This window comes from Nicotiana tabacum, chromosome 4 (assembly GCF_000715075.1).
Source record: "Nicotiana tabacum cultivar K326 chromosome 4, ASM71507v2, whole genome shotgun sequence".
Classification (NCBI taxonomy): Eukaryota; Viridiplantae; Streptophyta; class Magnoliopsida; order Solanales; family Solanaceae; genus Nicotiana; species Nicotiana tabacum.
In genome coordinates this window covers 131,000,788-131,072,876 of record NC_134083.1, presented here as the reverse complement: position 1 = coordinate 131,072,876, position 72,089 = coordinate 131,000,788, and the positions used below count along the sequence as shown (strand labels likewise).

The following is a 72,089-nucleotide window of genomic DNA, read 5'->3' as shown; positions in this document are numbered from 1 at the left end:
AGATAATTTTAGGTCAATGGCATTTTTTTCTTCATATTCGCGATAGGTGTGTCAAGTGCAGTGGAATTCTCATTCGCGACCAGGGCACCACATTCGCGTAGAAGAAAGACAGTCTGGGGGAAGGCTAGAGCTTAGCCTTCACGTTCGCGTGGGACAAACCACGTTCGGGTAGGCTTAGGGTTGGCAGTGCATCACGTTCATAGGATATGCATCACGTCCGCGATGGGTATTTTGAGGCTGGAGCTGGTTTGTACTTCGCGAACGCTAGGCTTGGGCGGCGTTCGCGAAGGGTATCACTAGGAATATTTTTAAGAGTTATATTTCGAGACTTAGACCCATTATTTCATATTTTGAGCCCTAGATTTGGATAGGGGCAATTTTGAAGGAAATTTTCACACGAGGCAAGAGGGTAAGTGATTTCTACTTTATTTTCGTATTATATCTTGTTTACCCGTGGATTATTACATATAGATTAGGGGATTTGAAGGAGAAATTTGGGGATTTCTTAGTATGGTTTTGGAGAGTAAAAAATGGAGAGTTGAACCCCGATTCGGAGTTGGATTTGGATGAAACATATATATTTGGACTCGTATTCAAATGATTAGTCGGGATTTGTGACTTTTTTCGGATTCCGTGAAGCAAGCCCGGGTTGACTTTTTGGTTGAATTTTAATAATTTGATAAAAATTGGAGCTTTATTCTTTGAAATCGATTTCTATAGTTGTGTTTGATGTTAATAAGTTACTTTTGATTGGATTCGAGCAGTTTGGAGGTCGATTCACTTAGAAGATTTTTTGGAGTATTGATTCATGCACTTTGAGGTAAGTAAGTTGTCTAAACTTGGTTCGAGGGTAATTTTTCCGTTGGCTATAATATTTGAGATATGTTAGGGGTGACGCACGTGTTAGGTGACGGGTGTATGTGTATACAACATGGTTATTCATAATTCGGGTAGGCCTTAGACTATTATATGCCTTTTTGTTTTGCTATCATGCCTCTTTATTTCTGTATTTTCCTCACTTGTTTGACTACTTGAACTATTATTCATATTAGAAATCATGTCTAGAATACGTGGTTATTTGTTTGAGGCATGATAGGGCTATTTTTGCTTTTATCTCGGCATGAGCTTCCTCGATCATGGATCTCGAGAGTTGAACGACAGTCCCCGAGCTGATCTCATCTTCCTCGACCGATGACCCCAAATTTACAAGTGCATCGGCCTCACTATTTTGCTCTCGAGGTACGTGCTGCAAAGTCCATTCCTTGAAACAATGCAAAGTTACCTGCAGTTTGTCCAAATACCTTTGCATTCTATCCTCCCGAACTTCGAAGGTTTTATTTACTTGGTTCACCACCAGTAAAGAGTCACACTTGGCTTCAAAAACTTCTGCTCCCAAGCTTTTAGCTAGATCGAAACCTGTAATCATGGCCTCGTACGACCTCATTGTTAGTCATCCTAGAAGTTTTGATAGATTGCCTAATAGTGCCACCCGTGGGCGGCTTCAAAATGATGCCTAGCCCGGAACCCTTAACATTCAAAGCATCGTCTGTAAAGAGGGTCCATACCCCCAATGATGTACCCGATTTTAACAAGAGTTCCTTTTCAACTTTGGGTACGAGTATTTGGCATGAAATCGGCCACGAAGTCCGCTAAAATTTGAGACTTGATGGCCGTCCGTGGTTGATATTTGATATCATACCTACTGAGTTCGATGGCCCATTTGGCCAATCGGCCCGATAATTCGGGCTTGTGCAAAATATTACGAAGTGGGTAAGTGGTTAATACGCATATGGGGTGACATTGAAAGTATGATCTTAACTTTCTAGAGGCGCTTATCAGTGCAAGTGCCAGTTTCTCCAAGTGCGGATATCTAGTTTCTTCTTCTCCTAAGGTCCGACTTACATAATAAACGGAAAATTACGTACCTTGCTCTTCTTGAACTAGGACACCACTTACCGCGATTTCCGATACTGCCAAGTACAAGTAAAGTTTCTCATCTTCCTTTGGAGTGTGAAGCAGTGGTGGGCTCGATAGGTATCGCTTTAATTCCTCTAATATCTGTTGGCATTCCAGGGTCCAGGTGAAATCGTTCTTCTTTTTGAGTAGAGAGAAAAATCTGTGGCTTCGATCCGACGACCTCGAAATGAATCGGCCTAAGGCAGCTATCTGTCCAGTTAGCCTTTGCACAACTTTTACACTGTTTTACGATGGTGATGTCTTCGATGGCCTTGATTTTATCGGGGTTGATCTCGATCCCCCGATTCGATACCATGAAGCCAAGGAACTTGCCCGAACCGACCCCTAAAGCACATTTCTCGGGGTTGAGCTTCATGTTGTATTTCCTTAAAATCTCGAACGTTTCCTGCAAATAAGCCAAATGGTCCTCTACGCGCAGGGACTTAACTAGCATGTCATCAATATAAACTTCCATTGATTTACCTATTTGTTCTTCGAGTATTTTATTTACTAGGCATTGGTAAGTAGCTCCTGCATTTTTAGCCCGAAGGGCATTACATTATAACAATATGTTCTATACTTAGTGATAAATGAAGTCTTTTCTTGGTCCTCCAGGTTCATTTGAATTTGATTGTACTCGGAATAGGCATCGAGAAAAGTAAGTATCTCGTGGTCGGCCGTGGCATCGATCATGCGATCGATGTTAGGCAGTGGAAAAGAATCTTTAGGGCATGCCTTGTTTAAATTCTTATAATCTACACACATTCTAAGTTTGTTCCCTTTTTTAGGGACTACAACTACATTGGCTAACCATTCAGGATATTTCACCTTCCGAATGGACCCTATTTTGAGAAGTTTAGTTACCTCGTCCTTTATGAATGCGTGCTTTACCTCGGACTGTGGTCTTCTCTTTTGCTTCACCGATTTGAACCTAGGGTCCAGGCTTAACCGATGCGTCGTTATCTCCGGTGGGATCCCTGTCATGTCTAAATGGGATCAAGCAAAACAATCCATGTTATCAATAAGAAATTAAATAAGCTTTTTCCTAAGTTCGGGGGTTAATCCCGTTCCCAGGTATACCTTTCGCTCGGGCAGGTACTCGATCAATATAACCTATTCCAGCTCTTTGACCGTTGATTTGGTGGCGTCAGAATCTTCGGGAACAATAAAACTTCGAGGGGTCAGAAAATCCTCCTCTTCTTCTTCTATCTTCTGCTTCCCCGATTCGGTCGAGGCTGGTGGATGTGATTGCTATTTGACTTCCTGTTTACTTTTGATGCTCGACCTTTCTGAAGTTAATAGTGTCAATATCGATGTTACCTCATCGACCGCAAATATTTCCTTTGCAGCATGCTGCTCCCCGTATACTATTTTTACACCACCTGACGTCGGAAATTTCATCATTTGGTGGAGAGTCGAAGGGACTGCCCTCATATTGTGGATCCAAGGCCTTCCGAGCAGGGCATTGTACCTTATGTCACCCTCGATTACGTGGAACTTGGTATCTTGAATGGTTCAAGCCACATTCACCGGCAGAATAATCTTCCCTTTAGTTGTTTCACTGGCTATATTGAAGTTGTTTAAGACTCGAGCTGCGGGCACGATTTGATTTTGTAGGCCGAGCTGCTCCACGACCCTCGATCGGATGATATTCGCCGAGCTACCTGGATCCACTAAAACACGCTTAACTTGAACTTTATTTAATAAGATAGAAATTACCAGAGCGTCATTGTGGGGCTGAGAAATGCCTTATGCTTATTCATTGTTGAATGATAAAGTACCTTCGGGCACATAATCTCGGGTTCATTTTTCCCTGATGATTGATACCTTAGTGCGTTTGAATATGGGTCCCTATGGATTGTCGACCCCACCGACGATCATATGAATGACGTGTTGGGGTTCCTTCTGTTCATTTTTCCCGTTGGCGTCCCTTTCTCTGAAATGATTCTTGTCTCGATCGCTGAGGAACTCTCAAAGGTGGCCCTCGTTGAATAAATGGGCTACCTCCTCCCTTAATTGCTTGCAATCCTCGGTCTTGTGACCATGCGTGCCATGATACTGGCACATCAAACTTGGGTTTCTTTGGGAAGGATCAGTTTGTATGGGTTTGGGCTACCTAGTATCTCTAATCCTTCCGATTGTCGATACAATGCCTGATGCATCGATGCTAAAGTTATATTCCGGTAACCGAGGTGCCTCTGTGGGATCGACATACTTGTCAAAACCACTTTTGCTCATAAGTCCCCGAGAATTCTGTCCTCAATCACTTCTTCGATCGTTCCGGATGGAATTGCGTCCTGAACCATTGTTCCTTCGATCTGCGGTATATAATAGATATCGGTCCCTGTTCAACCTTGGCTCTCTGTCGACGTCCCTCTGGTTTTTAACTGCCGACCTGTTTAGATGTACTGAACCGGAAGAGGCTCCTAATTAGTCATCCCCGACCCTGATCTTCGACTGATATCGATTGTGCACATCTTCCCCAGTTACAGCTGGATACTCGATCAAATTTTGTTTCAAGTGACGTGATGCTATCGAACTCCGCTCGTTCAACCCTTGGGTGAAAGCTTGAACGGCCCAATCATCTATGACCGGTGGCAACTCCATGCGTTCTATTTGAAATCGGGACACAAACTCCCTCAGTATTTCATTATCCCTCTGTCTTACCTTGAAAAGATCTGATTTCCTCGTTGCGACATTTTATGGCCCCGACGTGTGCCTTTACGAAAGAATCTGCTAACATGGCAAATGAGTCGATGTAATTTGGTGGCAGGTTGTGATACCAAATCATTTCTCCCTTCGAAAGGGTCTCTCCGAATATTTTCAACAACACAAATTTGATTTCATCATCCTTTAAAATCGTTACCCTTGATGGCGCATGTATATGAAGTAACATGCTCGCTGGGATCGGTGGTCCCATTATATTTGGGTATGTCTCACATACGAAACTTCTTTAGAATAGGCTTCGGAGCCGCACTTGGAGGAAACGACTTTTGTACAAACTTCTTCGAATCCATCCCTCTCAAGATTGGCCGTGCCCCTGGTATCTGATCAACTCGAGAGTTGTATGTCTCCACTTTTTTATCGTTGGCTTTGATTCTCTTCTCCCCTGATTCAATTCTTTTGGTGAGCTCCTCGAGCATTTTCATTACCGCAGGATTAGTTCCCGATTCGTTACCATTCGACCTTTACGGTACTGGCTCGGTACGACGAGTAATTTTCGGCTAGAACCTATTCGGAGCTCTATGTTGATTTTGTAACTGAGCAATAACGGCTTGCTCAGCCTGAAGCATCTCGAATATCACTTGGAGACTAACTCATTCGTCTCCTCTGCCTTGTGTTCCTTGGCCACTAGATCGGCTTTCTCTGCTTACACTCCCATCGAAATCTACGCTTGGTCCGCGTTTAGAGCAACGTGCGAACTGACATCGACTGGGTTGGCAACTGATGCTCCCCCGAGATTAGCCTGTGGCACCTTGACTCCTGGAGAAATCACATTTTCATTTTCATCGTGGAATCCGAGGCCATTGTCACCGTGTGTGGATGCGTTTTGTGAGTTTGACATGTTTTAACCTGAAAGCAAAGATACTCGACAAAAACAAGCGGAAAATAATGTGTTTTACCAGAATCAGTACTGAACAATCACTATTATCCTTAGCCCCACGGTGGGCGCCAAACTGTTTACCCTAAAAATCGAGTAACAATTAAACTAATATTGTGGTTTTAAGGATATGTGATTTAAACCAGTACCAATTGATAAATAACGAATTAAATAGATAAATTGGACAAAAATAAATCAAACCGGTCTGCAAACAATGCCTCGACCTCGATTCGAGATAGTCTCGAGGTTGGTGAATAAGAACAGTAGAGGATGGAACAAGCAGTGATGAACAATAAGTAAAACAAAGAAAGCAGCGTATGTGTATATTCTTATCAGTGAATGATCGCCCTCTACAAATGATTGGAACTCCTCTTTATATAGTAGAGGAAACCTAATTATGGTATGCCTCTAATTACAGAAGGAAATCGTATAAACAGCTAGTTAACCGCTTCTGATTTGGTCTGTTCCGAGATTCACGCCATGATCCTCGACTAATCACGGATATCCGTTTCGAGATTCACGCCGTGATCTTCGACCGGTTACTGATATCTCGTCATTCTGTTATTATGCTCCCCTCGAAGTCGATCATACTTGGTCTCGATTGTTGCTGGCCTCGGTCTCAACGTACACTTCGATCTCTAGGCTCGATGTCTCATCTTCGAGCTCGAGCCCGATCTATTACGAGGTTACCCTCGAGGCAACTCCCCGGCCAACGAAATCGGGTATGCCCGATTTCGACCATATACATTTTTATAAATAGTTTTTAAATATTTTGAATTGTTAACTATCGTAAATATAGTACTTTTATGTAGTTTTTAAAATATGTAAATACTGAAAAAAATTAAAAAATATATGTCCGATTTCCCACTAAAAATTAGTTAACTTGAACGACTTGGGATCCGCTCCAATAGATTTTGCTCTAGTATTATTCAATGATGGCTTGAGATCATGCCAACTCAGCTTAATGGAATCCAATGGTTGTAATTCGTTGTTCTAAAAAGAAAGTCAATTCCACTGTTTCCAACCTCTCCTCTGTTAATTCAAAGCTCAAAAACCTACACCTTACTCGCTGTCATTCTTATCGTCTTCTTCTTCACTTCTTACTTCTTCATGCCTCTATTACCCAATAATTTGAAACAGGTAATGTATAGGTCAAAATTTCTCTTCAGAATATTTAACAAAATATGTCATTAAAGAAAGTTATCGGTCGAGCTCATCCAAGACACAACGAAAACAATGGTCGAGGTTCCGACATGAGTCGTGATCAAGACATTGGCGGAGATCATAGTCATGACGTCAACAAGGGTCGAGGTTGGGATTGACTACCGATGATAAGACTTATAACGGTTAATTTGCGATATTAAAAGAGAATAATCACTAAATATTTCTTATATTTATACTGTTAGGGATTCCTAAGAAAATAATTTTCATACATGTAGAAAGAAGGGACAATGATAGAGACATGTATTATTCATTTTCTTTCTGATAAGAACACTATGGAGATTTCTCATGATGGTTGAAGAGTAACGTCTTGGAAAGAGAAAAAAATGATTTTGCTTTTTAAAACAATGGAATTACGTTCGTTGATTTTTATTAAGCTGGGTTGGCATGTTCTCAAGCCATCATTGAACAATACCGGAGCAAACTCTATTGGAGTAGATCCCAACCCAACTTGAACCTCCTATTGCAAAAAGGTTCAAACAAATAAAGAGTAATCCTTGAAAAAATATATTAACTATTGAGATATGTTCAAAGAAGTTTTCCACAACATTCGAATAGATTGTAATAGTAACGCTAGACCGATAAAAGTGTGTCACAAAAAATATTTAACTAAATTCAGTTTTTCAGATTTGCAGTTTAGATAAAACTCGATAGTTTTGAATATAGTATTAGATTATGAAACGACAATAATTTTCATAAGATATTCAAAAGAATATACTCTTTAATTCACATGAAATACAAATATGATATACAATTATAAAAGCACGATCTCCACAGCATAATTTTGATTGACATTTTTACATGTAAAAACTAAATTTTATATTAAACAAAGTTATCGTTTAATTATTTTTAATATTTAGGACTTTGATATCCACTAAAATTTACAATTCAAAATTAGATGTTGAATTCTATTTTTGCGATAGTAATTTATTTTCCTTAATATATCAGACAATTCATATAGTATTTCTTATTATTAAAGAAATAGTATAATTTATACTTTGTTCGTGAGAAATAAAAAAAATCTTCTATTAGTTAAGTGACCATATTTGTTTATTTTCGAATCAACGTGAAAATATTAAAGAAGAAGAGTGGGCTTGAAATAATTTTATAGGAAAAAAATAAATTCAGAAAAGCTCTTAAATCGTGAAATGCTATATGTTCTTGCATTAACTGAAAAGGAGGCATAGTAATTTGTGAAGTTGAGATGATAAAGTTATAGAATCAGAACTAGGTTTAAGTTAAATATATGAAATAATGATCGATGAATTCTATGGAATAAAATTCTAAGTTGGATAAAATTCTAATTACAAATAAAGTTTATTTTTACAAAACTCAAAGTTATCGCATGATAAAAAAGGAAAAAGAAGAAGAGAATAAGTGGGAAACTCCTTTTTCAATAAACTCCTTTTTCAATTAATATATCCCTGACAAACATGATTGTCATTGGTTTAAAAAGGAAAAAAGAATAGAAAGCTTAACATTTAATATATCCCTATTAAGTGAAGTCCAAATTACCGTAGGTTCAAAAGGAAGAAAAAAAGAAAAAGATATAATGAGTAGGAAACTATTATTTAATATCACTAGCCTCATGGTAGGCGCGTTGCATGTGTGCCCAGTTTCTATGAATATAAAATTTTAAAAGATCATATAATTATTATATTAAAAATTATGTTTGAGTTAAGTAATACTTAAAAGTTAAACAATAAAATGCAAGTTTTTAAAATTAATGATTGTTGATCACATTTAGCTAATTAAATAAAGGAAAAAACTATGTAAATGTTACTAATCATCTCTATCGATATACCTAATTAATATAAATCACTATTGCAAAAGTAGAATCCAAAAAGTACATTTAGATTAATTTACTCTTTTTTAGTTTTGGAGTGAGCTTTTTCTCTCTCCAAGCTTATAAGCATGCATCCAAATTTTACGTCCCATTGTATTCGGAAGTTGAATGACAGAAATTGAATTGCTTACTATTGATGACTTCGAAAGGATATGTATGTTAATATTATTTTAGAAGGAGTCAAAATATGGAATACATGTTAAAAATCAGAATTAAAATTCTTTTTTTCATCAATTTTCCGTTGATGTTTAGCTTTCATATGTGTCTATAGTCAGTTCTCATTTTATTAAAGGTAAGTCACGTTTGATTAAAAATATTTTAATGGTTTATAATCTCTAAAATACTTTTGTAAGAAAAACAAAATAATTTGTTAAATAAGAAACTTGAGTATTTTAGTTTTTCATTTCTATTGTGAATTTATATATTTGGATTTAAGAAATTGAAAACGTTGAGAAGAGATTTTTATTATTTCAGCAGAGTGACTTAGATAAAATAATTGCACATCTACTATTTGCATTTGAGATAATAACTCTAACGATTTAATAAAGCACGTGTATTTTTAAATTGCTAATTATACAATTAAAGTTATATTTCAGAAGAAATTTGGAAAAACGATAAGTATAAATTCCTTACTTAACTTTTATGTTATAATTGTCAAAATATTTCAAAATATGTTATATAAGGAGTTTGCTACTTATTAGCACATTATGGTTTTATATTAGATGGATATTGCTTATTACATAGGAATTCTGAGTTGTGATTGAAAATTCTTTGTAATTGTTTGTTGTTGTCTAGTTATTTTGGAGTTGTAGGAGTTTTACTTTACATGAGTATGGGGAATATCCAGCTCTTTGTCAATTTATTTTTATTTTTTGTATATAATGTTTACTTGGTAATAAAATATCGATAATTACCAAAAAATAAAATAAGTATACACAACAAATCATCCAAGAATAATTACAACATTTTTCAAATAATTTTCAATTTTATTAGGAATACATAATAAATACTATTCAAATTAAATTCGCCTATCAAAAAGTTTATAGTGTTGACAAGGATAAAATCTTTTAGAAAGTTTTAAACACATCTCCAATATGTATGAATTTTGTTTGGAAGGTTAAATTTCAAGAACAACAAATCCTCATTTTTTTTCTCATAAATACTTTTTGGCTTTGTAGATATTTTTGTGCCGAAGGATATAGAAGAAGAAGAATTAATATGCACATAGTTGTAGAGATAAATTGAGAGAGGACATTAAAAATAGAAAAACGTACCAATAGTGGTTTGGAATTGTCGCTTCTTAGTTTTTGTCTATAGTTTGATTAGTACACCTTATTTTTAATAGTAAAATCTAACCGGTTTTGATGGCCTAAATATTAGAGCCTAATTACTATATAGTTTAAATAAGAAAAATTTTAACAACTAAAACTTTAGTTGATCTTAAAATCCTAAATATTCAAAACAATTATTAAATCACTATTTTGTCTAGGAGAATTAGGCAAAATCTTATTAACTACAAAAAAATCTCCTAAACTTATAAAAGGAAAATTTTAATAATCCAAAATATAAATGGAATTGCACGACAAACTTTCTGTCGCGATCCAAAATTCTCACCTTGGGGACCGTGATGGAGCCTAACATTTCACTTGCTAGGCAAGCCAACGTTAGAATAATATTAGCCATTTTTAAATAATTTTAAATTAATTAATAACAAAGAAACAAATGCGGAAGTAAGGTCTGAAATGTAGTGAATAATCCATAATAATAGCGATGTCTAAATACCATCCAAGAATTTGGTGTCACAAGTGCACGAGCTACTAGAATAATACAAATAAAGGTCTGAATGAAAATAAAGTTGTCTGAAAGAAATACACAGCTATGATAAAGTGGAAGGCGATTTCAGAACTGCGAACGCCATGCAGTTATACCTCAAGTCTCCTGCGAATAGCTGAATCTGAGCAAATCTACTCTACGCCGCTGGGACCAACTCCAGTATCTGCACAAGAAGTGCAGAGTGTAGTATGAGTACAACCGACCCCATGTACCCAGTAAGTGCCGAGCCTAACCTCGATGAAGTAATGACGAGGCTAAGGCAGGTCACATACATTAACCTGTATGCAATAACAATAATAACAACAATAATAGAAATAAAATAAGTGTCTCTTTTCAACAATTAAAGCCAACTCGGCAGTCATAACCAATTATTATTTCAATCAGTTTTCGTTGCGGCGTGCAACCCGATCCCACAGTATATTCATATTCAATTCTGTTGCGGCGTGCAACCCGCTCCTCCAATATTGTCCATCACATAAACTCCTTATATATGTAGATATGTTCGTCCAAATTTTGGTCTTATGCGTACTAATTTGGAACTTTAGTCTATTATGAAATTTTCCAACTTAGCTTAGACTTAGGACTTTCCTTAGATCCCATATCACTTATAATATACCTCGTACACTTATTATCATATCCAATAGGTGTCCATCATGTTAATAGTCCTCGAATGAGAAGTAGAGTCCGCCCCCCAAACACATAACATAACTTATCTCTTCTTTCGCACATTTCAATTTCCCGAATTTTACTAACTCTCAAAATTTTCAAAAATTTCGCGAGAGTGTCCTTTGTAACTGGACCTATCCACCTGCTAGAGAATCCCAGAAACCAATCCTAACAACACATACATAATCCAATCAACGTAACATAACATGAAAATAATACTAACAGTGGCATCATAAGCAATATATTTCTAGAAAATGAACGACATTAACTGTGATGACCCAAAAGGTCATCTAATGTTTTATAACTCAATTCTGCGCTCTTAAGCCCTAAAAGATCTTATTTTTACCCTCCTCAATTTGCGTGCGCAGACCGAGCGTGTTTTCGAAAAGCTTTATTTTGAAAATTGATGAAAATAAGAATTTTTGCCTTAAAAGTTGATTTTAGTTGATTTCGGTCAATATTTTTGGTAAACGGGTCCAAATCCGTATTTTGATAATCCCGATGGGTCCGTACCGAATATGGGACCTGGGCGTATATCCGAAATCGAATTCGGAGGTCCCTAGCTCGAGTTTTGAATTTTTGATGAAAATTAAAAGTTTGAAAATTAATTATTTTTAAGAATTGGTTGATATTTGGCCTCGTTGATACCGGGTTCGTATTTTAGTTTCGGAACCCGGTACAGGTCCAATATAATATTTATGACTTATCTGTGAAATTTGGTGAGAAACGGAGTTGGTTTGACGTGATTCGGACGTCCGGTGGTGAAGATAGAAATTTTAAAGTGTTCTTGAGAATTCCATTTGATTTGGTGCTAAATTCGTAGTTCCAGGTATTATTTTGGCGATTTAATCGCGCGAGCAAGTTCGTATGATATTTTTAAACTTGCGTGCATGTTTGGTTTGGAGCCCCGATGGCTCGGGTGAGTTTCGGATAGGCTACGGGTTGTTTTGGACTTGGAAAAATCTGGTATTTTGCTGCAGCAGGTGTTCTGGCATGTCCTTCTTCGCGTTCGCGAAGGTACTCTCGCTGTGATGACCCAAAATACCATCTTTAAATTTAATAATTAATTATGTGTTCTAAGACCTCAAAAAGTACTATTTATCATTTTTCGACTTGCGTGCGCAGTCCGTAAAAATTTTCAGAAAGTTAAACAATTCATTATTTGGACATTCGTACAGAAAGTTATGATGGATTGAATGAAGGCTAGTAGAGCAGTTTCGCCAGAAATTTCTGATGTGTGGAGCCGATTTTGGAAGCTTATATCTTGAAATTCATAAGGAATCAGAAAATTTTCAAAACATGAAAGTTTTATTAGTTTGATTCTAGTTTCCAGAAAGTTAACCCATTCATTATTTGGATATTCGTACAGAAAGTTATGATGGATTGAATGAAGGCTGGTAGAGCAGTTTCGCCAGAAATTTCTGATGTGTGGAGCCGACTTTGGAAGCTTATATCTCGAAATTTATAAGGAATCGAAAATTTTTCAAAACATGAAAGTTGTAGTCGTTTGATTCTAGTTTTCAGAAAGTTAAACTATTCATCATTTCGATATTTGTACATAAAGTTATGATCGATTGAAGGAAGGATGGTAGAGCAGTTTCTGGTGGACTTTTAGTGACGAAAAATGGACTTTTAGTGACGGATTGGCAGAAACTTAAGGACAAAAAATGGTCATTTCATTCATTTCGTTTTGGATTTTCGGAGCACGGTTCTTGGGCAATTTTTGGGCGATTTTTACGGGAAAACATTGGGGTAAGTGTTCGTTATCCTATATTGATTATATTTCATGTTTCCATACTCATTTACATCATGAATCCGTGAATTTATGGAAGAAAAATCAAGTTTTTTGCAAAATCTTCTAAAAACGAAAATTTAAGATTTGGAGGTCGAGTTGTTATCGGAATTTGGTAAAATTAGTATGGATGGACTCGTAATTGAATGGGTTGTCGAATTTTGTAAGTTTTGCCGAATTCCAAGATGTGGGATTTTGAGCTAATTTCAGATTTTATTGAAAAATATAATAGTTTCTTATGAAATTGATTACTATAATTTTTGTTGACTGTATCGAATTAATTATGACTAGATACGAGTCGATCGGAGTCGGAAAAATCGAGGAAAAAGCATAATACTTGGTTAAATTGGAGCAAGTCGAGGTAAGTGACTCGTCTAACCTTGTGTATGGGAAATTCTCCTAAGATTGATAATTATAATGTTTGGAAAATCATGTACACGAGGTGACGAGTGTGTACACGGGCTAAATGTGAAAGATTATGTTTTAAATTGTGTAGATCATTGTTGCGCATTAATTAAATTATTTTATTTTGTTATATTCTTCATTATTGATTTAATGTTTATATTTTTAAATTTGCTTGACCTTTTCCTACTAATTGTTTTATCTGTTTAGTTGGAACTTGGTTTCTTTTATTCTGTGTATTATTTGAAGGTTGATTTTATTTAAATTAAATATTATTAATATGAAGTATTTGACATTTTTAAACTTGATATTGAAGCAACGTATTAAAGATTTTGAAATATTATTTTCCTGAATTATTTACTCTTGAATATTTTTGAAAGATTTTCGTACTCATTATGATGGAGCAGTGAGCTCTTAATTGTGGAAAAATATTATTGTTGAATTATTTTGACATGAGCCGTGAGCTCTTTATTGTGGAAAAATATTATTGATGATTTATTTTGGCATGAGCCGTGAGCTATTTATTGTGAAAAAATATTATTGTTGAATTATTTTGGCAAGTTAAATTATTTGAGCACTTGAGGTGCAAATTATGATATATTGTGATATTGATACGCATGCGGTGGTATAAGGTCTGGGTATTGAAACGCATGCGGTGAGATAAGGGTGGCTTGATACGCGTGGCTAGTAGGGGAAACTACTAGAAGTCATGCGGTGTGATAAGGATGGCTAAAACGCAGGATGCTATTTCGGAAAAAATATTTTCTTTCAAATAAATTGTGAAGGCTCCCGCGTTGAGATAAGGAAATGAGATGTTGTGAATTTATTTATGATTTGGGACTACGAGGCGGTACCTCGGGAGAGCCCTTGTTGATATTGATTTATGGCCGTAGTTGCCTTTGATTATTGTTGTGATTTTCTTAAAGTTGAAAAGAATTCTGTTTTTGTTTCCACGAGGTATTTATTTGCCATTATTTGATGTAATTAAATGTGACATACTACTTGATTCATTTCCATTGTCATTTTATCTTATAATATTGTTTAAACATTTTACCATGCCATTATTTATTCTCCAGTAGGGCCTGACCTGACCTCGTCACTACTCTACCGAGGTTAGGCTTGGCACTTACTGGGTACCGCTGTGGTGTACTCATACTACGCTTCTGCACATCTTTTTGTGCAGATCCAGGTACATCTTATCAGACCACACATCAGTAAACTAGCTGTACGAGGAGACTTCGAGGTATATCTGCCAGTGTCCGCAGACTCCGGAGTCCCCTTCTATCTTACTATGTTGTCTTCCTTATTTGCTTTAGACTCTGATGTATAGAGATATAGAGAATAAATTCTTAGAAGCTTGTGACTTATTTCTACCAGGTTTTGGGAGTTGAAATTATTTGACTTGTAGTTTATTTAATTCAGATATTTATTATTATTCTGAATTGATAGGCTTACCTAGTCTTAGAGACTAGGTGCCATCACGACATCCTACGGAGGGAATTTGGGGTCGTGACACTCGCGAACGCGAAGAGTAAACTGGTCAGGCTGGAATTTTCTTCTTCATGAAAGCGAAGGCTTGGTCGCGAACGCGAAGAGTAAACTGGTCAGGCTGGAATTTTCTTCTTCACGAAAGCGAAGGCTTGGTCGCGAACGCGAAGCGATGGGGGCGTTGCCCTTCGCAAACGCGACCAGCTCATCGCGAACGCGTAGTGTTAGGCACACTTGGGGGAGAGTTAGTGATCCTTCATCGCGAACGTAAGCATGGTTTCGCGAACGCGAAGGCCCGGGGGAATAGCCTTCACGAACGCGAAAGAGGTCTCGCGAACGCGAAGGCTTGACAATTCTGCTCTTCGCGAACGCGACAGTGTCCTCGCGAACGCGAAGAATACTGTCGCCCAGCACTTAAAATAGAATCAAAATGGGATTTAAGCCATAAATTCTTTTTCTCATAAACCAAACGGGCTAGAGGCGATTTTCAAGGGGTATTTTCTTCCCCAAAGTATTGGTAAGTAATTCTAAACCATTTTCTTTCAATTACCCATTTCATTTCATAAAACTTCAACCTAAAATCTAGAGTTTTCATGGTAGAATTAGGGATTTGGGTAGAAACTAGGAATTTTTGAAATTTGAGGATTTAGACCTCAAATTGAGGTCGGATTCCAAGACCAATTATATATCCGGGCTTGGGGGTGAATAGGTAAATGGATTTTGGTCCGAACCTCGGGTTTTGACCAAGCAGACCCGAGGTCGATTTTTGACTTTTTGGAGGAAAATTTGGAAAATCTAAATTTATGCAATGTAATTAATTACTTTATTTGATATTATCGAGTCATTTTTGAATAGATACGAGTGGTTTGGAGGTGGATTCTAGAGGAAAAGCTATAATTGAGTATTAAGTGGCCTTCGGAGCGAGGTAAGTGTTGTGTCTAACTTTGACTTGAGGGAATTAGGAACCTCAGACTATTTGTTATGTGAAATTCATGTGAGCGGCGTATATGTGAGGTGACGAGTACTTATGCGCCGCCAATTTACCTGTTTTCTATGTTTCTCCCGTTTTTCTTATGTTGTCTTTTTTTTATGACTAATTGCTACGTGTTTATACTAGTGTTGTTAAATTAATCGTTCTTATCATGTTTACGGATTTTCTAGTGATAATTGAGTATTTATTTCAAAGTTGAGATTGATATTGTGGAACCAAATATTGAAGTAAGGCTTGTACTTATTATTCTATCTCCCTGTTGTTATTTATGCATTGCATTATGGAACTCTGGTCAGCTCTTACTGCTTAAGGTTCTAAAAATAGAATCATTCTTACAAATAAATCTCGAATCATCCGAAAATTGAACCCAACCACATATGCAAGTCACAATACATAATCATAGCCTTTTAAGACCTTCAACCATCAAACAAAATACTAACGCTCAAAATGACCGATCGGGTTGTTACAAAAGAGTATCAACCCAGCCTTTTGTAAGCTTAAGATTCTACTAAAAGATGGGCACAAACCTTCCAGAAGCAACGACCCGGCCGGTCGTTTCGAGAGTTGTAGCCTCGTTCCCCTTTTATGCTCATTCTTGTGCTTCACTGTTGTTTTATGACTTATCCGGTTGGTTGATTTGGGACGGGCCCACATTGGGCTAAGTGGTATTGCTTATGAGGTGATGCATGCGCTAACCACCATATTGGGCTAAGTGCTATTGATCGTTGACTTAGATTCGATTAGCGCTTGGGAAAGGACCTACACCTTCGGAGTCAAGTATTAACCTTGGGTACAGGCACATGGTCATATATGTGCTTGGGTGAGGGACTTGTGTTAGGCACCCGTACAATGCTGAGTGTTATTGTATGTGGTGATTTAAGGGAAATTGTGCCAAGCAATATATGTGTGCTAATATTTGATATACTTGATGATTTAACTACGATATTATTGATTCTGACATGTATAATTGTCGTGCTTATTGGTACTTGATGCCTCTATTTGATATGCTGAACATTGAAATACAATTAAATTTTTAAAACCATGTTTAGGTTATATCTTCTCCTTAACCGATATTCTTTAAAAGCATATTTTTTTCTTATCTTATTGTGAAAAGATTGAACTTGATATTGTTTGAGATATCTTTCATTTTGCCGTTATTATACTATTACTGTTGTTATCAACCATTGGTATTGAATATTGGGCCTTGCCAAGATCGTCACTGCTTCAACTCAAGGTTAGGCTTGTTACTTATTGAGTACATGGGGTCGGTTGTACTCATACTACACTTTGTACTTTATGTGCAGATCCAAGTGTTGTTGAGAGGGGTGACCTCTAGGGCATGGCACCAGTATTGGCTTTGGGAGATTATAGATCTTCGCAGGCCTTGAAGTCCCTTTTCTCCTGGTTTATGTTATTATTGTTCTATTTTTCTGTTAGTTATGTATTTTGGGATCAGACTCTGTATTTAAAGTATTTAGCGCCCATGTACTTGTTGACACTTGACACCAGATCATCAAATGGTTTTTTGTTGTATTATCGCTATTGACTTCAGTTATTTATGATTATTCAATTGTTCAGACTATTTATTTATATTATTTAAGTTTGTTCCTGCTTATTAAATGTTGGCTTGCCTAGTAAGTAGTGTTAACTACCGTCACGACTTTGGTGGGATTCGTGATCGTTACATTTGAATAGGATATCGAATATTTTAGTTTTAGCATAAACATGATGTGTATTAAGTACCAAGTAAAAGCATGCTTCCACATGAATGCATGAGGTATATATCATACACAGTTAGCACACCCCTCACAATCACACACACTCAGTATTGTGTGGTTTCCTAGCATAAATTCCCCTCAGTGATCACAATCTATGTGCCTGGCATAGTCTGCATGTCAAAATCAAGCACCAATATGGGTGTCTACGCTCACACAACCCATAGTAACATAGGTACTCACATGACTCCGGAGGAACGGATCTAAGTCCAAGTGTCAATCATATCACTATCAATAATCAATAATTAATATCCCATCATAGTGTCCTTAGTGCCAACATTGTCAAATTTCCTCGATATCCAACTCTCTGAACTTATGCATATTCATATAAAATAATATATTAAGATGCACCAGGACACATAAATAAAAATGTGTATTGCTCACATGGATAAGAGATGGCTACGATAAATTATTTAATTCAACTTTTCATATAGTTCAATATGATTAACAAACAAGCCATAACTCTAGGCATGATTTCTAATTATGATTAAGATCCACCATGTAGTCACAACATCAAGAAAGCAAGGATAAATAATTCACACAATCCAAATAAGTTACACTATAAGCCTAATTCTACCTCGACATGGTTATAACCTATATAGCACATATATGCTCGTCACATCGCATATACGTAGCTTCCAAATTAAATAAAAAGTATCAAAAAAATCACACATGGGAAGAATTCTATCTTACAAGGATATACAAAAGACTTACCTCCACTCGGAACACCTTCAACCTTCCAAAATAGCTTTCCTTTCAAATCTACCACCAAATGACTCGAATATATTCAAATTATCTCGCCCCGACCCTGGGAGCGCGACCAGTGCTCAATCGAGATATCCCAGTCAAACAAGCCTACTTGATGCCTTCTACTCAACCATACCCATGAATCATGTGAGGATGAATATCATCAGTTAGACAAACCAGAGAATAACATATAAAACACCAATTTATTTACTTTCTTTCATTTCATTAGCACTCTTGGCCACACATATATAAATCATCATTCTTGGCACAATGGCTGCATTTCATACTTCATGCTTTCATTCTTTCATTTGTCATGGACAATAAAACCATTAAAACGCTTATAAAGGATCCAAAAAATCATAGTTTCAGCTCATGGATACATAAGGACTTTGAACACATTGAAAACATTTACAAAGAAGAGCAGAGTAATTTCAATGGAACCATGGATTGAGTTCATAATCGTTTGATGATTCGATCATATTTGGTCTATTTTCTCAAGGGAGAGCATGATATATATAAAAGAGCAATTAAGATATGATTTGAGTATTTAAACATTTGATACATCAAAATACTTGTGACGATTTAGCATAATAAGGATGGGAGCTTGGTCAAAACATGCTTGGAATACATAAGGAACTCATCGAATTTGATATGTTCATTTACGTGGATGAGAGGCAGTCTTTCCAAATGCGATGACCTCGGGCCTCAAACCTTCACGAACATAAAGAACAAATCAACCCTTTCCCAAATCCTTCATCATGAACATGAGGGGACCTCCGCGTTCACGAAGAAGGAAACCAGAACAGTAAATTGAAAAAAATTGAACTTAGTTTCGGGTGGTCTGAAACTCACCCGAGCCATCCGAACCCAGTCCAACTGTACCAACAAGTCCACAAACATAATACAGACTTGCTCAAACCCTCGGAACACTTAAAACAACATCAAAACTAATAATTGCACCCCAAAAAAAATTATTCAACTTATGAATTTCAAACTTCTTGAACTAGCTCTGAACGTGTCGAATCATACTTAGACAACTCAGAATGATGCCAAATTTTGCGTACAAGTCATAAATCACCATACAGACTTATTCCCAGGCTTAGAATCCTAAATGATCATCCATAACTCCAAAGTCTACTTTAAATCAAACTTAAAGAGCTTGAAAACCTTCAATATGCCAACGTTCAACATTAAGCGTTGAAACGCTCCCGGATCACCCGAAACTCGATTTGGACACGCGCCCAAGACCAAAATCATCATACAAACCTATTGGAACCATAACATCCCGATTCTAAGGTCGTTTGCTCAAATGTTGTCTCAAGTCAAACTTGGCCATCATAGGCCAATATTAAGGAACTAATTATTCTGATTTCAACTCGAACCCTTCCAAAACTAAACCAACCATCCTTGCAAGTCATAGAATAGTAAAATAACATAAGGGGAGTCTTAGTTATGGGAATATGGATCTAGAAAGCAAAACGACCGATCGGGTCGTTACATTCTCCACCTCTTAAACAAACGTTCGTCCTCGAACGGGTCTAGAATCATACCTGAAGTGCTGAATAAGTGTAGATATCTGCTTTGGCATGTCTTCCTCGGCCTCCTAATTCACTTCCTCGACTGGTTGGCCCCTCCACTAGACCTTTACTGCAGAAATCTTCTTAGACCTCAACTGGCGAACCTGTCTATCAACAATGGAAACTGGATCCTCTTCATAACCCAAGCTTTTATCTAGCTGAACTGTACCGAAGTCTAACACATGTGACAGGTCGGCGTGATACTTCCGGAGCATAGATACATGGAAAATCGGATGGACTCCTGATAGACTAGGAGACAAAGCAAGCTCATAAGCAACTTTCCCAACATGCCTCAAATGGACCAAAAACCTCAGACTCATGATACCCTTCATCGGTGAGACTTACAAGAGAACTTTTGCGCCCACCATAAATGATAAATCACGTGCTTTTTGATCCGCATAACTTTTCTGTCTGGACTGTGCTGTGCGAACTTGCTCCTGGATCAACTTTACCTTCTCCAAGACGTCCTTCACTAAGTAAGTGCCATATAACCTCGCCTCGCCGGTCTCAAACTACCCGATGGGGGAACGACATCGCCAACCATATAAAGCCACAAATGGATCCATCTCAATACTGGACTGATAACTATTGTTATAAGAAAACTCGGCCAAAGGCAATAATGGATCCAACTTCCCTCCGAAGTTAATCACACACGCTCTGAGCATATCCTCCAAAATATGAACTGTCCGCTCCAACTGCCCATCATTTTGCGGATGAAAGGACGTGCTGAGCTTTACCTGGGTGCCCAACTCACTCTATACTGCTCTCAAAAAATGCGAAGTGAACTTAGGGCCTCTATTTGAGATGATGGAAACAAGCACACCATGCAACCGACAAATCTCTCGAATGTAAATTTCGCAAAGGAAAAATAATGTTTCATGGTGCTCGGACTTTTTGGGTTGAACAATGCACTGGAAAGTGAAGGAAAAATTTGGGGAGAAAAATGTATTTCTGCGGCCCACTATGCGGCCGCAGAATCACTCTGCGGACCGCATAATGGTAGCAGAATAAAGCAGGGGTGAGGCAGTTTGGGCTAAAGTCTGCAGTGCATTATGCGACCACAGACCAGTTTTGCGGTGCATTATGCGATCGCAGAACAGTTCTGCGGGCCGCATAACTACCGCAGACTCAGGCAGATTATTTGCAGTTTTTTTTGCACCAATTTTGCGATCGCATATGCGACCGCATATCAGTTCTGCGATCGCATATGTGACCGCATACCTTGTTCCGAAGCTTCATTTTTGAATTTTTATAACCCGATCCTACTTCGTTAAATAGACGCAATGGACTATTTTGGAGCTAAAATCTGACATTTTGAGAGTGAGGGAGTGCCCTAGAGTGAGAGTGATGTTCAACAAATTGTCCTTCAATTCTTGCTCGAATCTTTGAAGATTAACTAGGAAAACTCACTAGGTCTTCATCCTAGAGGTAAGATTCTACACTCTAACCCCAATCACGAATTTTATCTAGAATCGGGTAATTAGTAAAATAATTTTTGGGTATGGGAGTTGTTTATTTTTCTTGTATGTGTTATCGAAGGGTGTAGGAAGATTGTGATCTAAAAGGGTAAAGAATGGGTTGTGGGATGATGGAATCCTCCATAAAAGGACATTGAACCCTTAATACACACTTAGTGTTTGATAAAATGCTCAAATGAGCTAGAACCATGATCATCTTCCTAATTTTGGTTCAACTTGTTATATTTCTAAAATAGATTGAAGTTGCTAAGAATTCCGAAATATTTTAGAGTTTAAGGAATATCAATTGAGGTATGTTGGCTAAACTCTTCTTTAAGAATTGGAACCCCAATATCCTTGTAAGTTCCAAGATATTTATTATAAGTCGAGTACTCCGAATAAGTTTTGTGACAAAGACATATATTCAATTTGCATTTCAAATGCCTTATCATATTGTATTATAAATTAAGGATGCGCTCCAAACTATGGATTGTGTATCTACGTGTTATGATTCCAAGTCGTGATTTATGTGGAAAACTATTATGCCAAATTGTGTAGAGATTGTGATTGGGGTTATACCTCCACCTGCATATATTGGGGTGAGGCGGCAGGGACTCTTTGTTTATGGTTTTGGTATTGTTGTTGCACCACCACCCACATATATATATTGGAGTGAGGCGGTACAGCCGCTTTGTGTAGGTATTGGTATTGTTGATGCATTTCCACCCGAATATATTGGGGTGAGGCAGCGGGGCCGCTTTGTGTGAAAATAGGTATTGTGTTTACACCTCCACCCGCATACATTGGAGTGAGGCGGCAGGGCCTCTTGAGTAGAGTCTTGGTATTATGCTTACACCTCCACCTACATACATTGGGGTGAGGCGACTGAGCCTCTTTGTGTGAAAATGGTTATAGAGGATCTTATCTTAAATTCTATAAATGTTAATTACAGCTTTTGATAAGCTTTCTTTTGTTTAAATGGCTATCTATGCTATTCTACTGTCGTCCTGGTTCATCATATTCATATTGTATATCCGAGTTCGTAAATTGGTGTTTAGTTTTCATACTAGTACTATTCGACATGTACTAACGTCCCTTTTGCCGGGGGCGCTACATCTTTAATGGATGCATGTGGTTCTACAGCGGAGGATACAGACTAGTGATAGAAATGCTCATTCTTCCCAGTTGACTTGGTGAGCCCCATCTCATTTCGGGGTTGTGCATTTTTTGTTTCGTATGTGTTATCGTGTTTTAAGGTATAGCCGGAGTCTTATTGCCGGTACTATCATTGTACTCTTTGGTATTTTTAGAGGCTCCGTAGACATTGTGTGGATTGTGTATGGGTATTGGAAATGTTAAACAAGTTGTGTTGTGATTAAATCATTCGTTCCACTTTGAAGCATGAAGGTGTGAGTGTGTGTGTTTGAGACTTATTAATGGAGTAACTAATGGTAATAAATTGGTATTGTAGACATGATCACCTTATTGTCTAATTAACGAAAATATGTATTATCCTTATTCATGGATGAGTTTGGGTAGAAGGAAATATAACAGACTTGGTCAGCCGAGTTCACTCGGTTGGGCGCCGGTCGCGCTCCCCGAGTTTGGGGTGTGACATAACCTCTCTGAAAAGTACGTAGTCACAGCCGGTATAAAGTGCACCGACTTGGTCAGCTTGTCGAAAATGACCAAAACAACATCAAATTTCCTCAACGACCACGACAATAGTGATGTTCTCCCACTTCCAATATGGTATAACCTTCTGTTGAAGTAGGCCACCTGGCCTCTGGTGCGCATACTTAACCTATTGGCAATTTAGATATCTCACCACATACTCAACTATGTCCTTCTTCATGGACCTCCACCACTAATGGTGCCACAAGTCATGATACATCTTTGTAGCACCTGGATGAATAGAATACCGAGAACTGTGTGCCTCCTTTAGAATCTTCTCCCTTAGGCCATCAACATTAGGAACACATAGGCGACCCTGGAGTCGTAGAACACCATAATCACCTATAGTAACCTCCTTGGCACCACCCTGTAGCACCGTCTCTATAAGAACCAACATGTGTGGATCATCGTACTGATGAGCCTTGATCCGCTCAAATACTGAAGACTGGCCACCAAACATGCAAGAACTTGACTGGTCTAGGAAATATCTAACCTCACAAGTATGTTAGCTAAGGAATCAATGTCCTAAGCCAATGGCCTCTCCTCTGCCGAAATTGTTACACCCCGACCTCGGGGAGCGCGACCGGTGCTTAACCGAGATAACCCGACCGAGCAAGCCTATACAATACCTCCTACCCGAACTTACCCATGAATAAAGAGAAGATCCATTTCATTAATTAGTATGAGAAGATCATGTGAGCAATACCATTTCATTACCATTAGTTACATCATTTATAGGTCTCAAAATACATACACTTTCATAGTTTGAAGTGGAACAAGTGATTCAAATATAATATTACTAGTTTGACTTTCCCAACACCAATATACAACCCCGTCCATGTCTATCGATCCTCTAATAGATACAAAGAGTACTTTTAGTGTCAACGATAAGGCCCCAGCTATACTTTAAAACATAATACACCGGGGATAAAAGATATACGACCCCAAAATAAAATGGGGCTCACCAAGTCAGCTGGGAGGAGGGTGTACCGCTATCACTGATCAAGGCCGCCTGCTGTGAAATCACCTACATCCATTAAAGATGTAGTGTCCTCGACAAAAGAGTCGTTAGTACATATGGAATAGTACTAGTATGAATGACTAAATACTCTCTCAATAGAATGAGTAATAATACAAGGAAGAACAATCATAGAATTATTGGGAGCCTCAAACAATACCAAAACATCAAGTTAGGAGCAAGATAAGTTTTCAAGTAAATTTCAATATTTCAGGTTGGGAGGTCTTTATTACCGATATACCATTGTGATTTTTGCATGGAGTCCGATCACTGCTCGATCGGCTAGGCCGTCTCATCCAAAGACATCAACCACAATCACAATCACAATTACTATCACTATTTCAATCACAATCTCAAATACAATCACCACCATGTGTGTGGCATGGCCCACCATCGGCTAGGCCGTCTCACCACAATGTCGTGTGGATCGACATCACCGTTCGCTAGAAATCATCTCAACCCATTTAAGGGGAATAATATCATCACATCAATCGCATACCAAATAATGGGAATAATCACAATGCACTCCTACATCAGCACATGTAGTTTCGGGTTTAGGTCATTTCAACCTACCCTTCCTCAGTGACTAACAATACTCCCAAATGTTTATTATATAGGACTTTCAGCTTGTTTCATAGTATTTTACTCGTCTTTTCATTTCATTAGCACTATTGGCCACAAATGCAATATCATTCTTGGAACGTCGGTCGTATTTTATAGTTCATGCTCACTCCTTTCACTTTGAAACATCATCATGGGATATCAATGACAAGGCATTTCTAATCAAGATTTTAAGTACACATATGAGCAATTAAAAGTCTTAAGCACATTGAGCTTTCTTCCACAATATGGCATAATAACTTTCATTTGAAGCACGACTTGAAGTCATAACATTTCAACACACAAACCATATTTGAGCACATTCTCGAATGATAACATAATATGGCAAGAGTAATCGGAATACCTTTTAACATATATCTTTCAATGCAAAGCTTACTCGGAATAGTAAAATTTATAATGAATAACTAGGGACATGAGAAATAAGGAATTGTCCCATCAAACTCGGGACTTACAAGATCATCATGGGAATTCAATTCTAAGAGAGACATTTAGCCAACATACCTTGCTCTGAGATACCTTAAGTACTACAATAATCCGGAAATCCTAGCAACCTCAATCTATTTTGAGACATAACAAAATTGAACAAAAATTAGGAAGACATTCGTAGTTTCAGCTCATTTGAGCATTTTATCAAACACTAGGTGGGGCTTATATTTTCAAGGTCCTCGTATGGTGAATTCCTTCCCTCAACTAAATTTCTACCCTTTTGAGCTTAACAACCTTCCCACAACTTTGTTAGTACATGCATGCATAGATAACACCACCATACCTAAGAATCACACTCCTCATTACCTATCTTCTACCCCAAACTCAAAATTGAAGACTAGGGTATGGAACCTTACCTCTTGGATGAAGACCATGTGAGTTTTTCTTGTGAATTCTCCAAGTCTTGAACAAGTATCGCTGAACAATTAGCTTAGGGATCCCCCCTCTCACTCTAGACCACTTTCCTCTCTCTAAAATATCAGTTAGAACCAACAAAAAACAAACCCCAAGTTGTTTTTATAAAAATGGGATCAGGTGAAATTTTCCAAAACTTAAACTCTACGAAGTCGGGTCTCCAATCACAGAGTGGACCGCAAAACAGGTAGGCTGCCCGCAAAGGGAACCGCAGAAAGAGTCCAAAAACCTGGGCAGGGCTGGACAGGTTTGCGACAGATTTGCGGTCCACTGAGCAATTCTGCGGTCGCATAATGGACCGCAGAACCTCCTTATGAAGTTTTCTCATACTAGATCTGTGATGGATTGTGCAGCACGCGAAATGGTTATGCAGCTGCATGATGAACTGCATAATGGTCCTCAAAATTAGCTCAAGTTCTGCTTCACTCCGCGGCCGATCTGTGACCCACAAAGTGGTTCTACGTCTGCATAGTGGACTGCAGAAACACCATGGTCTAAAAGATGATTCCTTCAACTCCCCGACGTATTGTACAACCCACAAAGTCCGTACCACGACGAGCGATGAATTTCTACAACCCTCAATCACATTACTCTACCTTGGTGCCATGAAACCCTATATTTTAGGTAAAATTTTACGGGACCTTACAGAAATGAATGCCAAACTACCCATACTCTCAGCCTTTCTGCTCAAGGCATCCGCAACCACATTCGCCTTGTCCGGATTATAAAGTATATTAATATCATAATATTTCAGTAAATCAAGCCACTTGCGATGCCTCCAATTAAGATCCCTTTGCTTAAACAAATATTGTAAGATACAACGATCGGTGTAAACCTCACAGGACAACCCATAAAGATAATGCCTCCAGATCTTAAGAGCATGAACTATCGATGCCAACTCCAAATCATGTATGGAGTAATTCTTCTCGTGGGGCTTTAGTTGACGTGAACAATATGCAATTACTAGCCCCTCCTCCATCAATACACAACCCAAGCCAATACGTGAAGCATCACAATACACGGTATACATCCATGAACCGGACGGCAACACAAATAATGGTAGTGTAGTCAGTACGGTCCTGAGCTTCTGAAATCTCGCCTCGAGGACAACTCTAAACTACCTCAATCTTCTTGGGATCTACCTTAATACTTTCACCTGATACAACATGCCCCAAAAATGCCACAAAATCTAACCAGAACTCACATTCGGAGAACTTAGCATATAACTTTTATTCCTGCAAATGTCACTCGCGCTTCTCCATACTACGCGAGTAGATCAATATGTCATCAATGAAGACAATGACAAATGAGTCAAGATATGTCCTGAACACCCGGTTCATCAAATCCATAAATGTCGTCGGGGCATTAGTCAAGCTGAAGGACATCACTAGGAACTCATAGTCCCCATATCTAGTTTGGAAAGTCATCTGCGGAACATTCGACACACGAATCTTCAGCTAATGATATCCAGACCTCAAGTCGATGTTAGAGAATACCATAGCACCCTGTAACTGATCAATTAAATCATCAATACGCGGCAACGAGTACTTATTCTTAATGATAACTTTGATCAACTGGTGGTAATCAATGCACATCTGCATACTTCCATCCTTCTTCTTCATAAACAATACTGGTGCACTCCCAAGGTGACACACTCGGCCTGATGAATCCCTTTGCGAGCAACTACTCAAGTTGTTCCTTTAGCACTTTCAACTCCTTTGGAGTCATGCGGTACGGTGGGATAGAGATAGGTTGGGTGCCTGGCGCCAAATCAATACTGAAATCAATATCACAATTTGGGGGCATCCCTGGTAGATCTAAAGGAAATACATCAGAGAACTCCTGTACTAGGGGCAACAAATCAATCATGTGAGTCTCTACAACAGTATCCCGAACATATGCTAGATAGGCCAAACAACGCTTCTCGACCATATGTCGATCCTTCAAGAAAGAGATAACCAAGATAGATGTACTGATAGATGAACTCCTCCACTCCAATCTAGGAAACTCCTGCATTGCCAAGGTAACAATCTTGGCATGGAAATCAAGAATGACATGGTACGAAGACAACCGGTCCATGCCCAGGATGACCTTAAAGTCAGTCATATCAAGCAACAGAAGATTTGGTCTGCTCTCATAACCACAAAAACTAACTACACAAGATCGGTAAACTTGATTTGCAATAACATAATCACTTACTGGCGTGGACACATATATAGGAAGATCACAGGACTCACGAGAGACGTCCAGATAAGGAGCAAATAGAGAAGACACATATGAATAGGTAAACCATGGATTAAATAGTACATAAGCATCCCTATCACATACATAAATGATACATGTGATCACAATGTCTGATGCTACTGCATCTAGTCTGGTTGGGAAGGCATAGAACCTAGCTGGAGTGCCACCTAGCTAGCCTCCACCTCTAAGGCGACCCCTACCCACCAGCTATCCGCCACTAGGTGGCCGAGCGGGCAATGCGACAGTTGGTGCGGTGATCATGGGTTGATGGCCATGCTGTGCTGCCTTGCCCTGAAGTCTGGTGCAAAATCTCCTCATATGACCAATTTCCCCACACTCATATAAATCTCTCGGTGGAGAAGATGACTAACCCTGGATCTGGCCCTGGTGACCTGAATTCCCACTGAAAGAACCTTGAATAGTTGGTGGGCGGTAGGTACTCTCTGGTATGGCAATGAAGTAGGTCCGCTCTGTGGGGAACCCCGAGTAGGCGGTGGTGCTGAATATGTGGGTCTATTGCACCGACCCCTCATGACCTGACCTCTTCCACCTTATGGGGTGGCCCTGAATCATCCATAGTGTCGAGGCCTCTTCTCCCCAGTCATATACAATTAGCCCTGACTGCGGATACCCTCGATCCTCCGAGCTATCTCCGCAAAGTGCTTGTAAAGAGTCCCCATCTCAACCTCGCGGGCCATACTAATCTGAATACCATAATAAAAGCCTGTAATAAACCTTCGCACTCTCTCTGCATCTGTGGGTAGTATCATAATTGCATGGCGAGATAATTCAGAGAATCTCGCCTTATAATCGGTCACAAGCATTTGACCCAGCTAAAGCCGCTCGAGAGGGTGGAATATATCTCTTCCCTATGAGAGGGTGGAATATATCTCTCCAATAAGAGGCATATTAATTGTTCCCAAGTCAAGGGAGGTGAACCTGCTAACCTGCTACAATGATAGGACTGCCACCATCTACGGGCCCTGCCCTCTAACTGAAATGTGGTGAAGTCTACCCCATTGGACTCTAATACCCCCATGTTGTGCAGTCTGTCTCTACAACAATCAATATAGTCATGTGTGTCCTCATGTTGTTCACCGCCAAAGATAGGAGGATGTAGCCTAGTCCACATGTCCAACCGTTTCTGCTACTTGACGGTCGCGACTGGTCTAGGCTCCGATATAGCCGCTGCAACTGGCTGAGCCCCGCCCGCAAGTAGTGCACCTAGGGTCTAATATATGGTAGCAGCGCGCCTTGGAGCCTGAGCGGTATGGGTCTGCACTCCCCCTCCCGCCTGAGATGTGGCTGGGTCCGCTAGAAATAAATCAGCCTGCGCATTAAGTCCATGAGCCGCAATATATGCCCCATGACCTCCTGGAATTCCAGTGCAGACTTGAAATCTGTCGGGGCCAGCTCAGCTGCAGGCGCCTCATCCTGCTCCTTAATGACAGGATCCTCCATTTGATCCGCTGGTGGTACAACGGGGGAAATGCTAGGACACCCTTGTCCTCTAACAAGAGCTGGATCCCTCCCTCGGCCTCAGCCTCAGCCTCTAGTAATAGGGAGAGCAGCTTCTCTTCTACCGGGTGCATTTGTGATGTGCGTTCTCACCACCTGTGAGAGAATAAAATAAAAACACTTACCACAATATTAACTGCACAATAGGATATGAAGAAAGAGAAGTTTCCTAACAACCTATAGCCTCTCGATAATAAGTGCGGACGTCTCCGCACCGATCCGCAAGACTTTATTAGGCCCACTCATCACTTCTGAGACCTATGTGAACCTAGTACTCTGATATCAAGTTGTCATGACCCTATTCTACTATAGGTCGTGATGGCGCCAACGTCATCGTTAGGCAAGTCAATGGTGAACTATCCATTTAATTGTTCATTTTATTTATTTTTAAATTCCTGAATTTTATTTAACAAAGAAACCAAGAATAATTAACCATGGTGATATGAAACATGAAATAAAACATACGAGTGAAATGGTGATATCAATAGACAAGAGCATAAATATCTACTAGTAACTCCCAAAACCCGATGTCACAAGGGCACGAGCATCTAATAGAATATAGAAAACAACCTACAACTACTGTATGAAGCAAAATAGACAGAAAATAAATAATAGAACAAGAGGAGGCTCTGGGTGCTACAGAACGGAGCATGGAAAACAACTCACCATTAGGCCTCCGGGTAATGCGGATGCGCGCCTGGACGAACACCAGATGTACCTGCCTCAAACCTGCACAATAAAAGTCAAAGTTTGATCAACATTTCTAATTTAAACTTCTAAGTCAAGAATTAAAGGCTCTAAGTCAACCCGAAAGCTTCTCGGAACGAAACTAACCAACCCCGAAAGTCATAAAATCATAAACACACATGTGTGAAGCATAAAAAGGGGTAACAGGGTGCAATTACACAAAACGTTTGGTAAAGAAGCAATAAACAACTGATTCTTTAACAAAATATCAATTTAAAAGTCCCCAAATATCACATGCCAATTTCAAAAAATAAGAGCCAACAAGTAATTATAATTTCTCAAGTCATGAAGGAAATATCGAGTATAATCGGACTCCTAGTGACATCACGCACGAGTCATGTCGAGGTCGTATGGCCCGATCCATAACAATCGTGTACATACACTACCGAGGTCGTACGGCCCGATCCATAACAATCGTATACATACACTACCGAGGTCGTACGAATCGATACATGGATGCATCTCATTATATATAAATATCGTCGAGGCATTCAGCCAGACCCACAGGAATAGGGAAACTCTTCGGACTACGAAACATATGTTTACAACCCCAAGATAAGCCCACAAAGGAATATAAATTTTCTATCAATAAGTAAACATTCCGCCAAAACTTTAAGTAATGAAGCTCAGTCTTACATAATCTCTAATCAAGTTTTACTTATTAAATGCAAGTAATTAAACTAATAAGTTGAGTTCAAATAGTACAAGTATGGCATAATAAAGTCTTATGTCTACCCGGACATAACACGATTGTAGCTACGTACGGACTCACGTCACTTCGTACATACGTAGCACCCACAAATTATTAGAAAATAATAATTTAAACACCTATTGGGTTAATTCACTCATACAAGGTTAGGTAGGAGTTTTACCTCATTTTCAAGTCCTCTTCTCGTTCCACAAATCACACTAATAGCCTCAAATCGGTGCTGAGCAATCCAACACTAGCCAAAGGTTGTACAAACTAATCAATATATGCTCAAAAGTTCATAATTTAACTATTAGAGTAATTATTCAACCCAATTTGGAAGATTCCTAAAATTCACCCTCGGGCCCACGTACCCGGATTCAGAAATTCTCATAAATAAATATTTTCCCCATTACCTCACTAGCACAAATATATAATTTCTACTAAATTCCATAATCATTTTCCTGGTCTAATCCCATTTTAACAAAAACCTATGTATTTCAGCAAAATCATAAAATTCCCAAAATTTACATGTTAAAATCTACCCATAATCTATGTATTAAACTCATATTGGGTAGAAATTACTTACCTTATGATGCTAAATGAAAAAACCCCTTCCAAGAGCTCCAAAATCTGCCAAGGGAAATGAAAATGAGATAAAATGGCCTAAGTCCCGTTTTTAATCAAGTTGCTACCTAGTGAACCCTTCTTCGCGATCGGTGAAGGAACCTCGCGATCACGGAAGGAGCCTCGCGATCGCGAAGGTTGTAATGACCTGGCTAGGTGTGTTTTGTATTGTTGCCTTTTTCCCCTATTTATTACCTCCTCTATGTTAAATTATGTTTATGTGATTTGTCGGGGTGGTTGGTTTTGTTTCGGGTTATTTCAGAGTGAACTGGGGCACCTAGTCCCAAAGTTGGAAGATTAAATTGAAAGAGTTGACCAGAGGTTGACTTTTATGTAGACGACTCTGAAATAAAGTTTTGATGGTTCTGATAGCTTTGTATAGTGATTTTGGACTTAGGCGTATATCTAGATATTGATTTGGAGGTTCGTAGGTCGGTTTGGCTTGAATTGGCAAAAGTTGGAAAGTTGAAGGTTTGGAGGTTTGAGAAGTTTTATCGAGAGTTGACTTTATTGATATCAGGTCCTGATTTCGCAGAAGTGGGAGAGCTAGTGCGCATTGTGGACCGCAGAAGCAAATTTTACTGGGCTTGAGTTAGAGTCGTATCTGCGATATTTCTTCCGCAGATGCAGAGTCACATATGCTACTAAGTGTCCGCAGAAGCGGAATACCTGGGCAGAAAAGGGTTAGAGTCAGAGGTTTATTTAATTTTCCACACTTTGAGTTAAAGAGTTCGGTTTTGAACGATTTTGGAGGGGATTTTCAAGGATTCGATTGGGGTAAGTATTTTTTATTCAGATTTGCTGATTATTCATGAATCCATCATTATTTTTATCATTTAATTAGTGTTTTGAGTTGGAAAAAAATTAGAGATTTTTGTGAAAACTTCCTAAACTATAAATTGAGGATTTGAAGGTCGATTTGAGGTCGGAATTGGATAATTTTAGTATGGTTGGATTCGTTATTGAATGGATATACAGATTTTGTAAGTTTGGTCGGGTTCCGATGAGCGATCCCAGAGTTGACTTTTTGTGTTGGCTTTTTTATTTTCTTTAAAGATTGTAACTTTATTATTTGGAATAGTTTTGTATGGTTTGTATTTATGGTATTAAGTTATTTTGGCTAGATTCGAGCCGTCCGGAGTTGGATATTCACGGAAAAGGCTTACTAGTGGGTTGATATAGTTTGTTTGAGGTAAGTGTCTTGCCTAACTTTGTGTGCGGGGGAACTACTCCTTAGGATTTGGATTGATTGTGCTATTTGTGTTATGTGAAAGGTGTGTACGCAAGGTGACGAGTGGGTACACAAGCTATATGTGGTACTTGACTGGTTTAGGCTATTTAGACTCTTTTCATGCCTTTATTTGAATTGTCATACCAAGTTATATCTTTAATTGTTAATCTACCCTTACATGATTTATTTGACATTGTTAACACTTGCCCTATCTCTTACTTGTTATTTTGCTCTTACGTGCTTTAGCTGAAGTTATTGCCTTCCTTATTGTCTTGTTAATTCTCTAATTGTTGAATTATCTTACTTGAAGTTGTTATTTCATGGAATATCTTCTTGTTGAGTTATTGGTGTTGAAGTTGTGAAAGTTGTTATCACATTGAGGGGAAGGTGTTAAATTGTTGAGATATCCTTCTTGTTGGAAAAACAATTCAAAACTACCTAAATATAAGGCTCACGCGGTAGTATAATGAAAGATTGTGATTGTGATTGTGAAATGAGATTACGAGGTGGTACCTCGGTTATGATTCTTGTTGTTACCTCTCATTTACCTCGCTTGCATTTGTCCTCATTGCTTCCTTCATGTACTTATTATGTGTTCCTCTCGTGCTACCTTTATTGCTTCAAATTCAGTTATAGCCCACCTTGTTGTATTGCTTTATTGTTACTATTTCCTCATTTCCATTATTAGACTATACTATACTTGTTCAGTTTTTCTTATCCTAGTAGGTGTCTTGCCCTGGCCTTGTCACTACTTTATCGAGGTTAGGCTTGGTACTTACTGGGTACCGTTGTGGTATACGCATACTAAGCTTCTGTATAATTTTGTGCAGATTCAGGTATCGCGAATCACGTTAGGGGTCATTGAGTGGATCATACTATTCGGAGACTTCAAGGTATACCTGCCTGGTGTTCGCATGCCTCAGAGTCACCTTTTATCCTTTTTTTACTATTGTTTACTCTTTATTTAGACAGTGTTGTACTAGGGATTTTATGGTGTACTCGTGTAGATCTTATGAATCAGTTCCACCAGATTTTGGGAATTATTCCCAGTTGTATTGTTGATTTCTATTATAATAGTTCTGATGATTTAAATTTGAAGCTTTATTATTATTTTTGTTATTTCTCCATGCTTGCTAGGCTTACCTATTCTTAGAGACTAGGTGTCATCACGACATCTTCCGGTGAGAAATTGGGGTCGTGACAAGTTGGTATTAGAGCTCTAGGTTCACAGGTGTTACGAGTCATAAGCAGGTTTAGTAGAGTCTGTACTACTAAACCTGCGGATCGCTATAGAGACGTCTGTACTTATCATCAAGATGCTACGGAAGTGTTAGGAAAACTCCACTTCAAAATCTGAATCTTTGTCTTTTTGTTCTCTCACAGATGGTAAGGACACGCACTGCTGGATCCAACGATCAAACACCCACACACCCTGCTAGAGCAGCGAGAGGTCAGGGTCGAGGCAAAGGCAGAGGAGGGGCACGTGGTGCAACTAGCACATCTTCCCTAGCAGCGACTGATGAGCCACCAGTAGCACCAGTTGGGGGATAGGCACCTGAGGCGCCTGTTGTCACCCCTGCACTTCAAGAGACCCTATCACAGTTCTTGAGCATGTTCGGTTGACAAGCACAGAACCAGTGTATAAAACGTAGGCTCGCTAGTCAAAGATAGTATAGTTATTAAATTGTCTCCACAAGAATTGGTTTAAATTTTGTTCAAATAAATCTTCAGGTTAACACTATTCAGAAAATAAACTTTTGATTTTGAGTTATTAACGAACAAAGAGTAAAAAATAAGATTTTCAATTGTGAATGAATAACTAAAACTAAGTGACTTAGTAGCAACGATTGAATATCAAGATGAGAAATAAGGGTTTTGACAAGATATGTGATCAACTATTATTAGGGACAACTCTGTGTTATGTTCACTCTTAACTTCTATTGACTCTTTAGATTTCAACAGATGATTAGGCTATTTAAGGATTCAATATTCTGAATGAATTAGAGTTCGCTAAACAACCTAATGATATGTGCTGTGAAAATATGCAGGAATATATTGAATGCATAATCTTACGAAGAACGCCTCTCGACTATTCTTCTAAATTGGTTTAATTGATAAATTTTCAAGCTCTTTCGATTACCTATGAGAGTCGTGAAATCAACCCAAATAAAAAAAAACATAATGCGAATTGCAGCAACACTTCTCTTTCAATTAAAGTAAAACCAATAATTAACCTTGCAATTCAATTAGTAACTCATTCAATGAATTCAGGCAACTAACATAAAGCAAACCCAAAATAATAGTCAAATCACAATGTTAGTCAATAACGCTAAGAAATATTACTCCATAGTTTAGAAGTTGTTCATCACAAAATTATAAAAAGAACAAGAAAACATTATAATCCCCAAAATAAAACAAACTTGCGTATTGAATAAATTGGATGAAGTATTCAGAGTCTATGTTGTTTCCTTGCCTTCTTCTCTCCAAATATTGCTCCACAATCCGAGATACATAGTTTTGGGACGAGCTAGGCTTCATATAGGTCAAAAGGTTGCCTCCAAATTTACAAAAATAGGCCTGACTAGAATTTTCGAAGACGGACGAGCGCGGCTGCACACCTGGGGCTGTGACCGCGCTCATGGTCGCGTACCTCTGGCAGACTTTTATTGCACTTGCGCGCTCAGGTGCACGTTTGGGTTGGTCGTACGTAGCCGCGCACGAGAATTGTTTCTTGCTCAACTTGTTTTCCTCCCACTTAGTGCACTATTCGTCTATTGATCCCCTCTGCACCACTTGCACTGAAAGGTGACATATTGGACCCAAATCAGACCAAATCTCTATCGAATCAACCAAATCAAAGACACAAAGTGGGCATAAATATTGAGAAATTTTAAGCTCATCAAACACCCTAACACTTAAATTTTTCTCGTCCAGAGCAAAATATAAAACTAAATTTCTCCTAACACTGCAACCACCTTAGATAGGTGGCCGGCCAAAATCAACTCGATACCATCCTGGGTTCACATTCAACCTCAACCCCGGTCATGACATTCCACTTGTGCTGTGGTCAAATTGGTGCCAAATCCTCGATACACCTCACAAGAGAAAGACAATGCCCCTTCACACACCAATTGCAAATAATAGCCTAGGGCAATGCACAACAATCACTCGCCCTGACAAAGAAGTGAATCATGCTTTCAAGAGTACCATAAGCTTGGCTATCGTGTAACTCTCCACTAAAGTAGGAATAGACTCATCTAGATTATGTCGGACTTTGCATTTGGTTGTAGCGTAGGCTATGGGACGGGTTGGATATAATTTGTATGAGTATCTACACTTTTCTAAGCACTTTAATACCTACAACACCATACGAGACCAATACCTTTTTCAATTACAACTGCTCCCAAACATAAAATTCAGAATAGCACCCAGTTCTCATTTCTTTAAGCACAACATACAAGGACTTTGCATCAGCAGCGGAATGTTAATTTTTATTTCCTTACTCAACGTGAGCATATCACTTCTTTTTTTTTTCTGGTTCTTTTTCATTTCACAATCCCCTACTCTCGTACCTCACATACGTTAATGATGTTGCACTTTTTTCTACTTATCATTGGTTCAACTCAAAACCATCTCCCACCCCCACACTTATGTCTCTTCATCTTTTAGCATCACATACAAGGAATTCGAGTGCTTAGGGACGGCTACAAGCTCCAGGTGTAATGTGGTTACCAAAGAAAGAGGGAATTAGGCTCAACTGGGCTAACTAAGGATAACTTATCAGTTTCAAGAGGATCCAAAGCAATCAAAGAAAAAGGCTATCAAAGAAAGCGTACGGTCATCTCCAAACTCATCTATTACCTATGATATCGCCTTGAGCCACAACCAAATCAAGTTTTAGACCCTATCAGGCATGATCACTAAGCAAACATTCGTCTCACCACACGCAGTATTTTGGATAGGCACTCAATTCAGACAACAGTCGCCAATGGTCTCTCTGACGTACAGATGCAGGATCATGCATCCCACCAGTCAAGCACATTCAACTTTTTCAACCATAAGCAACTTTTCAAAAAACTTATCTAAAATAAAAAAAAATAACAAAACTCTACTTTAAAAAGTGTCACGTTCAAAATATTACAACCATAGTAAAGAACCAAACAAGAAACCCATGGAAGTACAAGTGAAGAAGTTATCCTAAAAAAACTAAGAAAATATTTTTGGAATTTTTGGTTTTGTGGTTTTTGTTTTAAATAAGAAAGTAAATTAAACAACGCTATTTACAATACCCCCACCCCACACTTAACTAGCGGCATGTCCCCATGTCACAAAAGTGAAATGCCAAGATGGAAGAAAAAAGAACCCATACCTCTACACCGAACAACGAATTGTCACCTTTCTTGAATGACCTTAGCCATATCAAAGTCATGGCCAATGACAAAGCACCAAATCAGAGCAGCCCTGGACCATTCACCTCAGTTGTATTACTAGAAGGCATCAGGCGGTTATTAATGATGTATAGCCAACACTCTCCCTCAAAGGTGAGTGAATCAAAGTAAAATTTTTGGCCCTGGAGTAACCACACCACCTTCTTCCCAAGCAGACAAATGGTCTAAAAAAACATGGTCCACAGGTATGATTCATTTCTATGCACCAAAATGTAGTTGGTTGTATCAAGATGGTCCACGTACGCCGACATGTGATAGGCCGTTTGGATATCCTCCTTGGAAAAGTCTACCTTTTTCTTCCGAACTGTACACATATAGTCCTCATGTTTCGAGCAATTCGCGTAGAAATCCCTAACAACCGTTAAATTTTCTTCGTCAGGTTCTTCGAAGAACACCTTTATTCCTCATCGGACAAACTCCTCATGAACTCTGTAACACTCATTGAAGAGAGACCCAATGTCGATTCCCCTTTCATATATTGGTTTTTTTTCCGCCTTGCTATTAAATCATTTTTGGGCCTCCCAGGAGACGAACTTATTTTGATCATATGGGCGAGAGGATGCAGAAGCTCGCGACCTGGACGTGCCCATATCTTTAGCTCTGGACGTGCCTGTCTGCCTACCGGTGGAGGCACTTGGGGTATTTCTTTTCTTGGAAGTGGCCATTTTCACCCAAAACAACCCGACAAATATCAGCAATTAGACCACTCTTCAGACCAAGAAGGATTACTCAGACTTCACCCATATAGTGGTCACAAAGATACACTCTCCTAGCCATGGGAAGGATCCATCCCACAATCATTAGAGTATACCCCCATTATCATTTCACCCAAATAAAGCACATGAATTATTATCGGGTGAGCAACAAATTCAGTGTGGCATTTACACAAACACCTAACATGAAAAGTTGCTCCCATTCCACACAAATAAATTTTATCCCTAGGTGAACTACGTACACAACAAGTCAACTACCTAGAAGCCATACTCTCAGCACCCATGGTGAAACCCAGTCTTTAACTGCAAGCGAAAAAACAAAAAGAAACGAAAAAAAGAACAACAAAAGAAAAAGAAAAAAAATAAAAACATGGAAAAAGGAAGTTACATACCTGAGGAGTAAATTGATGGAAGCACACTTGAGGAGGAGGGAAAGAGAGAATAAGGGATTAGGGTAGTGTGTGTTTAGTAGTGGAGAGAGATAGAGAGGGGGATTGGGGACGGTTTAGGGTTTGGGTTGGTGAGAGAGGAGAGAAAATGGGAAAATATTAGAAGGGGGGTTTAGAGGGGGGGCAAAATTTGGGTGTTAAACAAAAAAAAGGGTCAGGTACTTACCTGTGTGCGGTCGGATCCACTCGTGCACGGCCACGCACACATGCTAGAGTCATGTTACACATGCACGGCCTGATGTGCGGTCAACCCTCCTCGTGCGCAGCCGCGCACCTCCAGGCTTGTATACTCCGTATTCTGTGCGATCAAATGCACAGTACACCCCTTTAGGTGTGCGAACGCGCACCTATACATGTATAAAGTGCCTTTTTAAAGCCTCAATTCTTCCCTTCCGCAATATATACATTCTTACAACCATCAAATCATAATATACACTAACATTTACCTAGTCTATGCTACAATAAAAACAAAAGAGAAAAATCAAGCTAGTAGAAGAGTTAGAGGTAGTTCTGAGTTATAGTCGTCAGCTTGACTCAACCTGGCATCCTCAACTTATTATGATGCTCAAGGATTGCTGATCAAATCCTCCAGCAAGATATGGTTTTAACCTGTGCCCATTCACTTTGAAACTCTTCGTTCCTTCCATGTTCTGGGCCTCAATCGCCCCATATGGTAATACATGTTTTACCACATATGGTCCCGTCCATCTAGACTTAAATTTTTTACGGAACAATCTAAGTCTACTATTATACAGCAAGACATTTTCCCCTTCATAAAAATCTTTCTTCATCTTTTCCTTGAAAATTTGTACATTCTCATACGCGTCCAATCTGAATTCCTCCAGCTCATTCACCTGTGACATTTTGTGCTCACCTGCAATACTAAGATCAAGATTAAGAAATTTAATTACCCAATAAGCCTTATGCTCTATATACATAGGTAAGTGACATGACCTTCCATATACCAACTTAAAGGGTGAAGTCCTTATGGTTGTTTTGAACGCTGCTCTATGCGCCCATAGAGTTTCATCTAACTTTATTGACCAATCATTTCTGGAAGCACTAACCATTGTTTTGAGAATTCTTTTGAGTTCACGGTTAGCTACTTCTACTTACCCACTAGTTTGTGCATGATATGAGGTTCCTATTTTATGAGTTACTCTATATTTAGACAGCAGTGTGGCAAACTCTTTATTGACAAAAAGTGACCCATTGTCATTGATGATGACTCGGGGAGTTCCAAAACGGGTGAAAATATTCTTCCAAAGAAATTTATATACTACCCGAGCATCGTTTGTCCTAGTGGAGACGTAGTCAATGTCCACTAGGATATACTCATAGGAATGGGATGATAGGAAGGGACCCATGAAGTCGATGCCCCATACATCGAATATTTCACATACCAAAATGGAATTCAGGGGCATCTCGTCCCTCTTACTAATGTTACCTGTTTATTGGCACTTATCACATGTAGCAGCGTAGGATTCAGTCGTCCCTTATAGGGATGACCAGTAAAAACCAACTTCAATGACCTTCGTTATTGTCCTATTTCCTCCATAGTGTCCTCCAACTGCTCCATCATGACAATGGGACAATATACTTCCCATTTCCCCTTTTAGTACGCATCTCTGAATCATGCCATTTGCACATAATTTAAACAAAAAAGGGTCATTCGAGAAGTAGCTTTTTACCTCGCTTTGCAGCTTCCTCTTATAGTGAGAGGTCAATTCATGTGGTAGCCATCCACTAGCCAGAAATGTAGCTATGCCAGCATACCATGGAGGTCTATCAGAGACTGTTGCAATGGAAAACATCTGCTCATCTGGTAACTCTTCCCAAATGTCCACTGCTTCAATAGGTGGTCAGCCACTTGATTTTTTGTGCCCTTCCTATCTTTGATTTCAAGATCAAACTCTTGCAGCAACAATACCCACCGCATCAAATGTGGTTTTGACTCTTTCTTGCTCATTAGATATATCAGTGCCGAGTAATCAGTATGTACTATCACCATGCTTCCCACTAGATAGGATCTGAACTTGTCGAAAGTGAATACCACTACAAAGAACTCCTTCTCCGTGGTAGCATAGTTCACCTGAACATCATTCAAAGTTCGGATAACATAGTAAATAGGTCTGAATATTGTATCTCTTCTCTTCCACAGCACTACTCTCACTGCCACATTACTGCATCACATATGATCTCAAAGGGTTTGCTCCAGTGGGAGTCACCATTATAGGGGCACTCACTTGCTTTTTCTTGATCATCTCGAATGCTCTAAGGCACGCTACATCAATCACAAACTTCACATCCTTGGCAAGTAATGCTATTAAGGGCTTGGTAATGCTGGATAAATTCTTGATGAACTTTCGATAAAACCCTGAATGCCCCAGAAAGCTTCTGATGCTCTTCACTGAAGTTGGTGGTGGGAGATAGCGATCACATCTACCTTAGCTCTGTCGACCTCAATACCTCCAGCTGTGACCTTTTGGCCCACGACTATCCCCTCCTTAACCATGAAGTGACACTTTTCCCAGTTGAGTAATAGGTGAGTGTTTTCGTATCGTTTCAGTACAAGTTCAAGATTCCTCAAATAATCCTTAAAGTCATCCCCAAAGAGATTAAAGTCATCCATGAACACCTTCATACACTTCCCATTCAAATCTGAAAAGATTGACATCATGCACCTTTGAAAAGTAGCTGGTGCATTGCAAAGTCCGAAAGGCATTCGTTGGTATGCAAAGATTCTGGAAAGGAAGGTAAATGTGGTTTTCTCAACATCTTCAGGAGCAATGGGTAATTGATTGTACCTGAATATCCATATAAAAAGCAGTAACATCCACGCCCTGCCACCTTCTCCAATATTTGATCAATGAAGGGAAGAGGGAAGTGATCCTTCCTCGTTGCATCGTACAGCCTTCGATAGTCTATGCACATCCTCCAACTAGCGACAGTTCTGGTAGGAATTAGCTCGTTGTCCTCATTTTTCACAACTGTCATGCCCCCTTTTTCGGCACAACCTGTATGGGGCTGACCCATTGGCTGTCGGAGATGGAAAATATTATACCTGCATCCAGCAATTTGAGTATCTCTTTCTGTACCACCTCGTCTAGGTTTTTATTCAATTTACATTGGGGCTGCACTACCGGTTTTCTCCCTTCTTCCAATAAGATCTTGTGCATGCAGATTGTGGGGTTGATTCCCTGAATATAGGGTATGCTCCAACCGGTTGCTTTTTTATGCTTCCTCAGTAACTACACTAGTATGTGTACTTGTTCACCTGTCAAATCAGCATAAATAATCACAGAAAAATTGTTAGTCTCCAAAAAAGCATATTTTAAATGTGTTGGGAGTACTTTCAATTCCAGCTTTGGCTTGATCTTTTCTTTCTCAAATTCCTCTTCGTCTACCACTTCGTTTTCATCTTCTAGTGCCTCAGCTTCCTTCTTGATTTTAGGGTCTTCATCCTCTACTGTACTCGATTGACTGATTCATCTTTCGAATGAATCACCTACCAGCTTGTCCAGCTTGTGTTGTTTAGCTAACTCTCCTACCATATCTAGTTTGAAACAAGTATGGGCAGATGCCTCATCACACGGGTATTTAATCATTCTCTTTATTTGAAAAATCACTATTTCATTTCCCACTCGTAGCATGAGTTGACCCTCGTATATGTCAAGAATAGCCCGGTCAGTGCAAAGGAATGGTCTCTCCAAGATTAGAGGTACCTTCTTATTCACTTCCATGTCTACTACAATGAAGTCTACCGGGAAGACAAATTTGCCCACCCTCACCACAATGTCATCGATTATGCCCTCTAGTATGATAGTGGTCTGATCATCCAGTTGCAAAGATACCAGAATAGATTTGATCACTCCTAGTTCTCCTTCCAATTTCTTAAACATCGATAATGGCATCAAGTTAATGGATGCACCTGAGTCGCACAAAGCCTTGTCAAAATTTTTACTCTCCAACGAGCAGGGTATAGTGAAGCTGCCAGGGTCCCCACATTTTTAAGGAATTTTATTCTGTAGGATGGCACTGCATCGTGCATTGAGTATGACCACTTTCATTTCCTTGGGCTTACTTTTACTTGACATGATTTCCTTCAGGAATTTGGCATAGGCAGGCATCTGGGTGAGTACCTCAGTGAGCGGGATATTCACATACAGTTGTTTCAGCATCTCCAAGAATTTCTCAAAGAACCTATCTAATTTCTCCTGCTTCATCCTCTAAGGAAAAGGTAACACCGATATGTGCTTGTTTTCTTCAAATGCATTGTTTAACTTCTGCTTATCAACCTCCTTGCCACTGATGTTCTCTATAGACAATGACTCGCCAATTGTCTACTCTTCTGTTGTCTTGTCTGAGTTGATCACCCTTTCAACCCTTGGTTTTGCAATAGGATATGCTAACATTATTCCACTCCTGAGAGACACGGCCTTGATCGTCTCTTTTGGATTCTTCTCAGTGTCGAAAGGCAGAGTCCCCAGAGCCCTTTCTGATAAACCCACATGCCTATTAATTCATATTTGGTTGGATTCCTCGGTTCATCTTATGCCAACAATGGAATAACCTCTTTTCTGGCTATTACTTTCCTTCATTCAGGTATGGGTCAGGGAACACGAACGTCAAGTAGGCTTCGTTCATTTGAGAAGGTGAACGACGAATCCGAGTGATCGAAGGTTCAAGTACTGAACGAATATTCAAATGCCTATTCATGTGAGAACTTCTTGCCCCTTCGGTTGACACCACCTTAACTTTAGTCACTAAGGGAGGGGGTGACTATTAGATAGGGACTCCATAAGTTCAAGGAGGTTAGTGGAAGATATCATCTTTCTGGGGTTGGAGTCACTGAAGTGGATGATAGGCAAGAGAAGACAGAGGAGTAGACTTGACAACCATAAGATTCATTCAATAGCCAAGCAGGAGAGTATGCACCACTCCGAAGTACTAATAACTAAGTTGAAAAGAGAGCGGGGCAGGCCATAGACGAAAGTGAACTATAGACTACTTACCAAAGACCATAGGCAATGGACGAAAGACCAGCAGAAGGGCATTAGTCGCCGAGGAAGCTAGTGCGCGTAGATCAAAGCTTAGTGGAGAGACCATACATAGGAAAGTTACAAGGACAGGTTATCAACAGGGGTCGATGGCAGGTTCGATTACGGAGAAGTAAATAATCAAAGATTATGCGGAGGGTCCAGCAGTCACAAATAACCCAAGCAGAAGGGTCAAGCCTATTTGAATTTGTTATTGGAAAATGAGGAGGAAGACATCTGTCATGGAGAGGCAATCCTCAAATACGTACTTTGACCTGACGGCTTACCCGTTCTATAAGAGAACGGTTCAACTGGTTAGGCGGTCTGGCGCATTATTCACTGCGCTTTATTTAAAGCAGTGTGCGTCATCCGGGGTGATAAAAAAGAACCATACCCTGTTGACAGTGTCCCTGTCCCTTAATCATCAGGCTACCCTCGGATTCTTCCCTCCAGAATTTCGTTGCTGCCATGAGTTCAAGATACCATTTGAAGAACTCAATGAGAACCTTGGATGTCTCTGTCCCATAGAATTAAAATTACTACCTCCTTGGTAGTTTGCTCTATTGAAATTCCCAATAACTTAACTTCTTCTTTTGCAGTGGAGGTTTGACAGTCATGAATCAAGTGTCCCATTCCAAATATGTCACATCCCAACTATTTTTGATTTTGCACCTAGGCTATTGTCAGTTGCTTGATGTCCTTAGCCATAGCTGCAATCTGGGCCTGCATTGCTATAGAAGATTCTATTGGTGCACCCTCGCTGAACTTCTTCGATCACCTTGGTCAGTAGACTATTGTTCTGCGTCTTCAGATAGTTCATTTAGGAGTGTGAAAATCTCTTCTAGAGTTTTCTTCATCATAGGGCCTGCAACCGCACTATTTAGCAATCTCCTTGATGAAGGATTTAACACATCCCAAAAATCTTGGAGTTGCATCCATTGCTCCATTCCGTTATGAGGGTACCTCCGCAGTAGCCCTTTAAATCTTTCCGATGCCTCGAACACTGTCTCCCCTTTTCCTTGGCTAAAATTATGAATCTTCTTCCGCATCCTTCCAGTCTTAGCAGCAGAGAAATATTTTTCTAAAAACTTCTAGACCAGTCTGGTGTAATCTCCTAGAGACCTCCCACGCCTAGGAGATGCATTTTCAAACTCAGACCATAGTTCGGTTAAGATTGAATCTTCGACCCTCTTCAACTATTTCATCAGCAACTCTAAGGGTTGCTTCAGCTGCTAACCGTGCAACCTGTTGTTAGGATGCCTCTCTTGCAGCTAAGTCCACTTCTTTTTCGTTGTTCACCATTGTATTTTGAGTCGAAGTCTGGCCAAAAAATGATCCACTCGATTCTTTCTCCCTTCTCAACTGCCGCAGGTGCTTCTTTAATTCTAGATTGTATGGAACCAATTCCTTGGAGGAGGATCGAGTCATACACCATTGAACTTAATCTATTGGCACACACAGATAAGAAGAGCGTAAAAATAAAATAAAATAGTTCCTGAATTAGCGCCGAAAATTATTTTAAACAATATTAATCGACAATCCCCGGCGACGGCTCTAAAATTTGACGAGCACAGAATCGATGTATAATTATTTGATGGTGTATAGAAAAAATTTGACGAGCGCAGAATCGGTATATACTAGTCAAAGATAGTATAGTTATTAAATCGTCTCCACAAGTATTCGTTTAAATAATGTTCAAATAATTCTTCAACTTAACGCTATTCAGGAAAATAAACCTTTGATTTTGAGTTATTAACGAACTAAGAGTAAAAACTAAGATTATCAATTGTGAATGAATAACAAAAATTGAGTGACTAAGCAGCAACGATTGAATATCAAGATGAGAAGTAAGGGTTTTGACAAGATATGTGATCAACTATTATTAGGGGCAACTATGTGTTATGTTCACTCATAACTTCTTTTGACTCTTTCAATTTTAACAGATAATTAGGCTATCTTAAGGATTCAAATTCTTCTTTCGAAAGAAACAGAGTTCCCTAAACAACCTAATGATATGTGCAGTGAAAATATACAAGAATATGTTGAATAAATAATTTTACGAAGAACGTCTCTCGACTATTCTTCCAAATTGGGTCAATTGATAACTCTACAAGCTCTTTCGATTACCTATGAGAGTCTTGAAATCGACCGAAACAAGATAACACAATGCGAGTTGCAGCAACACTTCTCTTTCGATTAAAGTAAAATTACAATTAACCTTACAATTCAATTAGTAACCCATTCAACGAATTTAGGCAACTAACAGAAAGCAAACCCAAAATAATAGTCATATCACAATATCTGTCAATAACCCTAAGAAATATTACTCCATTGTGGAGAAGTTGTTCATCACAAGAGTATTAAGAGAACTAGAAAATATTACAATCCCAAAATTCAAACAAACTTGTGTATTGAAAGAATTGGATGAAGTATTCAGAGTCTATGTTGTTTCCTTACCTTCTTCTCTCCAAAATTTGCTCCAAAATATGAGATACCTAGTTTTGGGACGAGCTAGGCTTCATATAGGTCAAAAGGCTACCTCCAAATTTAAAATAATAGGCCTGACTAGAATTCCCGGAGACAGATATGTGCACCCACGCACTTGGGAGTGTGACTGCGCTCATGATCGCGCACCTCTGGCTGAATTCTGTGGCACTTGTGTGCTCAGGTGCGCCTTTGGGGTTTCTCATGCACGGACGCGCACAAGAATTTATTCTTGCTCAACTTGTTTTCCTCCCACTTAGTGCATTATTCGTCCATTGATCCCTTGTGCACCACTTGCGCTGAAAGGCAACATATTAGACCCATATCTTTATCAAATCAACCAAATCAAAGATAAAAAGCGGTCATAAATATTGAGAAATATTAAGCTCAACATCGGTACTCTCGCTCAGGCAGGGTTGATTCTGCTTGCTCTAGCTACATCTCAGGCTAGAGTAGCGGGTCCATGTCGATCAGGTCCTAGAGGTTTCGCCAATGCAGCCTGTTGTTCCGGTTTATCCCGAGGTTAGGGTAGTGGCATCTGAGGAGGAGCAACTTAGACTTTAGAGGTTCAAGAAGTATCATCCTCCTACTTACAGTGGCCTAGCTAGAGAGGATGCACAGGTTTTTCTAGAGAAGTGCCACAGTATTCTCCAAACCATGGGTATTGTAGAGGCGAGCGAGGTTGCTTTTATTATATTCCAGTTGTCAGGAGCAACGTATAAGTGGTGGCGGGCTTACGAGGAGGGTAGCCCAACCGATGCATCTTCACTCATATGGAATCATTTTATAGAGATATTCTTGAGAGAGTTTGTTCCCCAGACCCCTCGGCATGCATGGCGCACTGAGTTTGAGCAGTTATGCTAGGGTACTATTACTATGTCAGAGTATGTTATCAGATTTAGTGAGTTGTCCAGACATGTACCTGCGTTTATTTCTACTGTTAGAGAGTGTGTCTATCGATTCATCGAGGGGATCAAATATGGTATTAGGTTCAGCATGGCTCGAGAGTTGGAGACAGATATCCCATATCAGTAGGTGGAAGTGATCGCGCGGAGATTGGAGGGTATGCGGGGCCATGAGAGAGAGGATAGGGAGGCCAAAAGACCTTGATATACTTGAGGATTTAATGGTGGCCACGTTGTAGCTACAGTCCATCATGGTAGAGGCTATGTGATTCATCTAGTTCATTCAGCACTTCCAGTTTCTAGTGGTGCTCCGGCTACTCTGAGGTCTCATGTTACCCATTTTTCTTAGCCGCTATCTAGTGCACCTTTTGTACAGGGTTCCTTTAGTGGTCAGTCTAGCCAACCAGGCCAGGGCCAGTTTTAGCAACCACGCCCACCGAGATCTTACTTTAAGTATGGTGATACCCGACATATGGTGGGAGACTACCCCAGACTCAGGATGTGTGCACCTCCACAGACTACTCAGGCTCCATATATTCTACCAGGTCCACAGACTTCTCAATCCATGGTTGCTACTCCAGTTATCGCTCCACCTGCACAGCCAGCTAGGGGTAGAGGTCAGGCGGGTAGGGTGGCCCTAGAGGAGGAGGCCAGACCAGATTCTATGCTTTTTCGAGTAGGACGGAGACAGTCGCATCAGATGCACTTATCACAGGTATGGTTCTGGTTTGTCATAGGGATGCATCAGTCTTATTTGATCTGAGATCCACTTATTAATATGTGTCTTCTTACTTTGCTTCGTATTTGGATATACCTCGTGATTCCTTGATTTCTCTTATTTATGTGTCCACGCCTGTGGGAGATTCTATTATTGTTAACCGTGTGTATCGGTAATGTTTAGTTGTTATTGGTGGTTTTGAGACCAGAGTTGATCTTTCGTTACTCAGTATGGTAGACTTTGATGTCATCTTCGGCATGGATTGGTCATTACCCTATCATGCTATTCTGGACTGTCACGCCAAGATTGTGATACTGGCTATACCAGGTTTGCCGCGGTTAGAGTGGAGGGGTACATTGGATTATGTTCCTAGCAGTGTTCTGTCCTTCCTTGAGGTACGCCAGATGGTTGAGAAGGGGTGTGATACATATCTAGCCTTTGTGAGAGATGCCAGTGCTGACACTCCTACTATTGAGTCAATTCCAGTAGTGAGAGACTTCTCAGATGTATATCCAGCAGAATATCTAGGCATGCCGCCTGATAAAGATATCGATTTTCATATTGACTTGTTGTTGGGAACATAACCAATTTCTATTCCAACATATCGTATGGCACCACATGAGTTGAAAGAGTTGAAGGAGCAGCTGTAAAAGTTGATTGACAAGGGTTCCGTCCGGCCTAGTGTGTCACATTGAGGTTCTCCGGTTCTGATTGTGAAGAACAAGGATGGTTCTAGGCGAATATGCAAATATTACCGGCAGTATGGTAGACTTTGATGTCATCTTCGGCATGGATTGGTCATTACCCTATCATGCTATTCTGGACTGTCACGCCAAGATTGTGATACTGGCTATACCAGGTTTGCCGCGGTTAGAGTGGAGGGGTACATTGGATTATGTTCCTAGCAGTGTTCTGTCCTTCCTTGAGGTACGCCAGATGGTTGAGAAGGGGTGTGATACATATCTAGCCTTTGTGAGAGATGCCAGTGCTGACACTCCTACTATTGAGTCAATTCCAGTAGTGAGAGACTTCTCAGATGTATATCCAGCAGAATATCTAGGCATGCCGCCTGATAAAGATATCGATTTTCATATTGACTTGTTGTTGGGAACATAACCAATTTCTATTCCAACATATCGTATGGCACCACATGAGTTGAAAGAGTTGAAGGAGCAGCTGTAAAAGTTGATTGACAAGGGTTCCGTCCGGCCTAGTGTGTCACATTGAGGTTCTCCGGTTCTGATTGTGAAGAACAAGGATGGTTCTAGGCGAATATGCAAATATTACCGGCAGTATGGTAGACTTTGATGTCATCTTCGGCATGGATTGATGATTTATTGACCAGCTACCGGGTTCTAGAGTGTTCTCAAAGATTGATTTGAGGTCAAGGTATCATCAACTCAAGATTCGGGATCTGGATATTCTGAAAACTACTTTCAAGACTTGGTATGGTTACTACGAGTTCTTTGTGATATCATTTGGGCTGACCAACACCCCAGGAGCATTTATGCACCTCATGAACAGTGTATTCCATCCATATCTTGATTCATTCATCATTGTGTTTATTGATGATATCTTGGGGTATTCCCACAGTCGGGAGGATCATGAGCAGCATCTGAGTATTATGCTTCAGACCTTGAGAGAGAACAAGTTGAATGCAAAATTGTCGAAGTGTGAGTTCTGGCTCGATTCGGTGCCATTTTTGGGTCATGTGATGTCGAGTGAGGGGATCAAGGTAGATCCGAAGAAGATTGAAACAGTTCAAAGTTGGACAAGACCATCTTCAACTATTGATATTCGGAGTTTTCTTGGTTTGGCGGGATATTATCGTCGTTTCGTAGAGGGTTTCTTATCCATTGATGTGCCTATGACTAGATTGACCTAGAAGGGTGCTCCTTTCAGATAGTCTGAGGAGTGTGAGGCGACCTTTCAAAAGCTCAAGATTGCTTTGACTACAGCCCCAATATTGGTGTTGCCTACGGGTTCGGGGTCTTACACTGTGTATTGTGATATGTCATGTGTTGGACTTGGTGCGGTGGTGATGCAAGACGGTAGGGTGATTGCCTATGTGTATCGGTAGTTGAAGATTCACGAGAAGAATTATCATGTCCACGGCTTGGAATTGGCAGTAATTGTCCATGCATTGAAGATTTGGAGGCACTACTTGTATGGTGTTCCATGCGAGGTCTATATTGATCACCAGAGTCTCTAGCATCTGTTCATCCTAGGAAGGCCAACGTGGTGACCGATGCCTTGAGTAGAAAGGCAGAGATTTTGGGTAGTTTGGCATATCTACAACAGCAGAGAGGCCACTAGCAATGGACATTCAGGCTTTGGCCAATCCGTTTGTGAGATTAGATGTTTTTGAGCCTAGTCGCATTCTTGCTTGTGTGGTTTCTCGGTCTTCCTTATATTATCATATCATAAAGCGTCAGTATGACGACCCTCATTTGCTTGTCCTTAAGGACACGGTACAGCACGACGATGCCAATGAGGTTTCTATCGTAGATCACGGTGTGTTGCGGATGTAGGGCCGGTTAAGTGTGCCCAATGTAGATGGGTTACGTGAGTTCATCCTTCAGGAGGCCCACAATTCGCGGTACTCCATTCATTCGGGTGCCTCTAAGATGTATCAGGATTTGATACAACACTATTGGTGGAGGAGAATGAAGAAAGATATAGTGGAGTATATGGCTCGGTGCCTAAATTGTCAGTAGGTTAAGTATGAGCATCAAATGCCAGGCGGTTTGATTCAGAGGCTTGAGATTCCCAATTGGAAGTGGGAGCGTGTTACCGTGGACTTGTTGCTGGGTTCCCATGGACTTCGAAGTAATTTGATGCAGTTTGGATGATTGTGGACCGGTTGACCAAGTTCACACATTTCATTCCGATTATGACTACCTATTCTTCAAAGCAGCTAGCCGAGATCTATATCCGCAAGATTGTTCGTCTTCACGGTGTGTCGGTGTCCATTATTTCCGATTGAGGCACACATTTCACATCGCATTTTTGGAGGGTCGTACAACATGCGCTAGGCACACGAGTTGAGTTGAGTACAACATTCCACCCATAGACGGACGGGATATCCGAGCGCAGCATTTAGATATTAGAGGATATGATTTGTGCATGTGTTATGGATCTTGTAGGTTCTTGGGATCAGTTCTTTCCACTTACAGAGTTCGCTTACAACAACATCTACCAATCGAGTATTCATATGGCTCCTTTTGAAGCCCTGTATGGGAGACAATATTGTTCTCTAGTTGATTGGTTTGAGCTAGGTGAGGCTAGGTTGTTGGGAACAGATTTGGTTCGAGATGCCTTGGAGAAAATCAAGTTGATCTAGGATTGGCTTCGTACAACATAGTCTAGGCAGAAGAGTTATGCCGATCGGAGAGCTCGTAGTGTAGCATTTATGGTTAGAGAAGAGGGTTTTGCTCCAGATTTCACTAATGAAGGGTGTGATGAGTTTCGAGAAGAAGGGCAAGTTGAGTCCTAGGAATATCAATCCTTGAGAGAGTGGGGGAGGAGTCCTACAAGCTTGCATTAACACCTAGCTTATCTACAGTTCACCCAGTGTTCTATGTTTCCATGCTCCGAAAGTATCACGGTGATCCGTCCCATGTTTTAGACTTCAGCTCAGTCCAATTGGACAAGGATTTGACTTATGTTGAGGAGCCGGTGGCCATCTTGGACAGGTAGGTCTAAAAGTTATGGTCAAAGAACAATGCTTTTATAAAGGTTCAGTGGAGGGGTCAACCAGTTGAGGAGGCGACTTGGGACACCGATCATGCTATGTGTAGCCGTTATCCTCATCTTTTCATCACTTCAGGTATCTCTATATACTCGTTCGAGGATGATCGTTTGTATTAAAATAGGGAGGATGTAATGATCCGGCCAGTCATTTTGTGTATTGTAGCCACGTTCCCCTATTTATTTCCTCCTCTATGTTAAACAATGGTTATGTGAATTTTCGGAGTAGTTGGTTTGGTTTCCGATGAGTTTCAAAGTGAATTGGGGCACTTAGTCCCAAAGTTGGAAGCTTAAGTTGAAAAAGTTGACTGGAGGTTGGCTTTTAGTGTAGACAACTCCGGAATGGAGTTTTGATTGTTCTGATAGTTTCATATAGTGATTTTGGACTTAGGAGTATTTCTAGATATTGATTTGGAGGTTCGTAGGTCGTTTTGGCTTAAATTGGCGAAAATTGGAAGTTAAACGTTTGGAAGGTTGAGAAGTATGACCGAGAGTTGACATTATTGATATCGGGTCCGGATTTTGGTTCCCTGAGTTGGAATAGGTCCACTACGTCATTTTTGACTTGTGTTAAGAATTTAAGGTCAATCGGAGTTGGTTTGGTACTATTCAGCGTTAGTTTTGGAAGTTGAATGTTCATGGATTCAATAGATTTGTATTTGGGTGCGATTCATAAAATATATGCTGTTTTGTGTAATTCTAGACCTCGAGTAGGTTCCTTATGTGTTTTGGAACTTGATGGTATGTTCGAACGGGGTCCCGGGGGCCCCGGGCGTGATTCCGATTGATTTCGGGTCTATTTAGACTTGGAAGAAATTGCTGAAGAATAGCTAATTTTCTAGTATCATCGCACCTGCGGTGGGCTTGGCCGCAGGTGCGGTTGGGAGATCGCAGAAGCGAAGGAGTCTGGCCAGGGGGAAGGTTGTTGGTGCGAACACCTGGGCGCAGGTGCACACCCGCAGAAGTGATGACCTGTCTACAGAAGTGAACGGTGAGAGAGCAGCGAGGGACTGCAGGTGCGGTCAACTTCCGCAGAAGTGAATGCGCAGAAGCGCCTTTTGGTCCGCAGAAGTGGGAGCGCAGGTGTGCGTTGTGAACTGCAGAAATGGAATTTTCTGGGCTTGAGGTAGAGCCGCATCTGCAATGTTTCTTTTGCAGATGCAGAGTCGCATATGCAACTAAGTGTCTGCAGAAGAGGAATACCTGGGTAAAAAAGGGTTATAGTCGAGGGTTTATTTCATTTTCGACACTTTGAGTTAGACAGCTCGGGTTTGGGCTATTTTGGAGGGGATTTTCAAGGATTAGATCGGGGTAAGTGATTTTGACTCGGATTTGCTTATTATTCATGAATCCATCATTATTTTCATCATTTAATTACTGTTTTGAGTAGAATAAATTGGAGAATTTTGTGAAAACTTTCTAAACTATAAATTGAGGATTTGAAGGTCGATTTGAGATCAGAATTGGATAATTTTAGTATGGTTGGACTTGTTATTGTATGAGTGTTCGGATTTTGTAAGTTTTGTCAGATTCCAAGGTGCGAGCCCAAGGTTGACATTTTGAGTTGACTTTTTGATTTTCTTTAAAGATTGCAACTTTATTATCTGAAATAGTTTCTTATGGTTTGTATTTATTGTATTAAGTTACTTTGGCTAGATTCGAGCCGTCCAGAATTGGATATTCGCAGAAAAGGCTTATTAATGAGTTGATTTAGCTTGTTCGAGGTAAGTATCTTGCCTAACTTTGTATGGGGAAATTACCCCTTAGGATCATGATTGTACTATTTGTGTTATGTAAAAGACATGTAAGCAAGGTGACGAGTGGGTACATGGGCTGTATATGGTACTTGACTAGTTTAGGCTATTTAGACTCTTTTCATGCCTTTATTTGAATTTCCATAACATGTTATATCTTTTATTGTTAATCTACACTTACATGTGTTAATCTATCCTTTTATTTGACATTGTTAACACTTGCTCTATCTCTTACTTGTTATTTTGCTCTTACGTGCTTTTGTTGAAGTTAGCCTTCCTTATTGTCTTGTTAATTCATTAGTTCTTGAATTACCTTACTCGAAGTTGTTATTTCATGGAATATCTTCTTATTGAGTTATTGGTGTTGAAGTTGTAAAAGTTGTTATTACATTGAGGCGAAGTTGTTAAATTGTTAAGATATCCTTATTGTTGAGCTATCCATTTTTATTTCGTTATTGTTGAGATTCTTGTTCACATTGTGGTTGAGTCATGTGCTATTTGTCGTAGAAACATTGGCATTGTTGATTCTTGTGACAAGTTGTGGCATCTGGGCACTTGTGGTATGAGTTGTTATTGTATTGTGATATTGATGCACATACGGCGATATAAGGATAGGGATTAATATGCATGTGGTGGCATAAGGTTGGATTTGTGCACATGTTACTAGTTAGGGAATTACTTGAAGCCACGCGGCGACATAAGGTGAGCTAAAGTGCATGTAGCTATTTTGGAAAATAAATTCAAAACTACCTAAATATAAGGCTCACGCGGCGGTATAATGAAATATTGTGATTGTGATTGTGAAATGAGATTACGAGGCGGTACCTCGGTTATGATTCTTGTTGTTACCTCTCATTTACCTCGCTTGCATTTGTCCTCATTGTTTCCTTCATGTTCTTATTATGTCTTCCTCTCTTGCTACTTTTATTGCTTCAAATTCAGTCGTATCCCACCTTGTTGTATTGCTTTATTGTCACTATATCCCCGTTTCCATTATTAGACTATACAATACTAGTTCAGTTTTTCTTATCCTAGTAGGTGTCTTGCCCTGGACTCGTCACTACTCTACCGAGGTTAGGCTTGATACTTACTAGGTACCGTTGTGGTGTATTCATACTATGCTTCTGCGTATTTTTGTGTAAATCCAGGTGCCTCGAGTCAGGATAGGCATCAGTGAGTGGATCATACAGTTCGGAGACTTCAAGGTATGCCTCAAAGTCACCTTCTGTCTTTATTTTACTATTGTTCGTTCTTTATCCAAACAGTATTGTATTAGGGCTTTTAGAATACTAGTGTAGAGCTTATGACTAAGTTCTACCAGATTTTGGGAGTTATTGTCAGCTGTAATATTGAGTTCTATTATGATAGTTTAGATGGTTTAAATTTGAAGTTTTATTATCATTTCCGCTATTTTTCCATGTATGTTAAGCTTACCTAGTCTTAGAGACTAAATGCATCACGACATCCTCCGGTGAGAAATTGGGGTTGTGACAAGTAAAACTTGCCCAGGACCAGAAACTCACCCGAGCCACCCGGGAGCCTATCCAGCTGCACCAACAAGTCCATAGACATAATACGGACCTCCTCGAACCCCCGGAACACATAAAACAACATTGAAACTAAGAATCGCACCTCAAAACCAAATTAATCAACTTATGAACTTCAAACTTCTTCAACTAACTCTGAACGCGTCGAATCATATTTGGACAACTCGGAATGATGCCAAATTTTGCGTACAAGTCATAAATTACCACATGGGCCTATTCCCGGGCACGAAATCCCAAAAGGACATCGATAACATCAAATTCTACTTCAAACCAAACTTAAAGAGCTTGAAAACCTATAATGCGCCAACTTTCAACATTAAGCGCTGAAACGCCCCTGGATTATCCGAAACTCGATCTGAACACGCGCCCAAGTCCAAAATTATCATGCCAACCTATTGGAACCGTCAATTCCCGATTCCAAGGTCATTGACTCAAGTCAAACTCGGTCATCTTATGCCACTAATAATGAACTAAGTGTTCTGATTTCAACCTGAACCCTTCCAAAACCAAACAAACCATCCCTGCAAGTCATAAAATAATAAAAGCACATACGGGAAATTTTAATTAGGAGAACGAGGATCTAAAAAGCAAAACGACATGTCAGGTCATTATAAAATTAAACAAGAAAAGCAAGAAAATTATCTTTTTCCCCTTTTCCCTAAGTCACGAAACACGCGAATTCAATATTCTTACCTTCAATATTTTTGTAGAAAAAACAACAAAAGAATTTTGACTAAAAGCTTAAATAAATTTTACACATAAGTTTTCTAAACTGAGAAAAGAATTTTCACCAAGTTTCTAAATTTGAAGAAAAGACTTCAATGTCAATCAAGAATGTCTAAGTCGATGTCTTTACTTTTTCACTTTAAATAATTCTATATTTTTTGTTAATGACACTGACAATCTTATTATTATTAGACAATTTGTGATTGGCCCAATCTACCTGAAATTATTATCGAAGCTAGTTGTGCGACTTTTCTCTCCATAGTTATCATTTATATCTCCAAGGAGAAATATATGATGACCTTTTTTTCTTCTTACTTGAAACCCTTTTAATAAGAAAAAAAATTAAAGACAAGTTTTTGACAACTTTATTGAATTAGTATCTAACTAGGAGGACAGATTAGAAAGTTTTTGCTCAAAAATAAAGATCAAAGTATTATTCTTAATGTTATAATTATTGGTGGCACCTCCTTTTATCAATTTGAGAAAAGTAATGTCGTTGTGCTTACTATAGAAAAGACATCCTTGTCATGCAAAAAGCCCTTTTTTATTGAAATGGAGGATCCTGTGTTTTCCTTGAGAGACAATATGATTAGTTACTTGCCATGCCTTCTAATTTCCCTTATCTAATCATTATATACGATTACTATCATCACATGCCTGCCTGCCCCTTCCATCAAACCCCAAACCCCACCCCCACAAAGAAAAAAGAAACTACAGTAATTGTCAGTTTTAAGAACCTGGGATGCTGCTTGGATGCTGGCAAAGAAAGGGACAGGACCCCCTCAAATATTGCAAATAATACGTTATCCCTCCATTATTGGTGTCTCATAATCCAAGCTAGGAAATAATTTTATTTCCCATTTCACCTTATGTTGTACTAGTTGATTGGTCATATATAGATTTTAAAAAAGAAAAAAAATACTTTTTGAAATTTATTATCTTAAATATGTCATAACAATTGATTAGCTATAAGAATTTCTCATTTGTTATAATATAAAAATTTAAGGTTAAATAATTTTTAATTTAAAAAGAGGACCTTCTTTTTAGAACATACCAAAGAGCAAATCAGATCACATAAGCAAGAACGAAAATGAAAATGTATTATACCCAAGGGTATGCATAGTTTGAGCAAACCCGAAATACTAAAGTGAAATCCGGTTTTTTGTGTGAATTTTTGGATTATGAATTGGATTTCATATATAAATTTTAAAAAATTTGGATTATGAATGGGATTTTGGATTTGGGACTACAGATATTTGATTATCCAAAAATCTGAAATTTCTACACTTTTTAGCCCTACTCATTAGACATTAGTCAATTACTCATATGCCCAATACTAATAGGTCTAATACCCTATTTATTAAATATTAGTCCATAAATCTCATTCTAATTACTAAGTCCAATATCGGATGCACATGCGCTACTAAATCTAGTATAAGGTTTTCTTCTCTCTCGCTCATGTCAGTTATCGTTTTCTGCATTTATGAACACTGAAGGCTAAAGCTAGGTCAACTGCATTTGTTGTCATTTCAGGAGTTGTGACAAGGTGGATTGCTCTGATGGTAAGCACCCTCCACTTTCAACCAAGAGATTGTGAGTTCGAGTCACCCCAAGAGCAAGGTGGAGTTCTTGGAGGGAAGGATGTCAAGGGTATATTGGAAACAGCCTCTCTACCCCAGGGTAAGGGTAAGGTCTGTGTACACACTACCCTCCTCATACCCCACTAGTGGGATTAGGTTAAAGCTAGGTCAATTGCATTCGTTGTCATTTCAGGAGTTCTGGCACTGGGTTCTTAAGTAAAAATATTAGTTGTTTAATCGTAAGGAGTCTATAATGATTGAGTGATGGTTGACTTGATTATGAATTATTAGAAGTATGTTTTATTGGGACATGATTTTACTATGTTTTGACTTGTTAATTTTCAACATGATTACTTGTTAGATTTCTTGTTATTCTCAAGCTCAGAACACTTCTACCTTGACATGATTTTAATGTGTTAGACTTGTTAATTCTTAGGTCCTTATAAATACTTTTATTGTATTACCTTTAAAATGGAATCATTAATTGGAATAAGGAACTAGTAAGGTAAATTGACATGAATACTTTATTTGGAAGTTAACTTTTATAAGAAGAAGAAAAGGAAGAAGTTCAAATTATTGACTAAAATTGAAAATCTAAAATATCCAAACCGATTGATACGAAATCGACTTTAAATAAATCAATTCAATCCGAGCTTATTTTGATTACATTTGAATTGTAATTTTCTCAAACCAAAAATCAAAAATTCAAGCCAAAATTTTCATATCTGATCCCGAACTATCTTAACGTCCGCCGCTAAATATACCAAATAGTTTCAATTTACTACTCTACTCGTTTCAATTTAATTGACTAACTTTTCTTTTTAGTATTTTTAATTGAAGAAGAATGTGTCACGCCCTGAACCTAGGAGCGAGACCAGCACCCGGTGCCTCACTTAACCTGGCGTACCAAATTGCGACTAAGAGATTCTGAACATATAATGTCATACTTTGGCCATGGGGTCACCTTGCAAGACAATTTGCGAAGCAAAATATAAAACCTCAATGGAAACTAGCGCTAACTAAACATTAATATAAAGCTAGGCCGACAAGGCCGTCATAGCTACTACAGCTGACAAACCACCAAATTATACATACCAGGCCTACAAACCCAACATACTGCACTAACCAATAGGATATGTCTACAAGCCTCTACTGATAGATATATTGTGATCGGAACAGGGCCCCGACCTACCCATAACATATATACAGATCCGACCTACCCATAATATATATATAAATACATACATAAGATGTACACGAAAACCTAGACCCGATAACTCCGAAGGATGTGGAGCTTACCGATCAGGCTAAACTCTGGAAACACCTACTGAGGAGGTCTACCCGTCTGTCTATCTGAACCTGCATGCATGAAATGCAGCGTCCCCAGAAAAGGGGCGTCAGTACGAAATAATGTACCGAGTATGTAAGACAATAACATAACTGAAAACTGAAACTGAACTGATAATATAATAACTGGAAGTAACTAGGAGTCAAAGATGATCTGGAGATATACTTTCCTGTTGATAGTGACTAAACTCCTTCAATATAGTAACTAAAATAAATGTCCGGCCCTATAAGGCTCGGTACGTGTAACTGCTCGGCCATAGTAGGCTCGCTCATAGGCGCTCGGCCATACTGGGCTCTGTATCTCGGTCATCCTGGGCTCGCTCATAGGCGCTCGGCCACAGTAGGCTCGGTATATATAACTTACCATCTGACCAGAGGTTGCCCAATAGGGGCCTGCCCACCGATTATAGCTCGATAGTGGTGAAAATAGTGTAATACTGTATATATATATATAGACCCTCTGCTCTCTTGACTGAATAAAGACAAAACTAAACTGAATATGAAGTCCCGATAAGGAATAATATTGTAACTTATGAGACTAGAATAATGTGAATAAATTCATGAATACGAACTTCTCTTTATGTCTCATTATTAACACATGTAGTTATGAGATTATAACAAAATGAAGGAATGGCTTAGCCTTAACATACCTTATCACAATCTTTCCAATCACCAAGTTGAACTCACCTCTTCGCACCTTAATCTACAAGAATGATAATAATACTATCGCTAAGTTACGAAAGGTACAACTATCGCACAACGAACGATAAACTTATTTTGTATTGAAACGGGCAGCATCTCCCCTATAATCCTTACTTCCTCCAAATTCAAGATAACACCAACAATACAAGAACAGAACAATAACAACATATATACATCATTTTTCAGCCCTATATACGCCATCAAATACTACAAAATAACCCAACACACCCCAATCTCTTCATACACAAAATGACCACCGTAGTAGTGTCAAATGACCCAGAAATGTTATGAAGAACGACCAGACAACTACCCTAAATTTATATGGTATTTCTACACCCCCTTCCTCCTCCAAAATTCCACAAAACAGTAGTAAAATACGCAGCCCAATAGCAACACAAAATAGTCCATAAAATAGTCCGCTATAAGTGAGTAACTCGAACTCACGGCTTCCGATCACCGTCCCGTGAGTTCTTACAAGTATAGAATGACTTACCATGAATTTACAGAAGAAAAACTGGATGAAAGAGAGCAGTAAACGCACCTTATTTGTTGGATAACTCAGCTCCTATCTTGGTTCTTCAAACTCTAGGTTTTACCTCCAATTAGAACTTGAAAGGAAGAGAAAATCAATTAGGGTTTGTAGGAAATTTTTGGGAGAATGTTTTGCAGAGCTTATGTCTGATTATTATGCTCTATTTTAAGTCTAATATATTAAGAAAATAGGCCTTTAAAAGGCCTCTTTTGACGACGCGAAATGGCCCATTTTGGGCTTTCATTTAATCAAGTAGGTGACATACCTACTTGTCACCTAGCAGCTTGCGCAGTATCGCAAAAATGCCCATATATCTCTACTCCGATGTCGTATTGAGAAACGGTTTAATGCGTTGGAAAATAGACTCATAGATCTTTAATTTTATGGGTGGAACACTCCATAACACTAATATATTGGGAGAAAATTGCAGTTACATTTGACCCAAAGTTTCAGTAAAACTTATGAATGTAACTTGTGATGACTTTCATCGACTTTTGTTCCACAACTCGCTTGACTTCAAAACATAACACACGGATGTCATACGACTAATATAAATCATAACATAATCTCCTTATCATGTTAATCACCCTAGTCTCACCCCAAAGGTACATGTCATAACATTCCCAACTTGTCGACTTTCGACGAAACATTGTTTTATTCAATTGCTTTAGCTTCCGAACTGCCCAACCCTCTCTGTACTTGTTGTTCATGATCTTCAATATTTGTAACCTCGGAGGTAACATGATTAACTTACTTTATATACTTTTAAATATTATCTCATTTTTGGTCCTACATTAGTTTGCTTACGACGTATTTTTACGTACGAAAATATAGGGTGTAACATAATGTCACCCTTCACATTCAATTTACTAAGTTTTTAATTTTAATATTTTTATTTTATCCTTAATGGCACTTCTTTATAGGAGTGACATGATATGATTATGACCAAAAGATTCAAATGATATTTTATATATTATGTAAGGGTAAAATCAGAGATAAAGTTACTCCCGATTTTTCATTGAAGAAACGAGAAACAACGTGATTCGTCGTTGGCTCGGCCGCAGATCGAAGGTCGGGGGTGGATGAATGATACGTCGGGAATCGAGCCTGGCCAAACGTGGGAAGAACAAGCTCGAGCGAAATGAAGAATCAGGGTTAAAGGGAAGGCAGTTAAGGAGGACAAATGAGGAGCCAAAATATCCGCCATTAGCCGGATATTACGGCATGAATCAGGCCCGATATTGATTGAGGATCGTGTTTTCTTGGGGAAAAGGAAGAAAATAATTTTTACCTTATTTAGACTTGTATTGGGGTTAAAACTTCTCTACTATATAAAGAGGGGAACCTTTTTATTTTTTGGGTCACGGTTGGCACGTATATCAAAGCAATAAAGTTTACTTTTGTCTTTTAGCAATTATTCAAGTGTTCTTTAAGCTGTTCATCCATTCAATTGCAACCGAGCTCCATTTTGAGGGCTCGATTTGAACCGGTCTTTAGCATTCAAATCTAATGCCAGGCTTAATTACTTCGTCACATTTGGTTTGATTGTTTTGTTTTTCCTTTAATTCAATTACTTGTTGTTCTTTGACCATTCGTGTTAAATTAAATCGCGTATCCTTTAAACCACGTACAAATTTAAGTATTACTCATTTTAAGGGTAAACAGTTTGGCGCACATAGTGGGGCTTAGGATAATTGTGGTGATTTAATATGAATCTTTATAACACACTCTATTTTACACTTGTTCTTTGAAGTTTGATTTCAGGATTATTCAATATGTCAAATTCCTAATCTTCTCACTTGAGTGTTGATGCCGAGTCAAGCCACCACAATGAAAATAACAACGTAGTTCCAAGAAATGACGTGCCCCATGTTGCCCCTAATGGCATTTTGATCGCTGACCCAGTCAATGCTATCAACATTAACCTACCGACTGATCCCGATAATAGCATTAACGGGGAACCCCGGCCATCGGCTCGTGAGGCATCCGAATGGGGAGGTGATGGAGTTATCTTACATTTGATTTTTGAGATGTTGCAAGCTCAGCAAGTTGCTATAGGAAAACTACAGAGTCAAAATCACGCACATAACTCGGCCGAACCCGAACGGGTTGGAGAAGATACTCGGAGAGAAGAACGGATTGTCACAGAACTCGACGGGTCCGGACCCGGGAAAATGTTTGACGTGATGAAAACACTCAAAGCACTGACAAAATAGGAAGAATATGGTGAGAAGAAGATAGAGGCGAACGACAAAAAGGTGAAAACTTATAATTCGAGGGTCGATCAGATCCCGGGAGCGCCTCCGATATTTAAGGAACCGGATTCAAAAAGTTCATTCAGAAACATTTCCCCTCAAGCGTGGCTCCAAAGCCAATTCTGAAAAGGTTCTGAATGCCCCGCATTCGCAAATACTATGTGATCACAGATCCCAACGAGCATGTGACCTCCTATATGTGTGCAATAAAAGGCAACGACTTCGAGGATGACTAGAACGAGTCGATGTTGCTAAATAAATTTGGGGAAACCTTATCTAAGGGAGCAATGATATGGTACCATAATGTAACTCCAAATTCTATTGATTCGTTTGCTATACTTGCAGATGGCTTCATTAAAGCCCATGCTGACCCTGTCAAAGTCAAAACAAGAAAATCGGACATGTTCAAAGTCAAGCAAAGGGACAACGAGATGCTTAGGGTATTCGTGTTGAGATTCCATATGGAACGGATGTACCTACCCCCAGTTGTAGACGATTAGGCCGTTCAGGCATTTACTCAGGGACTCAACCCTCGAAGTTCGGTTGCGTCTCAATAATTGAAGCAAAACTTGGTAGAGTACCCAGCGGTTACCTGGGCCGATGTCCATAACAGGTAGCAGTCAAAGATCATAGTCGAGGACGACCAACTAGGGGCTCTCTCGGGGTCAATTTATCCCAATAGAGCAAACGATAAGTCTAAAAAGAATAGTGGATCAGGAGTCGAGGCCACCCCGAGATCGATACCAGGGTCCAAGCAACCGAGGGTTGGTGAATAGAAATGGTTTCGACAGATCCCTCGGAGTCAGAGACAGCTCGAGGCAATCAGAATATAACTTTAACGTGGATGCAGCGAGTATAGTATCAGCCATAGGTTGCATCAAGAAGACCAAGTGGTTGAGGCCACTCTAGTCTAATCTGGCACAAAGGGATCACAATATGATATGCAAATATCACGGTACCCACGAGCATAGAATCGAGGATTGTCGGCAGTCAAGGGAAGAACTGGCTCGTTTATTCAATAATGGGCATCTTCGAGAATTCCTAAGTGAGCAAGCCAAAAACTATTTCAAAAATAGGGACGCCAACAAGCAAATCGAGCTGGAAGAACCTTAACATGTGATCAACATGATTATTGGAGGAGTAGACGTTTCACAAGGGCAAATGATAAAACACACCAAAATTTCTATCACAAGAGAAAAACCAACTCGAGACTATGTTCTAGAGGGATCCATCTCATTCAGTGATGACGATGTTGAGGGCGTCATTCAACCCCACAACAATGCACTGGTATTATCTATACTCATTAACAAATCTCGAGTTAAGCGTGTGTTAATTGATCCAGGCAGCTCGGCCAACATCATTCGATGGAGAGTCATGGAGAAATTGGGGTTGTTGGATCAGATCATACCAGCAGTTCGAGTAGTTAATGGGTACAGTATGGCATGCAAGACAACGAAGGGTGAGATCACCCTACCGGTCAACACATCTAGAACCACTCAGCAAACGAAGTTCTATGTGATCGAAGGGGATATGAGGTACAACGCCCTAACTGGGAGATCATGGTTTCATAGCATGAGGGCGATGCCATCAACCTTGCACCAAGCGTTGAAATTTCCAATTCCGAGTGGGATCAAAATAGTGTACGAAGAAAAACCGGCCGTAAAGGATATGTTCGCCGTCGAAGAGGTGACCCTAGCACTGGTGGTCACGACATCAAAAAATGAGGGACTGATCGAAGAGAAAGCACCAAATAGCAATCACAGGTCTCAGACTTGACCGAGCCGAGAAAATGGGAGGAGCGTATCACCGATAAAGAAGATGATTTCGGGGTCCCAAGATATTTTGTAGAACCCAACGACGTCGATGCCACCACGCCAACGATCGGGGAACTGGAATAAATCATATTGTTCGAGCATCTACCGGATAGAAAGGTATACCTGATCACGGGGCTAACCCCCATGCTCAAGAAAAAGCTCATTGATTTTCGTAAAGCTAATGCTAATTGTTTTGCCTGGTCCCACTTAGACATGACAGGAATCCCACCGGTGATAACAACTTACAAATTAAGTCAGGATCCAAAATTCCACCCGATCAAACAGAAGAGAAGGCCACAATATGAAATCAAACATGCATTCATCAAAGACGTGTTATCTAAACTCTTAAAAATAGGTTTCATTTGGGAAGTCACATACCCGGATTGGCTAGCTAACGTAGTTGTCGTACCTAAAAAGGGAAACAAACTTAGAGTGTGTGTAGATTATAAAGAATTGAATAAGGCATGCCCGAAGGACTCTTTTCCTTTGCCTAACATTGACCGAATGATCGATGCGACGGAAGGGCACGAGATGCTAAGCTTTCTCGATGCCTATTACGGGTACAACAAAATACGGATGGACCCGGGTGACCAAGAGAATTTTTTTTTCATAACTAAGTTTGGCACTTATTATTATAATATGATGCCTTTTGGGTTAAAAAATGCCGGTGCCATATATCAGCGCTTAGTTAACTGAATGTTTGAGGAACAAATAGGGAAATTAATGGAGGTTTATATTGACAACATGTTAGTTAAGTCCTTGCGAACAGAGGACCATTTGAAACATTTAAAGGAAACCTTCGACATACTAAGAGAATACAACATGAAGTTGAACCCGGAGAAATGTGCCTTCAGAGTCGGCTAGGGCAAGTTCCTCGATTTCATGGTATCTAACCGGGGAATAGAGATCAACCCGGATAAGATGAAGGCCATAGAATATCTCACTGTGGTTGACAACGACAAGGTAGTGCAGAGGATAACTGGGCGGATAGCCTCATTGGGCCGATTTATTTCTAGGTCATCGGATAAAAGCCACCGATTTTTCTTGTTACTGAAGAAAAAAAGCGACTTCTCTTGGACACCGGAGTGCCAAAAGGCTTTGGAAGAGCTCAAACAATAATTATCAAGCCCTTCTTTGTTGCACACCCCGAAGGCGAATGAGCAGTTATACCTTTACTTGGCAGTATCCGAGGTAGCGGTAAATGGTGTCCTGGTTCGGGAAGAAGAAGGTACGCAGTTTCCTATCTATTATGTTTGTAGAACCCTAGGTGATGCCAAAACAAGGTATCCATACCTAGAAAAGTTAGCGCTTGCCTTACTAATCACATCTAGGAAACTAAAACCATACTTTAAATGTCACCCTATATGTGTAGTGACCTCATACCCGCTAAGGAACATTATGCATAAACCCAAACTCTCAGGTTGTCTAGCAAAAACAGCCATAGAGATTAGAGGGTATGATATTGAATATAAGCCCTGAACTGCCATAAAATATTAGATATTGGCAGACTTCGTGGTCGATTTCACACCGGCTTTGATCCCTGAGGTCGATAAAGAATTAATACTCGCCTTGGGGACTAGCTCGGTGGTCTAGACCCTATTCATGGACGGTGATTCTAACGCAAAAAGGTTCGGGTTAGGGATCATACTAAAAAAACCACGGGTAGCATAATAAGGCAATCAATTAGAACTGTGAAGTTGACTAACGATGAAGCCGAGTATGAGACTATGATTGCAGGTCTAGAGGTGGTTAAAAGCCTGGGGGCTGAGGTAATCGAAGCCAAGTGTGATTTCCTTCTCATTGTAAATCAAGTTAACGGGACGTTCGAATTCAAAGAAGACCGGATGCGTAGATGCTTGGATAAATTACAAGATGTGTAATATCGGTTCAAAGAATGGACATTACAACATGTGCCCCGAGATTAGAATAGCGAGGCTGATGCGTTGGCTAATTTAGGATCGTCAGTCGACTCTGATCAATTCAATTCCAGAATGGTGGTACAATTGATGAGCTTAGTGATACAGGAAGGTCACGCCGAGGTAAACTCAATAAGTTTGACTTGGGATTGGAGAAAAAAATAGATAGACTACCTTCAGAAGGGGAAACTACTATCGGATCCCAAAGAATCAAGGGCCCTTCGAACTAAAGCTGCCAGGTTCAGCTTAGTTAAAAGCCAACTGTACCGAAGATTATTTTTTGGACCGTTAGCAAGATGCTTGGTGCCCAAGTAGACCAATTATGTGATGGGGGAATTCCAGGAGGGTACTTGCGGAAACCATTCGGGAGCTGAATATTTGGTTCGAAAATTGATCAGGGTCGAATATTACTGAAATGAAATGGAAAAGGATGTGAAGGACTTTGTTCAAAAGTGTAACTAATGTCATAGGCACGCCTCAATGATCTACTAACCGGGGGAGCTGCTTCACCTGGTCCTTTCCCCTTTGTCGTTCATGAAGTGGGGAATGGACATCGTAGGTCTTTTATCATGGGCACCCGGTAAGGCCCAGTACATCTTGCTTATGACCGATTACTTCTCCAAGTAGGTTGAAGCACATGCGTTCTAGAAATTTAGAGAAAAGGAGGTCATCGACTTCATCTGGGATCATATAATATGTCGGTTCAGGAGACCGACAGAGATCACGTGTGACAACGAGAGACAATTCATCGGTAGTAAGGTCAATAAGTTCTTCAAAGATCACAAAATCAAAAAGATCACTCGAGTGCGAATGGCCGAGCAGAGTCAACAAACAAAACCATACTGCAGAACTTGAAGAAAAGGCTGATTGACTCAAAACGAAAGTTGAAAGAAATTCTACACAAGGTCCTATGGGCATATCGGACAACTTCGAGGTCGAGTAACGGTGATACACCATTCTCTCTAGTCTACGACGCAAAGGCTTTGATTCCGGTAGAAGTGGGAGAACCGAGCCTAAGGTTCCAATATGATACGGATACATAGAATGATGAGGCCATGTCCAAAAGTCTAAATTTATCATAAGAAAGGCGAGAAGTCGCCCTAGTCTGGTTAGCAGCTTAAAAGCAGTGAATGGGAAGATACTACAACCGAAGGGCAAACGTTCGACACATCAAAGTCGAGGACTTGGTATTGAGGAAAGTTATACTGCATACCAAGAACCCGAATGACGGGAAACTAGGCCCGAATTGGGAAGGACCATACAGAGTCACCGGTATAACCAGGAAAGGCTCGTACCGGCTTGAGTCCGAAAATGGTGTATAACTGCCAAACAACTGGAATGTGGCATACTTAAAGCGATACTACTGCTAAGGTATGAATACATAAATTTCTTTAAGGTTTATTACGTTTTGAACTAAACCATGCAGGTACTCAATCGAAGTCAAGTTCAAGGATTAGGTCTGAAAGCATGTGTTGCACTCTTTTTTTCATCGACCGGTTTTTTCCCGAAGTGGGTTTTACAGCAAAGTTTTTAATGAGGTAACATTAAGCGTGATACTCTAGTTTTGAAGACCATTCTAAGACCAGGGACTGTGGATTGCCCGTATCGGATCAATAGTAGTCGAGCCCTCAAAATTTAGCCTCGAGCACTAGGGGACTATCACACCTTGAGTCAAGAATCAAAGATCTATGCTCGAAAATTTAGAAGGCAATTTTATTCGACATCGAAAGCCAAGGCTTGAATAATAGGATTTATTGTAAGGACCAAATGGTCAAAAGAACTATACCCACATAGTTCGTTCTCACCATGGCGGATAGCTTTTGTATCTTCGATTACTTACACTACCTTTAAAGTAATAAAATGAGAAATTCCCCTTCTACGTTTCATCGGTTCACGTTCGCACGAGAAATGTTATCATTACGTCACTCAAAACCTCCTAACCCCCTGGCCACCATTAACCGGGGGCATGAAACCCCGAAGGCAGTAAGAGTCCACAGGACCATGCCCAACCACCTAAAGACCCCTAAGCCTACGGGTCATCAAGGGAACCGAGCCTACGAGGCATGACCTAAATACAAAAGGCCACATCCCACTTAAGATACGAAGCCATTGAAGCTTCGATAATGATGTATAAGAGATTCAGACACATCTGAGTTCTTACACATAAAAAGTAAGGTCCTTACACATTTTAAATCCACAAGAAATTACGTCCGATCTGATCAAGTCAATCAATCTCGAATTACGTCCATGAAAAGATCCACCTACGACAAAAGTTAACTGTGTCTGGATTAATCATTCAAATATTTTAATAAAGACTTAATTTTATTTTATATCGGATCCTCAAAAGTCAAATCAACTCGGAGTGGTTACTTGACCCAGTACTTATCCGGGCTTTGGAAGTTGAAAAATTTAAGCAATGTCAAACTTTATGCTAAGGCACTGACGATATATTAGGTCTGATACACAAGTTATATATCCTAAGTCCTAAACATAAGCAAATGCAGAGAAGTTAAAGGACGCGATATGTAATCGAAGGGAAATTTCACACACACACACACACACACACATATATATATATACTCCCTCTATCAAGAGAAGATAATTTATTTTTTCCTGTTATACCCACAGTATTAATTACTCATTTCAAATCATTTTCTCAAATTCATTAAAGAAATGTACAATTAATATGGGTATCATGGTAAATTATGTATTCCATTTATTATTTTTTAAAGGGTGCACAAAGTCCATAGTGGACAAGTAAAATTGAATGGAAGGAGTATGTGTGTGTGTGTGTATATATATATATATACCTACCAAAAGGTATTTACAAGGGCAAGGTAAAAAGGCCCCAAAGTTCAAAGCGTACAAATAAAAAAACAAAGACTAAATAAGTTAAGGCATCTCCTACCTAGACTTCATCGGAGCCCAGCTCACTATCTGAACCCTCGGGCTGGTACTTTGCTTTAGCCTCAGCTTCGAGCCTCTTGTCCTCTTCGATCTCGGCCGCTAAGTTGACCCCCCATGCTTGGATCTCCTCAAGAGCCTCCCTCTGAGATAGCCGCTTCACGTACTTATCCTTCGTTATAATACGGGCTTTGGATATCTCGACATCAGCCTTGTACTGGGCCAACATGTCCTGGGATTCTGAGACCTCGTTTGAAGCCATCTCCAATCTAGATTTCAGTGTCGTGTACTCTTGGCCGAGAGCATCACATTCTGCAACGACCGAGGCAAGTTGTGCCCGAAGCTCCTCATTCAGCCGAGACTATTTGTCGGCCTTTTCTCTCATCACTCGGAGCTACACTTTGGACGATGCCACTTCCTCTTTGGTGGCATCCCGCTCCGATGCTAGGAGGTCCATTTTTTCCCTCAACTCGTCAGCTGAAGACTTGACCTTGTCCATCTCGGACCTAAGGACGTCGATCAAGGTTATTTTCTCCTGGACATGCGAGGTTGCGGCGTTAGCATTTGCATTTAAACTCTCGTTATTGATCTCGATCACTTTTACCTTTTTAACCAGAAGGGTATGGTCTTGTTTCACTTTCGAAGCCTCCTTTTGGGCTTTCTCCAGTTCGGCATGGAGGTTAGAGCGGTCGACCATGTCGTAACGACTTCATCCTTCTGCTCACAGAGAACTTTGTACATCTCTGTTTGTCGGACCTGCTCCTTGAGCTCGAACTTGAGGTGACTCACTTCTATGCTGGAGCTGTGAAAGGTTTCATGGTGAAGCACCGAGGCCTGAAATATAGAAAACAAATTGTTAAGAAGTCGTTGAGAAAATGCGAACTCGTTAAGATGAAAAGGGAAGAAGATATACCCGATTCAGCTCCTGCTGAGCGTCGTTAAAGAGACTTGGCCCATCTACCTCATTCATCTTCACTTGGTCTTCCTCAGTTACAAAGGAACGGAGATAGCTGGCCACTATGACTAGCCCGGACAATATGATGGTATCCACTGGCACCGTAAACATGACTGTTTTCTTTCGCTCAGGGTCCACACTCGGGGCCGAAAAATGCTTCTCGAGCTTCGAACTCGAACTCAGCCCACCTTCTCCCGGTTGCACGATCCTTTTTGGGATCTCCAGATGGCCAAATCTAGAGTAATCCTCTAGCATGCCGACATCCATGCCCTCGAAAAACAAGTTGAGGGCATCATCCACAGCTCGGGATGCGTCGGTTGGTTTCTCCTTGGTAGCTCGGGCTTCGTTCAAAGTTGCCTCCAGCTGAACCGATGTTTTTTTAATATGGATGACGATGTCATCTTCAGGAGTAACTACTCTAGGGACCGTCGGGGCCTCCTACGAAGCAGTGCTACTTGATCTTCTTCGAGCCACCGAGCTATAGGGGACTCAGCCTTTCGAGCATCCCACTTCGGGACAGCCAACTCCCGGTCGGCATTGATCGGCTCGTGAGTGATGAACTATATGTCATCATCATCCTCGAGAAAGTCCTTGAGCTGGTGAAGAGCCTCACAATTTTGGACCCGGGCACCAGAGGCTTTTTTGGTGCTCTTTCTGACCCTGGGCACGATTCTTTTCTTCTTCTTAGCCTCGACAGGAGCGTCCGAGGAGTAAGGAGATCTTTTCTTCTTCTTCGTTTTCTCCTTCTTCTTCGCAGCAGGATCGACAACGGGCTCTAGGGAAACAGAAGGTTTTGTGGACGAGGTAATGGCCCCAACATTGACTATTTCCAAAAGTTTTGTGGTCTTGGGAAAACCTGTGAGAAAAAAGACTTAGTCATAACAATGACATAATAAAAATGACTCAAAGAAAGATTCAACCAAAATAGAGGGGCACTCACTGTGGAATGAGCCTCCCACTTGCCTTTGGAGATCTTACGCCACTCACGCTCGGGGTAGATGAGTTGCTTGCATATGCCCTTGACCCATTTCCTTGAAATGTGGGACCACATTGGGGACTCGAGCGATAGCTGCATGTCAAATAAAATAAATAATGAGAAAGAAGACTAGATGTAAAAAGTACTTTGATAACCCAAGAGAAAGTAAACTTACGTTTTGGGTTCCACCTCTCGGGGAACGGCATAAGCTCGGAAGAAATAACATCCTCGGTCTTTATCCGAACAAACATGTCCTACCAGCCTCGATCCCTATGCTCGTCTATGCAGGAGAAGGGGGCTTTCTTTGCCCAATTGGCAAGTTTGATTAACCCCCTCGGAGGATTCGAGGGTTGTAAACTCTGAGCAGGTGGTCGACCATGAACCGAGGCTCCTTCGTGTTGTTAGCAAAGTGACGGAGAAGGGTCACGATCCTCCAAAAGGATGGATGAATCTGCCCAAGGCAGATTTCATACCTCTTAGAGAACTCGAGGATCACCGTATCCACCGGACCGAACGTGAAAGGATATATGTAAACACTTAAGTATCCTTCCACGTGTGCCGTGATGTCCTCATCGGGACTGGGAACGACTATGTTTTTGCCTTCCTATTTGCAGTCCTCTCGGACTACTTGGAGCGTCTCCTCGGTGATGGAGCAAACATACCTACACGCCTCCTCACCTCTCTTTCCTTGTGTGGAGGCCTTTTCGACCTTGAAGTCGTTGTCTATGGAACAATCTCCGGGGATGAAATTTGTAAGGGGAGGTCCCAGAGCTACTACCGGAAGTGCAGCCTCGGTGCCGGTGGCCGAGGAGGAAGTCTAAGGTGTAGTATTTTTGGGTATTGATTTCAAAGTCTTAGGCATCTCAATGTGGAAATATGAAGGTTTGAAGATTTGGTATGAAGGTTCAAAGGTAAAGTATGAAGGTTTGAAGATAGGATATGAAGATGTGAGGAACAGGTTACAAAGATTTGAAGGATTGATGAACAGATTAAAAACTCGAGGGTAACTAAAGAAGGTTCGAAATCAGAAAGTAAAAAAGTGAAAAAAAGAAACCTGAGCTTTTATAGGGAAATAATAATAAATGCATGATGTATCGCATTCGGTAACTGCCGAGAATGATCAATTGGCGTGTATACAGTCGAAATAGATTTCGGCCTTCGTACGATCGATCGAGGTCAAAACATAACAAATCGGAGTAAGACTTAGAAATGGGTTCCAAAGATGGTACAAACAACCTTCGATCCCGAGGGACAAATCAATGTCGAGCTCGATATCATCATCAAGCTCGAATCCAAATCGAACTATGATGCAAAGTAAAGTTATCGAGCTTATGATTCAGAGACCGACCAACACTGACCCCGAATCAATGCAAGGATCCGAGTCAGAATCGAGCTCAAGTCAAGATCGAGGGCTCGAGTCGAGACCGAAAACTCGAGTCAATATCGAGCTCACAGGCAAGGGTCGTTGCAATCCCACTAGAGGAGAGAATCCTGGCAAGAATTATGGAAAAGATGATTTATCATGGGTCTCCCACTATGTATTTTTAATTATATCTAAAGTAAGATCCCTCTACTATAAATGGAATGGTTATTATTTCTACAAGGGCAAGTTTTTTTTGTTTACATTGTAATTCAAGTACCATATTCTCCTATACAGAAGAGTTGTTCTTCTAAGCTTCATAAATTGGTTCAACTTGTTCAGTCCTAAAAATCATCTTCTTTACAACCGTGTTTGATTTGTACTATTTGCAATCCATATTTCATATTTCTATTTATCCTTATGGTTTGTATTAAGCTATACCACATATCCTTAGAACTACGTACAAATTTAACTCTATCCATTTTTAGGGTAAACAGTTTGGCGCCCACCGTGGGGCTAAGGATAAAAGTGTTTGTTTGATACAAATCTGCAACACACACCAGTTTACGCTCGTCTTTTGAGGGTATCCCATACT

The 72,089-nt window shown here is 39.8% G+C and overlaps 1 protein-coding gene across 1 annotated transcript; it reads right to left on the bottom strand.

Moving 5' to 3' along the window:
• Positions 1 to 38,778: 38,778 nt before the first annotated feature.
• Positions 38,779 to 42,456, bottom strand: LOC142180118 (uncharacterized). The gene is made up of 7 exons (XM_075251046.1): positions 42,315 to 42,456; positions 41,743 to 42,161; positions 41,142 to 41,269; positions 40,700 to 41,037; positions 40,477 to 40,607; positions 40,007 to 40,322; positions 38,779 to 39,104 (listed from the first exon to the last, which is right to left on the bottom strand). Exons 1-7 carry the CDS (start codon positions 42,454 to 42,456, stop codon positions 38,779 to 38,781), a joined length of 1,800 nt encoding a protein of 599 aa, XP_075107147.1.
• Positions 42,457 to 72,089: the final 29,633 nt, after the last annotated feature.

Coding starts and splice junctions, on each gene's coding strand:
- LOC142180118 (XM_075251046.1), bottom strand. CDS start 42,456: ATGAAGCAGGAGAAATTAGATAGGTTCTTTGAGAAATTCTTGGAGATG. Junction 41,270..41,742: donor AACACAAGCTGGACAAGCTG/GTAGGTGATTCA, acceptor CATCTCCGACAG/CCAATGGGTCAGCCCCATAC. Junction 41,038..41,141: donor TGCATAGACTATCGAAGGCT/GTACGATGCAAC, acceptor ATGGATATTCAG/GTACAATCAATTACCCATTG.